At 41.8% G+C, this 72,089-nt stretch overlaps 1 protein-coding gene across 2 annotated transcripts; it reads right to left on the bottom strand.

The window, feature by feature from the left end:
• Positions 1-43,046: 43,046 nt before the first annotated feature.
• zw10 (zw10 kinetochore protein) lies at positions 43,047-71,764 on the bottom strand. Of its 2 annotated transcripts, none has more exons than XM_068054057.1 (16): positions 71,634-71,764; positions 68,283-68,417; positions 65,721-65,822; positions 64,672-64,749; positions 63,679-63,850; positions 62,559-62,708; positions 61,356-61,547; positions 61,012-61,175; positions 58,017-58,199; positions 56,276-56,514; positions 52,632-52,703; positions 51,042-51,211; positions 48,286-48,416; positions 46,109-46,240; positions 44,487-44,689; positions 43,047-43,232 (listed from the first exon to the last, which is right to left on the bottom strand). In XM_068054057.1, the coding sequence occupies exons 1-16, from the start codon at positions 71,736-71,738 to the stop codon at positions 43,112-43,114; spliced, it is 2,349 nt and encodes a 782-aa protein (XP_067910158.1). In that variant the 5' UTR covers positions 71,739-71,764; the 3' UTR covers positions 43,047-43,111. The 2 variants fall into 2 exon arrangements, with proteins under 2 accessions (XP_067910158.1, XP_067910159.1); XM_068054058.1 differs by having other exon boundaries at positions 71,566-71,645.
• Positions 71,765-72,089: the final 325 nt, after the last annotated feature.

The raw sequence follows: 72,089 nt of genomic DNA, 5'->3' as shown, positions 1-72,089 counted from the left end.
TGTAAACAAACATCAGATGGAGAAAATGAACCCCAAAAACATCCATAGGGTAACATAAGCATCGTGGCTACATGTGGACACAACAGAGACACAAGTATCGGTGATAAAATGAGTCGATTGACAATTTTGGGTTAGTTGAGAGGTTCAGAATCACTGACCTGACAGGTAGCCCATATAGCGTGTGAACTAAAAATAAGTTTGTAGCAGGGAATTTGGTGGCACAGGAAGTTATAGTGTGCTGTTCTTTTACTGCTGATACTTCAATTTCTATTCAGCCCAGGCTGGGAAAATGAAAGTGCCTTTTCAGCTAATTGGTATGGATTTGGACAACCTCATTCAAGAGTCACGGGAATAACTGGAGTACTCGTGCAATAGAGGATGTTTTCATAAAATTGGTGTAGAGCCAAGTCAGCTTTACTCTATACCTACCTGTACTTTACCTGAAATTGCAAGATATTGGCTTTGAGATGGTATTGAATGACTGCACTACCAGTATCTCCTGCCTAAATAAGCACAAAGAGAAACAAGCTTGCTCAGTAACAGATACAGAATGTGGGCCACACAATACATATGAACAGGAAGAGGCCCTTTGGTCCATCCACTTTCTCCCACACAATTGTAATACCTTGCTTATCACAATACAGACATTCCTCACCCCACCTAGAACCATGTGATGGCCTGAAAGAGGCAATAAATCAGAAAAACCCAGGTCAATTTGGGGAACATTGCTCTCCAACCCCTTTAGGCGATCAAAACGAGTCCAGTAGATCACTCTGGCCATGATAATTCTATGCAGTACCTACCTTTCATAAGAGGTGATCTCCATCCCAGCCAGAAACAGGTTCAACTCTTCCTTGACGTAATTCAGCAAATCAGCACCAACCACACAAGCCTTTTGACATCCAACCTAGAAGTCGCCTTATACAACTTGAAATTGTGACTCTTTGTCCTCCCAATCCTTACTGCTCAGACTTCTAAAATCCAGTTCTAAACAAGTCCACCGCGTTTAAAATAACAGCCAATGATCAACCGACTCACTAAAAGGACCTGAAGCAGTAAACCTGTTGCTGGGAGCTGAGGCTATTCCCACTTTGCCCAAGATGGATTTGCGAATCAATGCCCTAACAAGTTGGATAGTTCTAGCTGGACAGGCAACAGGAAGTTAACCACTGCCCTGCACTGGTTAGCTGTGTAGTTTTAACTAGTTAAACTCCAAGAGCCTGCTCACATTTCAGAGTTTCCCACATCCTTGCCTATTGTCAACCTGCACCAATGTTTTACCTGCACCATTGGATTTAGATAAGTGAGGTGTGCACTCCTCATCAAGTAAACACAAATTGTTACCGGTGTGGAATTTTTATTCTTGAACAGATACTGGATTGAATTTTTGCACCTGCCGGAACAAAAAGATTTATTGAGTGACCGTTGAACAGCCCCGTCCCCCACCCACCACTACGGTCCCCCAAACACAGATACAAGATGCAATAAGAGATAATGTCCCTTTAATATAGACCCCTGCACTTTGTAATTTCAGAACGTAACTGAATTCGATTCTACTATTCTGCAATCACAAAGAAACTAAGCCTGATCAGGGACTGCCATCATTAAGAAACTGATTGCTTCCATGAAAGTACGCTGGATAAATCACACCCAAGCGTAACGAGTGCCTGAAGTCTGAATTAGGGAAATTTATTGTCTAGTGGAAATTAATTCAGGTACAGCACTATCACGTGATGTGTTATTTCACAGGTTCCAAGGTTCTAATATTTCATTGAAACGGTTTCCCTCACAACCATCAGTTTCTCAATCCATGCACATGGAACATTTTATTCACTTTCATTAAAAAAAACTGTAAACAATAACATCCGAAAAATTTCCTCCACACACACTTCTAGTTGGCGGGAACCTTGGACTATATTTTAAAATTCGTAGGTCGAAAGCATTGACTTTGCCATTTAATCAGAAAGCAAAACAGAACTGAGATCAAGAAAGAAAATAAAAATATTCCAGGACATTCCACAATGTTCACAGCCAATGAATCACTTGCTAAGTTCAGTCAGCAAACTCTCACAAGCAGCTGATTAAATCTGTTTCTGGCTGGGGTGGAGATCTTCTGCTTCTTCTTTGGCCTCCTTGTCTCGAGAGACAATGGGTAAGCGCCTGGAGGTGGTCAGTGGTTTGTGGAGCAGCGCCTGGAGTGGCTATAAAGACCAATTCTAGAGTGACAGACTCTTCCACAGGTGCTGCAGATAAAATTGGTTGTCGAGGCTGTTACACAGTTGGCTCTCCCCTTGCGCTTGTCTTTTTTCCTGCCAACAGCTAAGTCTCTTCGACTCGCCACACTTTAGCCCCATGTTTATGGCTGCCCGCCAGCTCTGGCGGTCACTGGCAACTGACTCTCACCACTTGTGATCAATGTCACAGGACTTCATGTCGCGTTTGCAGACGTCTTTAAAGCGGAGACATGGGCGGCCGGTGGGTCTGATACCAGTGACGAGCTCGCTGTACAATGTGTCCTTGGGGATCCTGCCATCTTCCAGGTTGAACAACCTGCCACCTGATCTTGTGTGGAGGAAAATTCCTTCTTCTGAAGACTTGAACGCATGTGAGAGCAGCAGTGAGAAGAAGATCCCAAACAGTGTAGGTGCGAGAACACAGCCCTGTTTCACACACTCAGGATAGGAAAGGGGTCTGATGAGGCGCCGCTATGCTGAATTGTGCCTTTCATATTGTCCTGGAATGAGGTTATGATACTTAGTAGCTTTGGTGGACATCCGATCTTTTCTAGTAGCCTGAAGAGACCACGTCTGCTGACGAGGTCAAAGGATTTGGTGAGATCAATGAAAACAATGTAGAGGGGCATCTGTTGTTCACGGCATTTCTCCTGTAGCTAGCGAAGGGAGAACAGCATGTCAATGGTGGATCTCTCTGCTTGAAAGCCACACTGTGCCTCATGGTAGACACGCTCAGCCAGCTTCTGGGACCTGTTTAAAGTGACTTGAGCTTAGACTTTCCCCACTATGCTGAGCAGGGAGATTCCACGGTAGCTGTTGCAGTCACTCTTGTTCTTATAGAGGGTGATGATATTGGCATCGCGCATATCCTGTGGTACTGCTCCCTCGTCCCAGCACAGGCAAAGCAGTTCATAGAGTGCTGAAAGTATAGCAGGCTTGGTATTCTTGATTATTTCAGGGGTAATGCCGTCCTGCCCAGGAGCTTTTCCACTGGCTAGAGAATCAATGGCATCACTGAGTTCCGATTTTGTTGGCAGTACGTCCAGCTCATCCATGACTGGCAGAGACTGGGCTGCATTGAGGGTGGTCTCAGTGACAAAATTTTTCCTGGAGTACAGTTCTAGGTAGTGCTCCACCCAGCGGTCCATTTGCTTGCGTTGGTCGGTGATTGTGTCCCCTGATTTAGATTTGAAGGGGGGGCGATCTTCTTGATGGTTGGTCCAAAAGCTCTCTTAATGCCATCATACACTCCTCTGATGTTTCTGGTGTCGGAGGCCAGCTGAATATGACTGCATAGGTGTTGCCAGTAGTCATTTGCGCAGCGCCTAGCATGTTCTTTGTGCAGCGCTTCTGGCTGCTTTAAGTGCTACGGATGTTAACTCACCTTGTACAAAAGGTAGATACTGTAAACTGGGTCTGAGTGATTTCCTGAACTGGTTTCGATCCCATAAGTGGAGTGGAGAGCAATTCCCCAGATTTCATTCCCAAATTGGTCTGGGTTTTTCCAGCTGATTTTCACCTCTCAGAAAAATCACATGGTTTTGGGTGGAGTGGGGACATCAGTGGCAGGGCAGGCTGGACGGGCCAGTGAATCTTTACCTGGCTGTCATTGTTTGTAGGTTCATAACTGAACGACAAGTTAATTGGCTTTGGTGGGTTGGTTGAGGGAATGAATGTTGGCCAAGACACTGCTGAAAATCCTGCTGTTCAAGACCTCAGTTTAATGACACAGCGGAAAGACAGCAGCCCCTTAGTGGGTGCATCGTTCTGCTGAATGAAATTTATGTTACTTTATTCAAAGGACTTTTAATTTCACAGAGATGATCTTTCATATCATTTAACAGGTTGTGGAGAATAGTGACTAGAAGATAAACAATGTCTAGCAAGACATTGTTGAAAACAGTTTTTCTCCCTCTATGGATTCTCTCTTCCCACAGTCTTTTTGTGGCTCTTACCCTCCCTTCAATTTCCTCACCTCCTTTCCTGAAAGCAGTGATTCTTGCTAAGTCCCACAAGCACCAAGCAGCCCTTCTCGACTTCCCATTCATCATGTGTAAGAGTTGACAGTGAGCATCGATCGGCTATTCAACAGAAGAGGTAGTCTTGCCAAGCCTGATTACGTTTTCACTCAGCAACCACTGACAGTTACCGTCTGGGGGGAGGCGTCAGTGGAACTGCTGGAAATCAGCTACTAGCATAGACGGGCAATTGAAATAAGTATTGCAGGAAACATGAAGTTGTAAAAACACTGCTCTTTATCTGTTCCAGCTTTAACACCGGCGTGCTGGGATTCCTGGGCCTCGTGAAACATGGCAGCTGAAGGGAACAGTTCTAGAACTGCTTCTGGGCCAGCAAGAGGAGGAATGCTTCCTCCCACCACCAACCCTCCCAAGCTACCCCGTTAACCTCCCCCAACAATTGAACCCTCACCCCTGAACTTTCCGACCCTTTTGATGTCGCAGACTCCGGCTCTGGTTCTCCCCCAAACTCCTCTCCCTCCCTCCTCTATGCTCCCCAGCTGTGGCCTAATGACCAACAGCCAACCGTTCCTGCAATGTGACGCCGCGACCAGGAAAGAGAATCCAAAAATGGTTAAATTTGGCAGGACCCCCCCCCACCAGGGAAACCCATTCTTCTGCATTTGTAACTCCAGCCACCATAAATAGAGGGGCCACGATTCCCTGCATTTTCTGTTCTCACCCAACAGTGTTGTTTGTAATTATTATACACTGTATTGCAGAGAAACTCTCTATAGACACAGAGAGGTAACCATCCAGAAGGGCCATGGAGTCCGACAAGTATTTGTGTTATAAATGGGTCCACAGTCAGTCTTGCAGCCTTTTCTACATGTTCAAGTAGAGAGCTTGAATTATCATTCTATCCTGCAAGGTGTCTTTTGCAAACAGGCTTCGAATGATGGAAACGAGCTTTCAATTTCTTTAAAAATAAACTAACGCTTCGGGTTTTGTATGCATGAAATAATATCGCTGCTTTGAATACTGAAAGGCCTCTACAGTTTCCAAAGCAGATTCTTAGTGGCTGTCATGTAACATCAGCAGGAGCAATTTTCCATGAATTTCAATGCTGCGATTTTTTTGAAAATTGAACAAGGAAACATAAATTGAATTACAGAACTTTATACCACTTGTAGTTTCAATTGAATTTAAGAAACTTCAGGCTTCATTTTTGCTGACAGCATCATGAAGAATGTTGCTAGGCTCCTCGGTGGTTAACGGGAAATTATATTAGAATTGTGTGGGGCTTCTTTAAATAAAATGGACAATAGAAAGCAATCAGTCATCTTAAATAACACACATTGCTTAAACTATCTAAAATGCATCAAGTAATGTGTCATGCTAAAGGATAATATGCCTGATAGCTGCAATAGCTGTATGACTCATACTGAGCAGGAATTGTGTGGGACATCAAATCAAGCATTAGTTTAATATAGAAGTATTAAACCATACTTTAAATGGGATATGTTTCGCATCCCTCCCTCATGTAAAAGAAAAATAGGATCTGCAAACCGTAGTTGGGTGGGGTGAGAGGGAAAAGGTGCCAGGAGTCTGCAAGGTCATTAGACTTGAATGACATTTCGGGCAAGGTCATCAGACATCTGTATATTTCCATGTTATTTCTGTTGTTGTACAATCATTTTAAAAATCATGCAAGATCAGCACTGCTTTCCATTGGGTAGGTAACATTACTTTTTGGAAGCAAGACATCGGGTCCCCAAGAGCGTAACGATATCTGCAGTAGATGCTCAGGATCAATATTTACAGGGAGTCCCACACACATTGAAAAGGTTGGCAACTGCTGGTTTACTTGTAATGCAGTACAATAGTAGCTACTGCCGTTGTTAACATAGTATTTACAGCACTGAAACAGGCCATTCAGCTCAGCTGGTCCATGCCAGCATTTATGCTCCACATCAGCCGCCTCACACCGCTCTTCATCTAACCCCATCAGCACATCCTTCTATTTCTTGCTGTCTCATGTGTTTAGCTAGCTTCCACTTCAATCCATCTAATGCTATTCAACTCAACTACCCCTTGTGGTAGCAAGTTCCACATTCTAATAGCTATCTGGGTAAAGTTTTGCCTGAATTCCCTATCAGATTTATTAGTGACACCACAAGTGGAAACATCTTCTCTACATCTATCCATGTGCCAATATGTGGTAACATTAACATGCACTTGACAATTCAGTCGTGTGGCAAAACAGTTTATAGAGCCAACAGTGCTTGACTGGTGTCACTAGCAGACAATTATTCATCCATTAAAGTGAATGGGTCAGAAGTGGCGTTCGGTAGACAAAGCAAGTAGAAACCTGACCCCTGTGCCTGGAAGGACATCGGCAGAATCTGCCTTATCAAAACATTTATATTTCTGCTAGTCCAGTTGTGTTTCCCATAACCGTTGGTCCTCACTACATATGATGCTCCACTTGTTTCTGGAGCACCAGCTCTGCAATGTAGATTGAGAGAGAGAAGATAAGGGGCATTGAAAATGTTGATGAATAAGAACATAAGAAATAGGAGCTGGAGTAAGCCATACAGCCCCTACAGCCTGTTCCAGCATTCAATAAGATCATGACTGATCTTCTACCTCAACTCCACTTCCCCACCCCATCCCCATATCCCTCGATTCCATTAGTGCCCAAGAATCTATTGATCTCAGTCTTGAATATAGTCAATGACTGAGCACCCACAGCTCTTTAGATGGAGAAATCTAAAGATTCACAACCCTCTGAGTGAAGAAACTTCTCCTTATCTCAATCCTAAATAGTCTATTCAAACCCTGACTTTGCCCATAGAAGGCAAACTATGACACTTTTCATTCATACTCCTTTGTTTAAGTCATTCTTCATTCTACAAAGAGGATCTGACATGGACTGTGTCCTGTGGGACCATGTTGTCAGTACTTATTTTGGCATTCCTTTTGGTGGATTGAGCTGTAACTCATTGTATACTTGATAGGCTGTTGTGACGCCAACATTTACAACTTTTCCCAAAAGACTACTCTCTGAACAAATATAGGGAGAAAGAGGTTTATCTAAAGTGATAGCCTACTCCCGAAAACTTCATAGTACATGAGAGATTAGGTTTTGCAACTGACAATGGATCAAAAACTAACAAAATTGTTTTAAAGGTGACTGCAGTCCTTTTCCTAACTAAGAAACGTTTCTAATGGCTCAATGAATCATCCTACCAGGTTTGATTGCTACTCTAAGTGAAGCTAGCTAATCAAAGCTAGGGTAGCAGCTGCAGCACTACAATTCATATCAAAGCCCCTTGACTAGGGGGACAAAAAGCTCACAGATTCCTTTCTAGTGGACCCTGTTACACTTGTGAAGGTGGTGAAGGATAGAACTGGAGCCTAGTCTTTACACACTTACAGAGACACATATTACAAACATGCACCTCAAATCCAACAACCACAGTTTCCGTCTGCTCCCACAGTGGCGTGGTGGTTAGCACCGCAGCCTCACAGCTCCAGCAACCCGGGTTCAATTCTGGGTACTGCCTGTGTGGAGTTTGCAAGTTCTCTCTGTGTCTGCGTGGGCTTCCTCCGGGTGCTCCGGTTTTCTCCCACATGCCAAAGACTTGCAGGTTGATAGGTTAATTGGCCATTATAAATTGCCCCTAGTATAGGTAGGTGGTAGGGGAATATATAAGGACAGGTGGGGATGTGGTAGGAATCTGGGATTAGCGTAGGATTGGTATAAATGGGTGGTTGATGGTCAGCACAGACTTGGTGGGCCGAAGGGCCTGTTTCAGTGCTGTATCTCGAAACATATAGCACAGGTGAATTCTCAGTTAATGCCCTCTACCTGAATATAATTAAATACTCAACTAATATTCAATTAACAGCCCCTGCTGGAAAATTCACTTGTGTGGATATCGGCTGTCGACAGGTTGGAACTTTGCTGTGATGCCCATCCATGTTTAACAGTCAGCCAATACTCACTGTTCAGGTTTACATGTGAAGAATAGCCACTGAGCTAGCGGTGGATGGGCAATACTGCTGGAGCCTTACCCCAAAATACATCAGCCTTCAGACAGAGTAGAGATTACTGGGGTAAGAGGGAAAAAGATAAAGGATGGAATTAAATTCTTGAAAACACAATGCCATGTGAAATGTTGGACAAGTGAATAGAACAGGGAATCGTAGAAATTATCAAAACATTAGGCAGCCATTCAGCCCATCAAGCTATACTAGTTCTTCAACAGGAACTATTTATCATTATTTTATTTCCCTGCACTTCCCCTTTTTCCTCATACACTGCTTCAAATACTTAGTTTGTCACTATTTATTTTCTCAAAAGCTCTCAGAATTAAATATTCCCTTAACTTTCTCCGTTCCAGTGAAAAAGCCCAGATTTTTCAGCTTTATTATAACTAATTATCATCATTTGATTGCACTCATCCTGGAAATGGGTTCAAGAACACCATTTAGGTCATCGCTGTCCAATACTCGGTGTGTTGCATTGTCAGAGGTGCCACCTTTCAAATGAAATATTAAATCAAGGTCTCTGTGAAAGCAGACAAAATATCCCATAACACTATTCAAAGAACAGACGTCTCTCTGTGTACTGTCTCAACATTCCTCCCTCAGCCTAGACAGATTAACCAGTTATTATCTCAGTTATAGTTGTTGGACCTTGCTGTATGCAAATCGGTTGTCATGTTTGCCTAGACTACAGCAATTGTATCTCAAAAAGGTAATTCATTGGACGTGAAGCAGTTTGTGACATCCTGAAGACACAAGGCATTGTCTGAATGAAAATTCTCTCTTTAAAGCTTATCATTCTAGCAATATGCTTACATTCAAAAAAATCGTTACTGTCACTCAGGGACAAGGTTCCCTTGATGAACATCGAATGCAACGCCATAGCCTTGTCTTTCATCACGATTAATGTTTCTGGGGTGGTGAGGAGGCTAGATATGCAAATGAAAAGACAACAGCAGGTAGCACAGACAGGGTGATTTGTTAGACACCCTTAACTAGAAAAAGGCACAGGTGGAAACAAAAGATTACAGCCAGTTCCTCATTGCTAGTTGATACTAACCCCCATTTGTGCCGCAGATTATTTAAAATCAAAGTTCAATGGCTGACGGCAGATTCTCAAGAGATAATTACAAATACCTCAGGAACAAAGCTCTGCCTACGAGAAATCCAATTATAATGTGGCCTGTGGTGCAAATAGAAATAAGGAGAGCCACTTAGTATCTGGCCATCCATGGTGGTTGAAAAGGGTCAAAATGTCCTCTGAGGCAAAGTCTGCACATATAAGATATCACTGCAGATTAAATTTCCTCATTAAGCAGAAAATAACTCAGTAAAGAGTCCTTGAAAACATTGCCATAGCCGCAAAGCATTTCATTATCTGTAAGTTATTGGGTTCTACCATTAACCCTTTGTTCGTATCTACCATCAGTCACCAATGACAGACAGGAAAAATCCCTCTGTTCCATCCAACCCGCCCCACACAATTGTGATGCCTTGTATATCACAATATATGCCCTCCACACCCTACCCAAAACCATGTGATCTGCTGGGAGAGGTGAAAAACAAGGTAAAAACCAAGGTCAACTCCAGGGGAAAAGAAATCTGGAAAATTTCTCTCCGACCTCCTTTGGTGATCAAAACTAGTCCAGGAGATCGCTCTGGTCGAGTACCTACCTATTGAGCAAGGTGATCTCCACCCCAGCCAGAGACAGGTCCAACTCTTGTTTGAAGGAATACAGCAAATCGACTTCCACCGCACCAGATGGCAGTCATTTTCCAGAGGTTCACTATTCTCTGGGAACAGATCACCTCCTGACATCCAACCTAGGTCTGAACTTGTACAGCTTAAAAGTTTGAAACTTGGCCCTCCGAAACCTATTTAACTGGAGCAAACAGTCAACATGCAGATAAATAGAGAAACTGTAAATAACGGAAATCTTGAACAGAAATAATGAAGACGGAACTTATTTGGCAGGATTTCAGGAAACTTTCTCTCTCTACTTGTGCCAGATCTCTCAATCTGCAAATTTGATTCCGATCCTAAAATTCAGGAAGAGTTTAATCGCAGTGAGTACTGACAACACTGTGTCAGACAATGAAATGTAAGTGGGGCAGACTTGTGGTTTTATCAAACTCATGCCTGAAATTACAGCAAACAGAATCTCCCTACAACAGCAGGATTATTTCTCCAGCAAAATGCAGTGAATGCAGGATAGTTACATAATACAAATTATGTGCAGAAAAGCAATCCTTACAGCAGTTGCCAGGCTTGATTGACAGGGGAATTATCCAATCATCTCCCCTCTCACTGGGTATAGCGGTGCCACTATATCAACATAATTTATTTTTACTGTTTAGTGTCAGGAATATTCAAACTACCTTTAATCATTTGCCCTATTGTGTTTATCTAATGAGTTGAACACTTTATTTCCAATTCCATAAATTCAATTTGAAAAAAATCCCCCAAAAAAGGAAGGAAAAGAGGATAAAATCGGCCATGTTATTTTAACTTTTTTTAAAATAAAATACCAAATAACTTATCCTTGTAATCTTCAATTGCCTTCCTAAGCAGATCAAAGCACAGAGAACCATTGTAGAAGAAAAGATAGACCTGCTTTTATATAGTGCCTTACGTGACCAAAGCATTTTACAGCCAATGAAGTATGTTTGAAGTGTAATTACTGTTGGAATATGGGCATCGCAGCAGCTAATTTGCACACAGTAAGATCCCACAAACCACAATGTGATATAAGGATCCGATAATCTGTTTTAGTGATATCTATTGAGGGATAAGTATTGGCCAGGACACTGAGGATAACCCTCCAATCTTCAAATAGTACCAGGGAATCTTCTGCGCCACTTGAGAGCAGCCAGAGCCTTGGTTTAACATCTCATCAGAAAGACAGCACCTCTAACAGTGCAGCACGCTCTTGGCACCGCACTGGGTACTGTGCCAGAATTCATTCGAGACTGTACAGCAAAAATGTGAAACCCAAAGCATGAATGCAGATTATGATTACAGATATAATAAATTAATTACATCTAGACTTTCTAAAATGGAAGCAATTTGTTGAATTTACATTTAAGACCCATAAATATTTGCTCTGTCCAAGGCAATTCATTTAGATTGGTTAATGTTTATAAGATGCTGTAATAGTAATAGTGTGCTGGAGTATTAATGTACAGAGCTATAGAATGATATGGTACAGGTTTGAATCTGGTATCAACCTTGCTGCAATGGAAGCTATTGGGCATGAAGGGCAAAAACTGGAGAGAGTGGCAGTTGTCTTATTTTAAGCAAATCCCATTAACCAGCTCCAAAGTAAATCACCAGAGGGCAGGGAGCAGGTCTGCCAACTGCCATTTTGGCTGCAGGAGCTAAGAGAGACAGACAGAGAAAGAAAGAGTAAATACCCCCTAAAATAGGAACATAGGAAGATAGGAACAGGAGTAGGCCATTCAGCCCCTCGAGCCTATCCCGCCATTCAATGAGATCATGGCTGATCCGTGGCCTAACTCCATATACCTGCCTTTGGCCCATATCCCTTAATATCTTTGTTTAACAAAAATCTATCTATCTCAGATTTAAAATTAACAACTGTTCCAGCTTCAACTGCTGTCTGTGGGAGAGAGTTCCAAACCTCTACCACCCTTTGTGTGAAGAAGTGCTTCCTAACATCTCTCCTGAATGGTCTGGCCCTAATTTTTAAACTATGCCCCCTAGTTTTAGAATCTCCAACCAGTGGAAATAGTTTATCTTTATCTAGCCTGTCTTTTGCTGTTAATATAAAAAAATTGGTTCAGTTAGGATAATGACTATAATGATAAACTAATGCCTTGAGATACTATAATCTTTTAGGGCATCAATTCTGATAAGGAATTTCAGTGGTGCAGCTGGTTGGGTTCCTTTGGTATCGTGGTTTGATGGCCGCACTGCCCAAACATGCCGGCTGCAAAAGCACAAGACGAACAAGATAAAATACCCAACAAAAAGTAAAGTACATAAAAGTCAATAATTTATCAACAGCAGTGAGTGTTTACAGTGCTAAATTAAAAGTGAAACACATTCACTTACTTTGGTTGACAAGAAGAAACTAATATGGCTTCAAGATTAATGAGCACTTAATTTGAACATTAACCCAAGGGCCCATGTGGCTGTTCTGCCACACACAGCTGGATGCAAAAGATTCCATAATGTCACTCTAAGAACAGAGAGTTTTCCTTGTTCCCTGATCAATAATTGTCTCTCGACCAACACCATAAAAGAACAAATTATTTGTTATTCATCTCAATGCTTTTTGCAGGTTGCTGTGTTTCCCTACACAACAACAATCGTTCCAGTTCAAAGTAATTTAATGAATCCAGAAGTCATGCTGAAAGACATGATGAATGGGAATATATAAATGCAAATCTTCATTTCCTTTATCATAGGTCTGCAATTTATTTTGTCACATAAATCACATTTGGGACATTACTGTAAATGCTGCCTGATGTTAAACCAAATTCATACTTCAGCAATTACATTCACAACAGCAGCTGATCTGGAGGCATTTGCTATCAGAAAAGGAGACTGACATTCCTCCTTGCAAGAAAATTAGACACAAATAAAGTGCCGTGGAATGTCACAAGTAAACACTTATGAAACATTTATCTATGTTTAGTACCAAACGTCCTGTACTATCAAAAGGCATCAGCCCTGACTCAATGGATACTGTTCTCTCTGAATCAGATGGTTGAGAGTTCAAGTCCCACTTTAGAGAATTGAGCACGTAATCTAGGCTGACATTCTCAGTGCAGTACCAAGGGAGTGCTGCACTGTCAGAGGTGTTGTCTTTCAGATGAGATGTTAAACCAAGGTCTTGTCTGGCCTTGAAGAAGGGCAGGGAGTTGTCCCTAGTGAATAGTTACCTCATAATCAACATCACTAAAACAGATTATCTGGTCATTAACACATTGGGAGCCTCTTTTCCCTGCATTACAACAGCACCTCATTGGATGTAAAGCAGTTTGGGACTTCCCAAGGTCCTGAATGACACTATATAAATGAAAGTCTTTCTTTTCAAACTGAGTATTTGTATTTTTCATAATAAGAAAAATAAGGGCTAAAGAAGAACTCAACTCAGCCAGACCAGGTTAGTGAGCTTAGCAAAGGAGAAATGTATCGAACTATCACCAGAGTAGCGAAAGGAGTGAGCAGCACCAAGATATAACCACCATTGGTGGGTATTACACAGTGGATCATACAGGAAGTTAGAAGGCAATAGGTATTCATAACTTGCAGCAGGTATTACTTTAGGCAATGGGTGCATCACAACAGAGTAAGCTACCTGGGACTGGTAGAGCATCAGGGAGTGAGATGCAGGCTCACCATAGAGATGGTGATTGAGCTGTGCCACCCAGTCCACAAAGACCAACAAGGACAATCACCATCTTCAATGCACAAAATCCGTACCTTCAGATGTATTCATCACATTAAAAAGCTGTTTCAAATTCATCCCTTCGACAAACACACCAACACCAGTTCTGACCGGGAGTAATCGTGGTTTGAGTGGCCATTATTGATATTAAAGAAAGAACAGCCTCAATGCCCCTTCACCTTTCGCTAAAGTTCCTGAATCCATTACTGGACAAGTAAGAATGTTCATAGAAAGTTTACGGCACAGAAAGAGGCCACTTGGCCCATGGTGGCCGCGCTGGCCGAAAAACGAGCCACCCAGCCTAATCTCACTTTCCAGCATTTGGCCCATCGCCCTGCAGGTTACGGCACTTGCCATGTGTATCCAGACAGCTTTTAAATGAGTTGAGGGGTTCTGCTTCCACTACTCTTACAGGCAGTGAGTTCCAGACCCCCACCACCCCCTGGGTAGCATATCTTGTCATGGGTTAATATCACCTTTAAACTTAACAATAAGGATTGAGAGGTGATTTTAGGTCATGTAAATTCCCTCCTGCAACATATTCCTTCCCCTATTACAAGATGAATAAAGTTATTTGCATTTTCCTGCTACATCTTTTCTAACATTTCTATACCTGTATAACAGTTTTTCACATTTATCTTCAACAATTAGTACTTTCTTCATTGCCATACATATCTAGTGCTGCTACTTTACAGTATCAAGTCTTACATTGTTCTTTTAAATAAAATATCTTCTTCCAGACTCTTTGCCAGGTCCTTTATATTGTTGCAACAGAGTTGACCCCATCAGTAACAGAATTGCCACCTTTGACGCCTCCTTTGCACATTTACACAGTATCCTCTCCACGAAAAATGTCCATCCTCCACTGCATTACACAGCCAATCAGAACTTCTTTGTCACATCTGGCTTTTACCACTCAGCCACTGCTTTTCCTCTCCACAGCTCTATTAACTTTCATTATTTATGCACTGCTGAAGTGACTCTCAGTAGCTGTTTGAGAAGCGTTAAAGAGACTATTGTTGATTAGTTGCTATTTTCCTCACTTCTCTAAGGGTATAGAAACCTCCAGGTCATATTTTCATAACAAATATGTTTCAGAGCCACGCATTCCTACCATTTTATTCACAATTCATTCATTTCAGAAGAAAACAGACATTTCTCCTACTTCACGAATAATTGATCTCCTAAATGAATAAACCTTGGAATAAAAATGAATCTTATTAAATGCATTTAATCATTTAATCAAAACCTTTACATTGGTTGAGGATCTAATTATATATTTAAGCCTCACCCAAGGTTTACATGTGAATAATCCTCATTCAACCCCTTTATTGTTACATGCTTCTGCCGAATTCTCTTTCTCTTTCTGACCGTACTATTATTGCATACGGGATTAATCTGATGCTAATTTGTCAATCTCCACTAAAGAGGTTCTATGTTAAGAGTAAAGGAAATTAAATATCACAGTGGGGTGCAGTGATGCTCCTCTGAAGAGTGTAGTCCAGGTCAATGTAATTGGAATCTCTGCACTACTGCTGAATCGAGCTGGCATGTGTATTTTGGTGCTGTCATTTGAGTGAAAAGTGAGACAATGTTTGCCCCTCCAGAGTTCCTTCTGCTTCATATCTCACCATCCCCAGAGCTCCTTCGTTCATCATGTTCATCTCCCCCTTCAGCATGAGTCCAATTACAACCCATTCAAAACCCACCCACTTGCACAAAGTTAAAATCGGGCCCATGCTGTTAGACCCAACCCCATCATTTCATTTAAATATATGCCATGCTAACTCTAAATGGACAAGTGAGCTTCTGCCTTGATTGTATGCAGACGTCCATAGATTATGAAGTTCTTGAACGGTGACTGTCTTATTTGACAGCGGATCTGATGTGGATGACCTGAGGATGAGAAGGGAAGGACAAGGCTCATTCAGCATCTGAGAATAGGTCCATCAATTCAGAATTTCACTTTATATTGGGAGATCTTTGCTGACTTTTCTGGGAAATCAGGGACGCTTCCAGTGTCCCTGATGACCACGTGTGCAGGAAGTGTATCCAGCTGCAGCTACTGGCCACCCGCATTACGGAGCTGGAGCTGCGGGTGGATTCACTGTGGAGCATCCATGATGCTGAGGACGTCATGGATAGCACATTTAGTGAGGTGGTCACACCGCAGGTAGTGGTTGCATAGGCAGAAAAGGGATGGGTGACCACCAGGCGGAGTAGTAGCCGCAGGCAGGTAGTGCAGGAGTCCCCTGTGGCCATCCCCCTCTCAAACAGATATACCACTTTGGATACTGTTGGGGGGGATGGCCTCCCAGGGGAAAGCAGCAACAGCCAACTTCGTGGCACCACGGATGGCTCTGCTGCACAGCAGGGAAGGAAAAGGAGTGTAAGAGCTATAGTGATAGGGGATTCTATTGTAAGGGGTTCAGATAGGCGTTTCTGTGGCTGCAAACATGACTCCAGGATGGTATGTTGCCTCCCTGGTTCTAAGCTCTAGGATGTCTCAGAGCGACTACAGGACATTCTGAAAGGGAGGGTGAACAGTCAGAGGTTATGGTGCACATTGGTGCCAACGACATAGGTAAAAAGAGGGAGGAGGTCCTGCAACAAGAACTTAGGAAGCTAGGTAGCAGATTAAAAAGTAGGACCTCAAAGGTTGTAATCTCTGGATTACTCCCGGTGCCACGTGCCAGTGAGTATAGGAATAGGAGGATAGAGCAAATGAATGCGTGGCTGAGGAGGTGGTGCAGGAGGGAGTGCTTTAGTTTCCTGGATCATCGGGTCTGTTTCTGGCAAAGGTGGGACCTGTACAAGTTGGACAGGTTGCACCTGAACCGGAACCAACATCATTGCTGGGAGGTTTGCTAGTGCTGTTGGGGAGGGGGGGGGTTTAATTTGGCAGGGGAATGGGAAAGAGTGGAGGTACAGTAGGGGGTCATGCTCAGTCAAATATAGAAGAGAAAATTAATCAGTCTGAAAGGCAGAGCAAACATAGACCTGTTAAGGCACAAGGGAAAAATGCAGGGCTGGATTGCATCTATTTTAATGCAAGGAGTCTTACGAGTAAGGCAGATGAATTGAGGGCATTGATTAGCACATGGGATTATGATATTGTTGCTATCACAGAGACATGGTTGAGGGAGGGGCAGGACTGGCAGCTCAATATTCCAGGGTATAAAATCTTCAGCCGTGATAGGGGAGGGATAAAAAAGGAGATGGCATTGCACTGTTGATCAAGGAATCAATTACTACAGTAAGGAGGGACGATATCTTAGAAGGTTCTTCAAATGAGGCCATATGGGTAGAACTTAAAAACAAACAGGGGGCAATCACTTGGCTAGGAGTGTACTACAGGCCTCCAAACTGTCAGGGAGAGATAGAGGAACAGATATGTAGGCAAATCTCACAGAGATGTAAAAATAACAGGGTAATAATAGGAGGGGATTTCAACTTACCTAATATCAACTGGGATAGTCTTGGTGCAAAAGGCTTAAAGGGTGAGGAATTCTTAAAATACATTCAGGAGAGCTTTTTGAGCCAGCATGTAGAAAGTCCTACACAAGAAGGGGCAGTACTAGACCTAATCCTAGGGAATGAAGCTGGACAAGTGGTAGAAGTGTCAGTGGGGGAGCATTTCAGGGATAGTGACCATAACTCTGTAAAATTTAAGGTAATGAAGCAAAAGGACAAGGACGGGCCGGAAATAAAGATACTGAATTGGGGGAAGGCCAATTTCTATATGATAAAACAGTATCTGGCCAGAGTGGACTGGGAGCTACTTGTAGGAAAGTCTACATCAGACCAGCGGGAGTCATTCAAAGAGGAAATAGTGAGGGTTCAGGGCCAACACGTACCCGTTAAGATGAAGGGTAGGACCAACAGATCTAGGGACCCTGGATGTCAAGGGATATAGAGGATTGGATCAGGGAGAAAAAAGGAGGCTTATGGCAGATTCAGAGGGCTGAAAACAGCAGAGGCACAAGAGGAGTATAGAAAGTGTAGAGGGGTACGAAAAAGGTAATTAGGAGAGCGAAGAGGGGACATGAAAAAACACTGGCAGGCAAGATAAAGGAAAATCCTAAGGTGTTTTATAAGTATATTAAGGGCAAGAGAATAACCAGGGAAAGAGTGGGGCCCATTAGGGACCAAAGTGGCAATGTGTGTGTGGAGCCGGAGGACATAGGTGAGGTTTTAAATGATTACTTTGCATCTGTGTTAACTATGGAGAAGGACAATGTAGGTGTAGAGATCAGGGAGGGGGATTGTGATATACTTGAACATATTAGCATTGAAAGGGAGGAGGTATTAGCTGTTTTAGCGGGCTTAAAAGTGGATAAATCCCCAGGCCCAGAAGAGAGACTGAAAAGGCTAGGGTTGTTTTCCTGAGAACAGGGAAGGCTGAGGGGAGACATGATTGAGGTATACAAAATTATGAGGGGCACTGATAGATTAGATAGGAAGAAACTCTTACCCTTGGCAGATGGGTCAATAAGCAGGGGGCATAGATTTAAGGTAAGGAGCAGGAGATTTAGAGGAGATTTGAGGAAAATAAATTTCACCAAGAGGGTGGTTAAAATCTGGAAAGCACTGCCGAAGCGGTGGTAGAGGCAGGAACCCTCACAACATTTAAGAAGTATTTAGATGAGCACTTGAAACGCCATAGCATACAAGGCTATGGGCCAAGTGCTGGAAAATGGGATTAGAATAGTCAGGTGCTTGATGGCCGGCATGGACACGATGGGCCAAAGGGCCTGTTTCTGTGCTGTATAACTCTATGACTTAGTATCATAGAAGCACACATCCCAGAAGAGTCCATTTGGCCCATGGTGCCAGTGCCAGCTCTTGGTAAAGATTATCTAATTAGTCCCACTGCCCTGTTCTTACCCCATTGCCCTTTAATTGTTTCCCAATAAGTATTTAATCAATTCTATTTTGAAAGTTGCTATTGGATTAGCTTCCACCTCCCTTTTAGAGAGTGCCTTCCAGATAATAATAACTTGCTTCTTCATATAGAGTCCGATAAATGTGCAATAAATATTACACTTAAATGTTGTTTTGAAATCTTTCGATACTTGATAATGATACTGGGTATAAAGTAGCAGAAAGGAAAGAAAGCTTGAGGAAGGGAAAAACGTAATGAAGCTTTGCAGCCTCAGGAAAAATAAGTTGTAATAGGAGGTGATGTGATGTTACACTAAAAGTGACCCAAGCGTTGGACTTGGATTGTTATTTTTATGTCACAATCGTTCTAACATCAAAACCAGACAAGCTTTCCAGGAAGATTGCTGCATTTGCCCATTCTCAGAGTTTAGTTGTCCCACACTGATGTTAAATCCCACCACCGAGTCAACTCAGTGGGTCACAGTAGCAACTCACTAGTACGCATGTGCAAAATGATCGATATCCATCCTTGTTATGTCAACCAAGGAGATCAGTTTTTCTCATTGCCTGAGAATGCAAATCACTGCAGCATAAAATCAATCGTTGCCACAGTAGTGAAAACTAGAATTTAATCAAAAAGTGGGGCTGTATTTATTCTCGTTTTGTCCTTCTCTTTGCACCTTCCTGGGAATTTATGCTATAATGATAGTTTCATCCAATCATGCCCAATAAGTGTTCCTTCTCTTCCTGTTTGCCCCGCCTGTTCTTCTGAAACTCAAAATATTGCAGCCGATCCCTTTCCCTGCGGCATTAATGTGTTAGGAAGTATACAAATAAGAATAGAATGTGTACTTTAAGTTGGAGCTTGAATTACGTCTGCGTGACCTGGTGCAATTAACCTCTGCCCTCTAAACCCGCTTCACCTGAAGACTACACTAGCTCTTTACTCTGTGTGCAAAAACACAGATCAACTGTTATTACACAAACTTGCTAACCATATTTTACGCAGCTCGTTCTGAACTTTGTATCATATCTATATAGTGTATAGCACATGTCCATACTGGATAATGTATTATCCCATTAAGCCTTCAGTCTAGTTCTATGAATCAAAGAAAGAAAGATCCTGCATTTATATACCACCTTTCACAACCCTAGAACATCACAGGGTGCTTTGCAGCCAATTAAAGTACATTTGACGTGTAGTCACTACTGCAATGTAGGAAACACAGCAGCCAATTTGCATACAGCAAGCTCCCACAAACAGAAATGTGATAATGCTCAGATAATCTATTTTAATGATGTCCATTGAGGGATATATCTTGGCCAGGACACCTGGTTAACTGCCCTGCTCTTCTTCAAAATAGTGCCAGGGGAACTTTTAAGAGAGCAGCCAGGACCTCAGTTTATCATCTCATCCAAAAGATGGCATCTCTGACAGTAAAGCTCTCCCTCAGCGCTGCACTGGTTTGTTAGTCTAGATTTTAATGCTCAATTTTCTGGTGTGGAACTTGAGGACTTAAACACACAACCTTCTGAGTCAAAGGCAAGAGTGGCTATTCTCTTGCCATTCAGTATCAGAAGACTTCCATTCACACGTCACAATGAGATGGGATAGGAAGGAGGAGAGAAAGGGGGAGAAAAGTACATTAAAAGTATAGTTGTTGTTCAGCTAGTTTATTGCAACTCTAATTAAACATTCACCTAATAGGAACTCTGAGTAGAATATTAAAAGCAGGCCCTTCAAAAATAAAACCTGAGAATTTTACAGGCTTTCAGCTTTGGTATCTGTCAGAATTCATCGCCATGAATACTAGCATTCCTGATCTAATCCCTAGTGCTAACTTGGCACAGCGGGTAGCATTTGCAACTCCAAGTCATTAGTCTGTATGTTCAAGCTGTGCTCCAGCACATAAGCTAGGCAAAAATGTCAGTGCAGTCGGATAGCTATGCGGCACTGTAGAAGGTGCTGTTTTTTGGATGTGATATTAAACCAAGATTCTGCAAGCCTGTTGAGATGAAAACGATCCTGTGGTACTAAGTGAAGAAAAGCAGGAGAATTCCAGCAATGAATCAATCCTTCCAGAAGAGGAGCAAAATAAATGGGCAGTGATTCAGCAATCACAGTGAGATTCTAATAGAGTGTGTGTGACATTTATAGGCTGGGAATTTCCATTAAAGCTGCAGTGCCACTGATAGTACAGCCAGTGTGGTAGGCTGTGTGCCATTCAGGCCCATCGTACCTGTACCAATACCACCTCAACACTAATAGCCACCAAAACTACCAGCCCCACCATCACGACACAAACATTGCCATCAACAGCAACAAATTACATTAATGGAGCACTCCTGATGTGTAAGAATATATTAGAATGTTTTAGAAAGGTGGAGGCATATATTAAGGAAGAAGTAAGGAATTTGGGATGGGGGAGCAGATAAAAGGCACAGTTGAAACGGAAAGTTTTTAGGAGACTTCTAAAGGGCAGGCAGAGGGGTACTGAGGCAGCATGATTTTGGAGGAGAGTTCCAGAGAGCAGGGCATAATAGCTGAACACTCAATTACCAATGCTGGAGAGGTAGGAGGACAACTGGTAATCCAGAGTTAGCATACCTATGTTGGAGGTATGGCTGAAGAAAATGACACAAATCATATGACAGGAAGTCCATGGAAGGCATTCAAAATTCATTGAAGTCGATCCATGAGATTTCCACCATTATCAAAACTTTCCAAGTACTCATTAAAAAACTGTTGCATTTTCAAATTGGGATCTATTTTAAAAATACAGCTTATTTTCAACCTAACCTTCACTTCCGACTATTCTGCTTATAGCTGAAACACATTATGTTAAATACATATAAAAATAAATAGAATATATTACACAAGAAATTCTGGAGCAAGAATAGGCCATTTAGACCACCCATTCTGGATTCCACGTTCCATTAGCTACTTTAAGAGAAACTAACTGCTGTCCCTCAACTCCTCTGAAAAAAGACTTATTAATATCTATATAATACGCAATCCGCCTTCTCAAAAATATCTCAAATACTCCAAAACTACACATACTGTTCAATAAAACTGACACCACTTGGAAAAATACATTCAGTCTTTTGCAACAGATAGATCTATTGAGTCAGTCAGGATTATCCAAGCAACAAAAGCATGTAAAGCAAATGCTATTATTATAGTAAATTATCCGCCTTACAGAATAGTTTACGGAAAACTTCATTCACTTTGACTTTGAAAAGATCTTTTCCCTCAACACTGTAGGAGACTAGTAACCTTCTTAAATCTATTGGCAATGATATGTAAATGACAATTCCCAGTGGCTCTGCACCCACTTACAGAAATCTAAAAGTGTATATTTTCCTGTTCAGTGATCTATCATTTGAACTCTTGACTTTCTCCTTCGACTGAGGGCAGTAACTTTTCATGTGGTCCCTGGACTCCAGTAGCCCTTCAATGCCTCAATACCTGTCAAGTGGCCCTTCTTATTATAACCCCGGACAGTGAACATCAGTGGACTATCCCATTAGAATCCAGCCCATAAATACAAGTCAAATGATGACCCACCTTTGTTAATAAATTTAAATATATACAATATGGGTAAGAGGGATGACAGAAGAGAATGGCTTTGAGCTTATTAGCTGTTTGTGTCCAACGCTCTCTGGTATTCCAGACCAAACATGGATAAGAAGGTTGTGGGTTCAAGTTCCACTCCAGCGACTTGAGCACGTAATCTAGGCTGACACTCCAGTGCAGTACTAAGGGAATGCTGCACTGTCAGAGGCTCTGCCTTTGATATGAAATTTTCAACCAAGGCCCCATCTGCCCTGTCAGGTGGATGTAGAAGATCCAATGGGCCTAACCCCCTTGGACTTCTTATTTACCTCTTTTGTGGCCAGCATCTGGGACTGGAGGCACTCCTGTGCCTCCCTACATATTTCAGCAGTGTCCGCCTCTGATAGTGGGGCTACTGACCAGCTGGATGGCCTTCTGTTGGCCCTCCAGACTTGGGAGCCTGCCTGTCGTCCTTAATTGGATGGGGATCCCAGAGGAGGCCATTTAATTGGTGGCCTCCTCCAAAATTGTGCTCTGGGTCCCCAACCCAGATTTCATCCTGACAGTGGGATCAGGACCCAGGAACGAAAATCCTGCCTGGGATCTCAATTGTTGCTTGTGTGAATTTACTGAGCCCAAATTGACTTCCATGTTTTCCACATTATAACAGTGACTACACTTACTTCCTTGCTTGTAATGCTCTTTGAGACGTCATAAGTTTATGAAAAGCGCTACATAAATGTAAGTAGTGTCTAAGATGTCAGCACTTGCAATCTTGCTACAATGCCTGACAGGATATTAATTTAGTTTCAATGTTAGTGAATTAGTGTTTGGGTAAATACCAGCATGGAACCGAGCCGCATGGAAGATGGCAGGATCCCCAAGGACACATTGTACAGCGAGCTCGCCACTGGTATCAGACCCACCGGTCGTCCATGTCTCCGCTTTAATGACGTCTGCAAACGCGACATGAAGTCCTGTGACATTGATCACAAGTCGTGGGAGTCAGTTGCCAGCGACCGCCAGAGCTGGCGGGCAGCCATAAAGGCGGGGCTAAAGTGTGGCGAGTCGAAGAGACTTAGCAGTTGGCAGGAAAAAAGACAAAAGTGCAAGGGGAGAGCCAACTGTGTAACAGCCCCGACAACCAATCTTTTCTGCAGCACCTGTGTAAGAGTCTGTCACTCTAGTATTGGCCTTTATAGCCACTCCAGGCGCTGCTCCACAAACCACTGACCACCTTCAGGCGCTTACCCATTGTCTCCCGAGACAAGGAGGCCAAAGAAGAAATACCAGCATCTAAAAGCATTAAAAATGGCCCTTGTCAAATAATGACCCACTTTTGTTAGTACATTTAAATGAATACAATATGGGTAAGTGGGGATGACAGAAGAGAATGGCTTAGTTTCTTCTGCAATCTAACAGCAATCCTGATCATTAAGCTTTTTGTAACAGAGTTGAAGTAGACTGTCAATCCATTACACCATAATATTTAATTATAGAGTACCATCCATCACAAACGAGCAGTATCCATTATCCACCATGAACTGTTCCACTTTTGTATCGCTCTTGAAAAGTTTGCTGCAACAAATTCTTTAATACCTTCTATTAATCATTTGTGGCCGTGTAAACTCCTGGAAAATTTAAAGATTGAACTGAACTGCTGTGTGAAGAATCTCAAAGTACTTCATTAAAACTGAGTTGAGTTCTGCTGCTGCAAACCATGTGCAAGGTCACATATGCATCAAACATTCTCTCAAATCTCTTTAAATTACTCCTGCTGATAACCTAACAACGTACTGGCTGTGAGTACAAGTTCCTGTTTTATACTCATTCCAACTTTTTCTAAATTGATAGGAGTGATTTTAATCACATAATCATGAGAATAAAGAAATGTTCACCTTAGCACACTGCCTTAATATGGTAACCAAGGCTTGTCTCTTTCCTACTGCGTAGATTGGACCGGGCCACATAGCTGACCAAAAGGTCACGGAGCAAAGGCAAACAATATGTTAATGGTGTGTTGAAAGACAAAGCATTAGTACAGATTAGGTGTGAATATACTGAATATTGAACATCAGCAAGTGCAAACCTGGAGAAAAACAACCTGAAAAAAAACAGTGGGTAAGCAAGTGAGGTGGGGGTTGGGCAAGAGATAACAAAGGAGAAGGTGCAGATTGGCCCGGTCCAATCTGCACCTTCTCCTTTGTTATCTCTTGCCCAACCCCCACCTCACTTGTTTATAATCTGTGACTTTTCTAATATTTGTCAGTTCCGAAGAAGGGTCACTGACCCGAAACGTTAACTCTGCTTCTCTTTCCACAGATGCTGCCAGACCTGCTGAGTGAATCCAGCATTTCTTGTTTTTGTTTCAGATTTCCAGCATCCGCAGTATTTTGCTTTTATGAAAAAAGAGACATGCTGTCGAAGCTTTTTGTCTTGCACACAACAGAACAGATGCAAACATACCAAATTTCAAAGGGAGCAAAATTTAGACTGCATGAGAAAGGGTGCTGATGGGTTCGCAAGTCAACTCTGATTGGTTGAAGTGTTGCCATGGGGAATACACCAGGGAACTATTTTTCAGCAGGTTGGGCCTGTACTTACTTGAGTTCAGAAGAATGAGAGGTGATCTAATTGAAATATACAAGATTCTGAGGGGAGTTGACAGGTTGGTTGCTGAGAGGATGTTCCCCTTCTGGGAGAGTCTACAACGAGGGGGCACAGTTGATAAATAAAGGGTTTCCCTATATTTAAGACTGAGCGAAGGAGGATTTTTTTTTTCTCTCAGCGGGTGGTGAGACTCTGGAATTCTCTTCCCCAGAGAGCAGTGGTGGTTGGGTCATTGGATATATTCAAGGCTGAGTTAGACAGATGCATGATCAACAAGGGAGTCCAGGGTTATGGGGGGCAGGCAGGAAAGTGGAGTCAAGGCCACAATCAGAGCAGACATGATGGTATTGAATGACAGAGCAGGCTCGAGGGGCTGAATAGCCTACTCCTGCTCCTATTTCTTATGATCTTGCGTCGAAAATGGAGGGTTTTCGCTACACCATTTAAGCCATTTTTATAGCATGAAGATGATTTTTCCCTTGTCTGAACACATGCATCAAAAGGTCCCTTAAAGCTCTTTAATCAGAAATACATTTAAACATAATTAATTAATTCTGCCCACAGGCATCTCTCGATATGCTTGAAACTCTGATTAGAATGAGAGCTCAAAATTCATCCATAACACAACAAAAGAAACCAGACAAAAACAGTTGACCTCTCACCTTAACAATAATTTGGCTTGACTGTGCTCTATATATAAAGTGTAATAATTCTCAACAACGACACAAAGGACTGAGAAGCAGTACTTAATAGTTTATCAAACACCTCAATCAGACATGTGTTACAACAACAACCTATATTTATATAGCCGCTTTAATGCAGTAAAATGTCCTACGACACTTCGCAAAAGTGTCATCAATCAAAATTTGACACTAGGCCACATAAAGTGACCAAAAAGCTTGGTCAAAGAGGTAGATTTTAAGGAGAATGTTAAAGGAGAGTGAGGTAGAGAGGTGGAAAGGTTTGGGAGGGGCTTCCAGAGCTTAGGACCCAGGCAACTAAAGGCACAGCCATTAATAGTGGAGCGATGAAAAGTGGGATGCTGAAGAGGAGACTTGTGACTCTCGCTTAGGCTTGTGTTACTTTTTATGGAGTGTGTGAGGAAAGTGAGATTTTGTCCCACTTTCTGCAAAGTCATTTTATAATCTTGACTTACAGCTCCTTTCCTGTAACAGTGGTTAAGATGTGTATAATGGGAGCGTCGAATATTGCACAGGACAAAAGTTATGGGAAGTAATTGAAAGCATAGTCAAAGATGCTAGTCTTTTGAAAGAGGACAGAAAGGTAACAAGGCAGAGGGATTTCAGGAGAGAATCCCAGAGAGCAGGGAGATAGCAGCTTAGAGTGAAGTTAAGGGAGGTAGAGGTTGGGAGTGGGATACGTGCATTTGATTGGAGTAGGAAGGTGATTGATTCATAGAACATTACAGCGCAGTACAGGCCCTTCGGCCCTTGATGTTGCGCCTTTCCTGTGAAACCATCTGACCTAAACTATTCCATTTTCATCCATATGTCTATCCAATGACCACTTAAATGCCCTTAAAGTTGGCGAGTCTACTACTGTTGCAGGCAGGGCGTTCCACGCCCCTACTACTCTGAGTAAAGAAACTACCTCCAACATCTGTCCTATATCTATCACCCCTCAACTTAAAGCTATGTCCCCTCGTGTTTGCCATCACCATCCGAGGAAAAAGACTCTCACTATCCACCCTATCTAACCCTCTGATTATCTTATATGTCTCTATTAAGTCACCTCTCCTCCTCTTTCTCTCTAACGAAAACAACCTCAAGTCCCTCAGCCTTTCCTCGTAAGACCTTCCCTCCATACCAGGCAACATCCTAGTAAATCTCCTCTGCACCCTTTCCAAAGCTTCCACATCCTTCCTATAATGCGGTGACCAGAACTGCACGCAATACTCCAGGTGCGGCCGCACCAGAGTTTTGTACAGCTGCAGCATGACCTCGTGGCTCCGAAACTCGATCCCCCTACTAATAAAAGCTAACACACCATATGCCTTCTTAACAGCCCTATTAACCTGGGTGGCAACTTTCAGGGATTTATGTACCTGGACACCAAGATCTCTCTACTCATCTACACTACCAAGAATCTTCCCATTAGCCCAGTACTCTGCATTCCTGCTACTCCTTCCAAAGTGAATCACCTCACACTTTTCCGCATTAAACTCCATTTGCCATCTCTCAGCCCAGCTCTGCAGCCTATCTATGTCCCTCTGTAACCTACAACATCCTTCGGCACTATCCACAACTCCACCGACCTTCGTGTCATCCGCAAATTTACTAACCCACCCTTCTACACCCTCATCCAGGTCATTTATAAAAATGACAAACAGCAGTGGCCCCAAAACAGATCCTTACTGAAACATCTAAATCCCGGAACCTGCAACATCCATTCCTGTCCCTGCTCTACCCATGTCTCCGAAATGGCCACAACATCGAGATCCCAGGTACCAACCTATGCTGCAAGCTCACCCACCTTATCCCGGATGCTCCTGGCGTTGAAGTAGACACACTTTAAACCAAGTTCTTGCTTGCCAGTGCCCTCTTGCATCCTTGTAACCTTATCCCTGACCTCATTGTACAACATCCTGTACACTGGAACTACAATTGAGGTTCCCATCCCCCTGCTGAATTAGTTTAAACCCCCCCGAAGAGCACTAGCAAATCTCCCCCCCAGGATATTGGTACCCCTCTGGTTCAGGTGAAAACCATCCTGTTTGTAGAGGTCCCACCTACCCCAGAAAGAGCCCCAATTATCCAGGAAACCAAAACCCTCCCTGCAGCCATGTGTTCAACTCCTCTCTCTCCCTATTCCTCGCTTCGCTAGCACGTGGCACTGGCAACAACCCAGAGATAACAACTCTGTTTGTTCTCGCTCTAAGCTTCCACCCTAGCTCCCTGAATTTCTGCCTTAAATCCCCATCTCTCTTCCTACCTATGTCGTTGGTGCCTATGTGGACCACGACTTGGGGCTGCTCCCCCTCCCCCTTAAGGATCCCAAAAACACTATCTGAGACATCACAAACCCTGGCACAAAGAACTAGAGCTGGTGACAGACGTAATATCGAGCAGGGCCATAGAGGGATTTGACAAAAATTTGAAAGTCAACGGGCTAGAAAGTTTGTTTTTTATTCATTCATAGGATGTGGGCGTCACTGGCCAGGCCAGCATTTATTGCCCAGGCCAGCATTTATTGCCCATCCCTAATTGCCCTTGAGAAGGTGATGTTGAGCTGCCTTCTTGAACTGCTGCAGTCCATTTGGGGTAAGTATACCCACAGTGCTGTTAGGAAGGGAGTTCCAGGATTTTGACCCAGCAACAATGAAGGAACGGCGATATAGTTCCAAGTCAGGATGGTGTGACTTGGAGGGGAACTTGCAGGTGGTGGTGTTCCCATGTATTTGCTGCCCTTGTCCTTCTAGTTGGTTGAGGTCGCGGGTTTGGAAGGTGCTGCCTTAGGAGCCTTGGTGCATTGCTGCAGTGCATCTTGTAGATGGTACACACTGCTGCCACTGTGCGTCGGTGGTGGAGGGAGTGAATGTTTGTAGATGGGGTGTCAATCAAGCGGGCTGCTTTGTCCCGGATGGTGTCGAGCTTCTTGAGTGTTGTTGGAGCTGCACCCATCCAGGCAAGTGGAGAATATTCCATCACATCCTGACTTGTGCCTTGAAGATGGTGGACAGGCTTTGGGGAGTCAGGAGGTGAGTTATTCGCCGCAGGATTCCTAGCCTCTGACCTGCTCTTGTAGCCACGGTATTTATATGGCTACTCCAGTTCAGTTTCTGGTCAATGGTTGCCCCTAGGATGTTGATAGTGGGGGATTCAGCGATGGTAATGCCGTTGAATGTCAAGGGGAGATGGTTAGATTCTCTCTTGTTGGAGACGGTCATTGCCTGGCACTTGTGTGGCACGATGGAGTGTGTGGAGATAGACAAGGACAGGAGTGATGAATAGGTGAGGCTTTGTGGAAGGTAGGATGTGGGCCACAGAGATCCAGATGAATTTGCGTTTGTGTCGTTTTGGAGAAATTGAACCTTGAGTTGAGGAAGCTATAGCTAATGATTTCTGCAATAGCAGGAACGAGATGGGGGCAAAGCCAGTTGATTCTCCAGAACGCCAGGTAGTCTGGGTGATGGATCAGATCGGAGGTCTGAAATTCAGCTCAGGATTGAACATGACATGAAGTTTAATTATGCTGACAGATCTCATGGAAGATCGTGGTGGCTCCTGCAAGTTAATCATGTGAATTGAACTGAGGTGATGTCAGGGTTTAATTTCACATCATGATATACAGTGCAGCACAACCTGGATGCATTGTGAGGGTGAAACATAATTCAACTTCAGAGGCTGTCAAAAGCTGAAAGTGCAAAGCTGAACTATTTGCAATATTCAGATAACCACTCAAATTGTGCTTCAATCTTACATAAAATTACAGCACAGAAACAGGCCATTCAGTCTACACCAGCGTTTATATTCCACACAAGCCTCCTCCCACTCTATTTACTTCATCTAATGCTATCAGAATAACCTTCTATTCCTTCCTGCCCCATGTTTTTATCTAACTATCCTTTAATCTATACTAGTTACCTCAGCCTCTCTCTGTGGTAGCAAGTTCCACTTTCTCACCACTCCCTCGGTAAAGAAGTTTTTCCTAAATTCCTTATCGGATTTATTAGTGACTATCTTATATTTCTGGCCCCTAGTTTTGGACTTCACAAGTGGAAACATTTTCTCCTACATCTACCATATCAAAACCCTTCATAATTTTAAAAACCTCCATCAGGTCACCACTCCGCTTTCTTTTTTTACGGAAAAGACCCCCCAGCCTTTCCTGAGAGTTATAACCTCTCAGTTCTGTAAACCATTTTTATACCTTCTCCAGTGCTTTTTGTAATAAGACGACCAGAACTGCATACACTACTCCAAGTGAGGACTAATCTGTAACTGACATCAACAAAGCTCTTGTTTTGTACAACAGTTGTGTTATTTCCAAGTAGTTGTACCTGGAATTAGACGGTCTCATTCCAGCCATAACACCCATTAGCCACTACTGACTGCAAGCGTTTTGAAGATATTAAACAGCCAATTCTATGCTTGCAACAGAAAGTCCAGCTGACAGGGACAACCAGAGTTACAATGCTGTGGTCCTACATCTGGCCTATGTTCCCTTCAAGCAGAGCTTCCTCATTGGGGAAGGGTCACTTAATTACTTCTCAGGATGGAAATGACTGTTTCCAGTAACGGTGCATGAACACTTAGTGCATTTGCTTGGCATTCCTCTTTTGGCTATTTTAACACATTTAAGATCAACAAACTCTTATCAAAACTCTCTTAAATTGCTAATAAAGCAGCTTACCACACCTCAGAAACACCTGGAAATGTTTCACATAAGAATTAACAGTGGCAGCAGTCCATACCATCTACAAGATGCAGTGCAGCAACTCGCCAAGGTTCCTTAGACAGCATCTTCCAATCCCCTGACCACTGCCACCTAGAAGAACTAGGACAGCAGATGCAAGCCACCATCCACAAGTTCCCTACAAGCCATCCACCATCCTGACAGGGAACTGTATTGCTGCTCCTTCACTTTTGCTGGGTCAAAATCCTAGAACTCCCTTCCTAACAGCATTGTGGATGTACCTACATCATGTGGACTGCAGTAGTTCAAGAAGGCAGCTCACCACCAACTTCTCAAGGGCAAGTAGGGATGGGCATCAAATGTTGGCCTTGCCAGCGACGTCCGCAACCCATGAACAAATAAAAAGAAAAGTAGGCCATGAGGCCCCTGACACCGACTCTCCATTCAGTAAGATCCTGGCTGAATTTCTACCTCAACTCCACTTTCCCAGCCCATTCATCGATTCCCTTAATGTCCAAAAATCTCTTGATCTCAGTCTTGAATATACTCAGCAATCAAGCATCCATAGCTCTCAATTTCAAAGACTCACAACCCTCTAAGTGATGAAATTTCTCATCTCAGTCCCAAATGGCCAACCCCTTATCCTGACACTATGCCCCTTAATTCTAGGGACTCCAGCCAGGAGAAACAGCATCTCAGCATCTACCCTGCCTAGCTCTAAGATTTTTATGTTCCAATGAGATCACCTCTCACACTTCTAAACTCCAGAGAACATAGGTCTATTCTATTCAATCTCTCCTCATAGGTCAGCCCTCTCATCCCAAGAATTAACCTAGTGAAACTACTTTGCACCCCTCGAAGTATATCCTTCCTTTGTAAGAAGAACAAAACTGTACACAGTACTCCAGGTCTCACCAAAGCCCTTTGTAATTGCAACAAATATGGACTCAACTTGAAGTTCAGTGGCTGTATCTCTGTAGGCTTCACCCCTTTTGCCAGCTCCTACTTAGAGGTTCCAGCCTCGATTCACTTTTACCTTGCACCATCATCCCTTTTGCCATTTAATCTCCTCCTGCCTCCCACCCTTTAGCAGACCTCCCTTTTGGTCTTTCCACCCTCCCCATCCCCTTTTCCCTGACTTTGTATTTATTTAAAAACTGCTACATCTGTAACATCTTCCAGTTCTGACGAAAGGTTTCTCCACAGACCTGCTGAGCATTTGTTTTTATTTCACATTTCCAGCATCCAGTGTTTTGCTGATCCTAATGTGTTTATTTCAGAAATTTTATTGGATGATTCTGCATCTCAAATGAATTAAATTGCACCAAATGATCTTTTGCTGACTATTTACATGCCTGCTCATTTATTTTATTTATTTTGCTGAATATCACTTGGTGCCCATTTATCAGCAAAATTCATTTAATTTACTGAACTCTGTTGATCTACAAACTGCTAGTTTGCAGGAAATCAAATTACAATAAATAAATTGTAAAATGCTTTCAGCAACTTCAGCAAATGACAGTGTTTCGGAGATTCTAAATAATCCCAACTACAGTACCACATTGTGCTAAATCCTGCACGAATGCAAGCAGCACTGTGACCACTGATCACAGGCACATCTGCCCTGCCCAAGAAGCTGCTGAATAGTGCAACTTGCCAGGCAGTGCACAAGGAGGCTCTTGTTCACATAACAGAGAGAGTGTTCCACCTCCAGGTTGTGGTGCACACTGCAGCCTGCATTTCAGTCTAACAGGTTCTATTATTTTAATTTTCCCTATATAGGGGATGGGAGAAACGCAGTGATGTAACGTACATGGACTTTCAGAGCATTATTCACAAGGTAACACACAGGAGATTGTTGGAGATTGAGAGGTATAAAAGGAGAATAGATTTAAAATATTTGGTGGTAGGATTAGAGGGGAGTTGAGGAGTGACCTTTTCACCCAGAGGGTGGTGGGGGTCTGGAACTCCCTCTGCCTGAAGGGTTGGGAGAGGCAGAAACCTTCATTGCATTTTTAAAAAACACTTGGATATGCACTTGAGGTGCCGTAACTGACAGAGCAACAAACCAAGAGCTGGAAGGTAGGATTAAACTGGATAGCTCTTTTTCAGCCTGCATGAACATGATGGGCCGAATGGCCTCCTCCTGTGCCATAAATCTTTTTATGTTTCTAAAAAGATGTCAAAAGTATTAACTTGGATTAAAAAGTGGTTAGAAGAGAGAAGAAATTGCCTTTAGGAGTTCTGTTCACTGTGTACATCAAATGATCTGGTTGTTGGGATAGAGGGAGTGGTGTCCAAATTTACAGAAACTAAAATAGAATTACATAGACTTTACAACACAGAAACAGGTCACTCAGCTCAGTTGGTCTGTGCCAGAGTTTATGCTGGCGGTTAAAATGACCTCATATTTTGTTGAAATTGGAGATTTCAGAAAAGAGGTAGTGTGGAAAAAACTGCTCTCACTCCCTTACCTTCGCTAAGGACGTTAAGGCCAGGCTGTAGCCCTGCACTCAATCTAGGCAGAAGCAAATTAAGGAAGACATCATGAATAATGATTGAACAAGGAACAATGTCATACATCACAGAAAATTTGGCATTGCCCTGGTATCTCTGTGCTGGCACGTTATCAATATATGAAAGGGCAGAAGGTTAAGAATTTTTTTTCCCTGAATGTAACAAGTATAACAAGACCTGTAATGTGAAAGTTGATGGATCAGAGACAGAATCAGTCGGTGTAACCTTGTATCTCATTATAAAGTAGCCAGATATTGGCCACTGAATCTACTGCTGGTACTGCATATACAATATTGATTTAATTTAGTTGTTACTGGTTTGATTGTAAAATATGACAAACATTCTTCCCCCAAAATCCCTTCATCCAAATATGATTTGTTTTGCGATTTTTTTTTCTTTCTTCTGCTGCTGTTCGTGAAATATTGAGGCAGGCATAATAATGATGAGCTTCTACGTCGTTCTGCCCACCCACACAGACAGCGTAATCTCACAAATAAAGTGCAGGAATATCACTTTATATTCCTGGGAGTGCAAACCACGAACACCATGTACAAATACAGCCAATGATATTGAGATTGAGGAGAATATTTGTGCAATTCAGGTAACCTGAAACCCAGCATGCCTTATAAAGGAAGACAAAACAGTCCAGGGACAAACACAGACCACTGAATCTTACACGTCAATAGAAAAGCATGTGTCACATTGCGATCACTGATGTAATGTGCATGCATCCCTGGACCCAATTTTCAGAAGTAAAAGAAACTAAGGGCTGGATTTTCAGCCCCCACTGAAGTTGAGATCGGAGGCTGGTGTGAGCTAAAAATAGCCCGGCATCTGGTCCCCCAGCTCCATCCCGCCTCCGGGCCATTTATGTGGTGGCAGTAAACAGGCAGGGGTGGGGGAAGATAGTTACTCGCCCACACATGGCAGGTAGCAATGACTGCTCATTAAAGAACCTAATTGACGCCAATTGAATTCCAGTCAGCCTCCAGGTTCCCGCAGGTGGCGGGGGTCAGTTTAGGTGCCAAGAGGCCTCCTGGTGGCAGGCTGGGGTCCAATACACCAGGTGGTCCCAGAGACCCTCCCCATTATATTCCAGAAAGCCAGTTGGGTGAAGGATAGTACTGGAGCCAATTTTTACTCAGTCTAACATTTATTCACAAAGTGAAACATTACAAGCGTTCACCTCCTAACTCAACCCTTTTTGCTTTCTGTGTCTCTTTCTATGTGCTCAAGTGAAGCCCCAATTAATGCCCTCCACCGACACATAATTAAACACAATTGATATACAATTAACAGTCCCTTCCTGCCTGGGTGCAGGCGCAGCCAGAGGCTGCACACCACACCCCACACCCCAGTGATGTCCTGGCTCCAAAAGCCATTTTTTAATTTAAATTTTAAAAAGTTGGAGAGGCGACCTCCATCTTGAAGCACCCTCTCTCTTACTTACCTTCTGTCGCAGCCTGCTGCTCCTTTCAAGGTGGAAGGCCTCTGATTGGCTCTCCAGTTGAGAGCCTGCCCACTGTCCTTAATTGAATGGTGAGCCTGTCTCCATGTCAAATAAGGGGGGATACCCCGTGAAAATTATAATTAGTGACCATTTCCTGCAACCGCGCCCCCACCCCCCCCCCCCCCCAACCACCCCGGGCGCAGTTCAGCACCCAGATATAGTCATGACCTTTGTTTCCCACCCCAGAGGGAAGCTCTGCCATAAGATTAGGGCGGCACAGTGGTTAGCACCACAGCCTCACAGCTCCAGCGACCCGGGTACAATTCTGGGTACTGCCTGTGCGGAGTTTGCAAATTCTCCCTGTGAACCGCGTGGGTTTTTGCCGGGTGCTCCGGTTTCCTCCCACAGCCAAAGACTTGCAGGTTGATAGGTAAATTGGCCATTATAAATTGCCCCTAGTATAGGTAGGGGAATATAGGGAAGGTGGGGATGTGGTAGGAATATGGGATTAGTGTAGGGTTAGTATAAATGGGTGGTTGATGGTCGGCACAGACTCGGTGGGCCGGAGGGCCTGTTTCAGTGCTGTATCGCGAAATAAATAAAAAAATAAAATAAATAAGATTGTGCAATTTGGATTTTTAAGTGGCGCTGCATCAACTTTAGATACTGTGGTGAGAACTAAACGCTTTGTACTAAAGAAAAGAGCAGCCTCCCATTCCAAGATAAATAGGGAGCAAGAGTGATTGGACAATGCCACAGTGAGCACATCAATCGTCCTCTGAAGATTGACATCAAAGTCTTCACACAGCATGGCACGGTTTCCTAAAAGTAAGATCACAACCATTTTCATGAATATCACACAACTTTTCATGTAACATGATCATAGTGGTTGCCAAGTGGCTGGATTTGCAACTGTAAACATAGGTTCTTAGGATTTTATTTTTTTTAAGTGAATTTTGTGTCAGCCGATGAGTTAGAAGTGGGCCAGAACTTGTGATTTTAATTTACTCAAACTACAGCAAAGTCTAGTTACTCAGTAAACATGAATTATAGCAGTCTCCAAACCCGTGACCAAAACTATAGCAAAGTCTCCAGAGTAAAGCAGGATTGTTTCGCCAGCAAATGCAGTGAGTGGAGGAGTTAGAGTACAAATCATATGCATAACATCAATCCCAGTCATTTACAGCAGTGTGGTCTCCAGAATTACCCAACAATTTGCAAAGTGGCCAGGACTTACGGTCTCACTATATGCAGCATTTTAATATACAAAATGACTTTCTCGGAGCAAAGTAAGAGCTTAATATCAAACCTCATAAAAGTGGCGTCTGTAAACTAGGTAAATAATTGTGTGTTGCCATTTAATTTGGTTGTACTCTCAAGTCCCTTGCTTGTTTCCGTGAATTTTAGTGATGTGCAAAGATTTTTTTTTTTTAAAACAAATTTTCTCAAATTACCTGAAAACAGGACTAAAATTGACTATTAAAACGGATTTTAGAGGCCCTTGGCTACCTGCCTGAAATGAATGGGAAAGATTCTAATTTGAAGAACTAAGACTTCTCACCTCACTGAGCCATTTTGGGACAAATGTTAAAATCTGACATGTTATTAAATGTGTACTGTTCACAATTTTAGAAACTGATTACAGATGTTCAATGTAATTTCAAGCTTCGTGCTTTTTTCCTGCTACAATTTAAACTCCTACATAGGACTCCCATTCTAGCCATGATCAAATACAGAATGACAATATTGGGACAACAGTAGGTGAGATTCATAATGGACTCATTGGGTAGCGTGATAACAGCACTTTGCCTAGTGGCCCCTAATGGGATCTCAAGGTTAATTTTTCTGAAGCCCCATTCTCCCTCCAAAAATCTTTAAAATACCCTGATTTACATCACAAATTGCATCAGAAAAACTTGCACCTTATTTCAGAAATGTAAAAGTAAATTTTCATTGCTTTTTTAAAAGATTGTTAACTTATAAACTTCAATCATGAATCACCCCCATAATTGTTCCACATTAAACGCACCTAGCTGATGACTCAATAGAATGTCATTTTACTGCTGGTTCAAATACTTCAACACGCTTTTGTTTCATAGGGTAAATAAGCAAAAAGAAAAAGTAGATCCAATCATTTATTTTCTGCATCCATGTCTTGGCAGGAGTAAGAAAGGAAGATACTGCAAGAATACATAAACAGAGAGACTGGGGGCTTCATGTGCATAGATCTTTGAAGGTAGCAGATATATTGAAAGAGTAATTAGAAAAGCATATGGGACCTTGGACTTCATAAATGGAAGTATTGAGTACAAAAGCAGAGAAGTTATGCTGAACTTTTATAAAGCACTTGTTAGGCCAAAATTAGAGTATTTCGTTGAGCTCAGGGTGTAGAGGAGATTTACCAGAATAGTTCCAGTGATTAGGGATTTTAGCCACAAGGTTAGGTTGGTTCTCCTTAGAGCAAAGGAGATTGAAGGCAGATTTGGCAGAGATGGTGGCATAATGGTAATGTCACTGGACTAGTAATCCAAAGTCCCAGGCTAATGTCTTGAGGACACTGGTTCAAATCCCACCACAGCAGCTGTTGGAATTTAAAAAATGAATAAATTCAATTAATAAAAAATCTGGAATTGAAAGCTACTCTCAGTGACGGTGCCATATAACTATCATATATTGTCGTAAAAACCCATCTGGTTCACTAATGTCCTTTAGTGAAGGAAATCTGCTGTCCTTACTTGGTCTGGCCTACATGTGACTCCAAACCCACAGCAATGTGATTGACTCTTAAATACCCTCCAAGCCACTCAGTTGTCAAGGGATGGGCAACAAATGCTGGCTTTGCCAGCAACACCCACATCCCATGAAAGAGTTTTTTTTTTAATTGATAGAGGTGTACAAGATTATGACAGGTTTTGGACAAGGTAGACAAAAAAAGTTGTTCCCATTAGTTGATGGTACAATGACTAGGCAACAAAGATTTAACATTTTGGGGCAAGAGATGCAGAGGGAATGTGAGGGGGAAAAAAATTTAAGCAGCTAATGGTAATGACCTGGATCTTGCTGCCTACGAGGACGGTGGAAGCGAAGACAATGATTTCAAAAGGAAATTGGATAGGCACTTGAGGGAAATAAACTTGCAGGACTATGAGGGGAGAGTGTGGGAATGGAACTGACTGAATTGCTCTAGAGAGCCAGCATGGTCTTAATGGGCTGAATGGCCAGTTTCTGTGCCATAATGCCTCTAAGTTTAATACAAAACTATGTAACATTTTCATGGTAACTACTCGAACCTCAGAAATTGTGTCTCTTTAGAGCTAGTTTGGAGAATGCCCAAATAATGACCAAGGAGAGGAAACATATGGTACTTTGAAACTTTAAGGATTGTCTATCAGCCAATTAAGAAATCTTCCACATAGCTTTATTTTGGCTTGTTTACTTCAACCTGAAAAATGTTGTCGATGTCCATACTTGGCCCAGAATAATTATTTTTTCATTAAAAATATGATCACTTTTTAAAAATCATTTCAGATTCTGATGATTCAATTCTTTAATACAAAAACTAAATTGAACTATCAGACATCGACTGTCCTTAGACTTATATGGAGACTTATCAAGTTGGCAGAAAGTCTCGGCACATTCCAGTGAATTAATTTTGGAGTGGTGTATGGTAGTAGGCGAATACAAAAGCCTTCTGAAACTGCAGCATCCTACAAATGGAAATTAGATGAACAAGTAGTTTTATCCTCCCTTAGGTAGTATAAAAACATAAGAAATAGGAGCAGCAGTGGGCGATTCGGCCCTTTGAACCTGCTCCGCCATTCAATACAATTAGGTTGAGGAAGGGCAGTTGACCAAGAATATTCCCTGTTGTTATTCAAGAAATGCCACAGGGTCTTTATCCTCCATCAGGACAGGTAAGCAGGACCTTAATATAAATCCCTCATCTAACCAAACCACTATGGTTCTATGGTACAGAGTCTGAAGACCATCAATACAACATCAAAATGAACAAATGATGCCTGTAAGCTTTGAAACTGAATTTGTGCTTAATGAATCATTTGATCACAAAACACATTTTGCTTTTATAAACTTTCATCACAGTGGCTTGGTCAAATGCACAGTTAAGAGAGTGAGCAGGTAACTCCCTGGCCATTGCCAATACTGCCTTGAAACCAGCCCATGGAGCCTTGTGGAGCGTGCGCAAGGTGATTTTCACATTGATTTGCACTTTCGAGTAAAGAAACAGCAACTCTCCAACCAGGAATTACCAGCTAGCAAGCCCAAGGTGGACAACATAGCTGAAAAAATTGCATGTTTCTGTGGCTATTTGCTTAAGCAGCAAGACGCTTTTTAAGTCCAGCATCAGTTTGATATCGCATAGATGAAGTCTTCACCCTCTACATCACAGCATCGAAACTGCCTCTTCATAGCTCCCAGTCTTTTTTGCCACCACCAAACCCGAAAAACTATTCCAGACATTAATCAATTTTTTTTGGGTATGTATGCGTGTCCCTTGCCTTGCGGCTGTGGATTAGCTTAAAATAAAGTTCTGCAATCATGTTTTCCATTCTACCGAGTGCCTTACATACCTAAATAAAGATCCTGACTCATGCATTTCCTTTTAAGGCTGGAGTACACAAGCTTTTCTATCTTCTCCTCATAATTTAGCGCTCTGACACGAGGGATCAGCCTTATATTTTTCCCTGTTCTACCTCCAAGCTGTGAAGCAATGTCTGCCATGGCTCAGTGGTAGCATTCTTGCCTGAGTCAGGAGGTTGTAGGTTCAAGTCTCACTCCAGCGACCTGTACACAAAAATCTGGACTGACATACCAGTGCAGTAGTAAGGGAATGCTGCACTGTCAAAGGCTCCCTCTTTTGAATGAGACGTTAAACAGAGGCTTTGTCTTCCATCTCAGTTGGACTTGGCACTATTTCGAAGAGCAGGGGAGTTATATCTATTCCCTCAAATCAAAATCACAAAAACAAATTACCTGGTCATTATTACATTGCCGTTTGTGGGAGCTTGTGCACAAATTGATTCCTATATCACAACACTGACTACATTTCAAAAGTACTTCATTGGCTGTAAAATGCTTTGGGATGACTTGTGGTCATGAAAGATGCCATATAAATGGAAGATTTTTTATGCATTGGTAACCACAATCCATCATCCTGGAAGGTGATATTAATCTCTTAAAAAAAGCTGCCAGTTGTATTTTAGGGGAATTTAGCTGCAGCAAACTTGCAATATGTAGGCTGAACTTGAACGAGTGTGCTCGCAACCCATATGCAAATCGTACATTAGAGAAGAAAACTGGGACAAGCAAGAGCAATAATAAAAACTCCTACCTTTAATTCAGTTCAAACCATAGGGTCCAGGAGAGACTTTTAAGTGGAGGTAAAGTAGCCACTCAAGTTAACATTAAGGCAGGAAGATATTCAGTGAGTATTCTCCAGTCACTGACTGCCAAGAACTGGGTTTGAAGTAGTCACAACTGATTAAATGCTTGACTCTACTGATCAAGAAGTATCCCTCACGGAATGATTTCACACACGCAGCTAAAAATCAGGTCAGATACTAAAACTACTTATTTCCTTATCACTATTCCTCCTTCTAAAGTCATTCTCACAAGATCTTGCTTCAACTTGTTTTCTACATAGCCTCCAGATTCTTGAAAATAAAATACCTCAAAGTCATCAATTCAATCCAAGAAGCTAGACTGATTCTTCCTGCCTTTTTTTTTTCCACAAAGGTAGCCCATAGCCAGGCATTTCCATTGCCATCCTGGAACCTTTTACATACAGTAGTCTATGTCGACTCCGAAGCCAGGTACAGAACCATACACCTTACTGTCCACCTCTTTGGTCTTCACTTTATAAATAGTAGCATGAGATTCCCATTACTAGTTCAATGCTGGACCTGGATCACTTGTACAAAACAGCCACACGCCATGCATGCTTCCCAATTACTAATTTAGTCGTGAATCGCCCAATAGCATTTGCTGTCCTGTGTCTAGCTCCAGCTGTAAATCTACTTCAAAGCTGAATTCAACTTTCTCCTAAAGCAGATTTTGCTGCATAAAGTTCATCATGTGGACATGGGATCGCAACAACCCTTCTACCAGTGCAAGGGAGATATCAATTTTGGACTTACTGAATAGACCAAACTAGACCAGATATCTCAAATAGACATCCTTTGTTCTTAGATTACTGCCACTTCCTCAGGCGTCAGGAAACAGCTGGCACTAAAAACTCAGTCCAGATTGGTGAAACTCAAATATCCTCATTACATTTTTTCATGAGTGTTTCAACAGCTTCCATGCTCATTAACTGTGTTCTTGTCAAACACATGCTTGATTAAAATATTGCTGCTCTTTGAATAGTGATATTTGATATTTACATTCTGTTGTGCCACCCAAGGCAATCAACAAGCACAGTTCTGGCATTTACCAGGTAGCCCGAGAGGGAGATTCCATTGGGATATCAAATGCATGAGAGATCTGCCATAGCCTTAGCAAGCAATGAAGTTAAATTTAGCATTTGATCTACTGGATACAAAATGATAATACTGTTAATGTGTCTCTCACAGGCAAAATTAAACTAAGAACAGTGAGCTTACCACTGATATTCCTGTAGATCCTCACGGCTCTCTGGTTTGAAGATTGACTTTAGTAACTTTAGACCTTTACCTCCTAGCCCACGCTTTCAGGCCAGTTTCTCCCATTCCCATGGCACTTTGCTTCCTTCTGTTATAAAGCTGTTTCCCCTCCATTCTTATTTAACATCTTTCCATTCCCTGGCTATATTGATCCATTTCCCACAGCACTTCTCAACTTCATTCTAGTTTTTAAAAATCAATTTGATGCTGGATCCAATGGTTCAAAGATCCTAGAATTCAATCCCATGTAAACTAACACACTCAATTAGGACACTTTACCTCAGGGTTCAGCCCCGAACAACATGAATGGCTAGCTTCAAATCTGCTGCACAAATATTTTCTCCAGAGGTGACAGGTGTAGTTTCCTACAAAAGCATGATTTACAGTGATTTTAAACATGATTAAATCCATTAAAAATATGCAGTCAATTCTAATCAAATGACAGATGAAAGGCTTTCTTAATAAGCAAAATGATTTCATCTTGAGACCATTATTGCTAAATATCGTATAATTTAATCTTTAGTCACATTTGTCTGACAATTTGCTGTATTTTCACAGTAAGCGCAGAGTATGCAGAGAGGAAAAAGACACAAGTAAAGCCAATTCCATGGTTTTCACTTGAATAATCAATATTCAAGGACAGAGTCCCATTTTGGTTTCAGATGATTGTGAAGACTGAATAACGGGTGACAGTCACAGTGCATTCTTGTAGGACTCTTTTAACATGGGTGATTTGGAACAGTTATGAGACAGCAAAAGAAATCAGCATTTCATTATGGTGACTCAGCTCACTGGACTGCACAATGTAATTTGCTTTTTTGGTTGAATTTTCATGCTCAGAGGCGAGAGATGGTGATGTTGAGGATCGTAACATTTTCCATTTTGGACAAATCATTGACAGCAGCAAGCACTCTAACCAGGTACAACACAGCTGGTTGCAAAGTAAACCTCCTACTCTGCTTGAACAAAGCCCCAACTGACTTAGAGCATCCCTGACTGTTTCATTTCCCATACCAGCTATCCCATGGTATTTCCAAGTAAATGCCATTTGGGGCAATGCTGCATTCTCATAATTAGACTGATACTGCCAAACTCATTCCTCACATGACCCCAACAATCAGCAGATAGGAAAAGTTCTGAGTCTGGACCAGAATCAAATGTATGTAAGGTCAATACCTAATGCATGCCACCAGCCAATACACTCCCCACATACTTGTTGTAAATCCTCTAAATATAAGCAAGCGATGTCTATATCACACTGTGCACCTTACACTGCATTTTACAAAATTACAAAATCAACGACAAATATAAAAATGAACTCTCTCCATACTTTTGGAAGAAGTGAACCGGTGGGCTGCAAGATCTCTTGACAAGTCCTGCAAATTCCAAGGCTTACCATGGATACAAAACCCAAAATTTAATAGCACATTTAGCACTGCAAATATCCAGGCTGCTCATAGGTGGATTCAAACCTAAACAGCAGAGGGCAAGGGGAGACATAAGGCAGGAGATGGGTGCAGAGATAGGCTGCAATGAGGCCACAACAGGATTTCTAAAGAAGGGCAAGTATTTTGAAGTCAATATGTTGAAGGACTGAAGTCAATAGAGATTGGCAAGGACAGGGACAATTGGTGAGTAGGACACACAAGCTAGAATTTATTACAGTTGTGGATCAGAAAGTAGGCAAAGAGGCCGTTTCCACAAAGTCAAGTGCCAAGGTGAGGTTCCAGACGGACAGACACTTTTTTGGAATGTAGAATAAGCAGCTCCCAAAGTACCACAATTTTTCCTAAGAAGTCCCAGTGACAGTTAAAACACTGGATTTGGAATAGAGTGGTAGAGTGGCCAGCATTCGCCAGAGCTGGCGGGCAGCCATAAAGACAGGGCTAAATTGTGGCGAGTCGAAGAGACTTAGTAGTTGGCAGGAAAAAAGACAGAGGCGCAAGGGGAGAGCCAACTGTGCAACAACCCCAACAAACAAATTTCTCTGCAGCACCTGTGGAAGAGCCTGTCACTCCAGAATTGGCCTTTATAGCCACTCCAGGCGCTGCTTCACAAACCACTGACCACCTCCAGGCGCGTATCCATTGTCTCTCGAGATAAGGAGGCCCAAAAGAAGAAGGTACAGTAGCAGATCCCTTACTCCAGTATGTTACTTGCCCCAATAACTGTCACATCTACATAGGGTAGATTTTGAAAAGTAACTAAACAGAAAGTATATACAATTTTTTTTTATTCCAGGTGACAGTCAATCGAACAAGCTGGTTTCTTGAACATATTGCTACAATATTCTACAAATGTATGCTTTTTAAGAAACATTAAAAAGGTAGTGTTGTAAGGTAAATATACATTTATTAACATTTCATTCATTGAATACATAGAAAAAGATAACTACATTTATTTAATTTTAGCCAGTGCTGCTGCTCTTCGCTCTGTGTTCTGAAACAAAGCTCGGATTAAGCTCTTTACCTCAATTGGGGAAAATTCTGCTGCAAGTGGGCCCTTGCCATCAGTCCATCTATATACATTAAAAGAAAGGCGAAATCAAAAAATGCCCAAACTTCTAAATATCCTATTAATTTCTTCATTCTTAACCTTAAATTAATGATACTTTCTTCAATTTGGTTTTCAGCAAAGATTCGATCAATGTTTTATACATTTGGCAGAGAAGATCAGGACACCAGAATTTCAGGGAGGGACCTGGTGAGCAGTGGTCATGTCATAGTCTGCCAAATCGAGAGCCCATTCTTAGAATGTGATGATAAACCAAGATCCCATCTAACTTTTCAGATGTGGATGCCAAGAGTCCAATGACACAAATTCCCCAAGCTTCATGGATACCATTCCTTGTGATCAAAGAGATTGACTTGTTTATGAGACGCATAAAACGCAGCGCCCAATCATTTAGACTCCAATTGTTAGGAGGTGCTTTGAGAAGTTTTGACGACTTGATAAAGATAGTAAAAAAATACTAGTATCATGATTATTTCTTCTCTCATTCAGCAGCTATAGATGTACTTTTGGAGTTACAGTGACTGTTTAACAAGGAACACAATAATTACCTAGCTTATTTACCGATCTTTGGCACGTTAGCCAACATTAGCATTCAAGACTAACCTAGATCCAAGGACATGCTTGCCCATGATACCCCAGTTGGCAGATAGTGAGATCAAATGTTCATAATTGAGGTCTCCAAACGGAAGAAAGAACTTCCCTAACTACTCATATCCTTTCCCCATCCTACAGCTTCTTTCTTCTCCAGGAAACTCCTGAATAAAAGTTGGCAGTTGTTTCCATAAATCAGTTACAGACTTTGCACAGCTCCAGTGGACTCAGCAATTAAATTGGTACACCATGGCATGGCAGGGCAGTGTACAAATGAAGCATCAAGACTCACTCAGTGCCAGAGCAAGGGAAGGCCAATGCAATTTCTCATTTAACCTGCGCCAAGCAGACAGATGGTATGCATAGGAAGCCATACTCCAAAATTAGAGAGAGGATAAGAGAGGGGGGATGTCAGAGAGCCAGACAAAGGGGACACTGGCACAGTACTGCAAGTTGGCTGGCCCAAGTTCCACACCAGAAATGTGAACCACGCTGACTTCAAGAGGATAGATTAACTTGGCAAACCAATAAGCAAATGCTTATGCATAACCTACTGCTATTCTGGACAGAGTATTAGTTTAAAGAGAATCCCAACACAGCCATCTAGCACTGTATTACCTATTACTGCAGAGGGCAGAAATCATCTATTTATAATCCAGGAATGTACCTGTCCACCAGCTCCTGCAGACTAGCCTGAAGCACTATCATCAGCTCCTTGAATTTCAGCCATTTTGGCACATATACTGGAACCTCTTCCTGATACTTTTTGTTTCTGCTTTCTTCAAGTAGTGGTTGGAAGATCTGGGGCCCTTCGTCGAGTATAGTTCTACACAATGAATAAAGGCAGTCTGCGCTTTCCGAGGAGATGTCCTGCAACATGCAAAGAGTTGAACTATTCTTAAAATTGTAATATAGTTCAATACAAAACTAATAAAATTAGCACGGAGTCTTTAATCACAGACCATAATATGACGTAGAACACTCTCGCTATCACACAGAGTAATTTGGTTGGAAGGTTGTGGGGTTCTGGTTCCACTCCAGCACTTGGGCACATAAGGTAACATTTCAGTATAACAGAAGAGTTTACCAAGCTTCCAAATAAAGCCGTGTCTGCTTGTTCTGGTCAATGTTGAAGATTCCATTCTACTATTTAAAATCAACCAGGGAGATGCCCTGGTGTCCTGGCCAACTTTCATCAATCAATGCCATCATGAACAGTTAAAAACTACATAGAATTTACAACATAAAAACAGGTCATTCAGCCCAACTGGTCTAGGTTAGCATTTATGTACCACATGAACCTCCTCCCACCCGACTTTATGTCACCTAATAAGCATATCCTCCTAATCCTTTCTCACTCATGTCATTGTCTAACTTTTCCTTAAACGCAGCTATGCTATTTGTCACAGCTGCTCTATGTGGTAGCAAGTTCCACATTCTAACCACTTTCTGGGTAAAGTTTCTCCTGAAGTATTTCTTGGTTTCTTTATTAATGACTATTTATATTTTTGGCACCTAATTTTTGACTCCCTACAAGCAGAAATATGTTGTCTATCACCACCCTATCAAACCCCTCTATAATTTTAAAGATCTCTATTATGTTACACCCTCAGTCTTACAAAGAAAAGGGCTCCATCCTGTATAGTCTTTCCCAATAGCTATAACCTCTCAGTTCTGGTATCATCCTTGTAAACCCTTTTTTACATTTTCTCCAGTGCTTCTACATCCTTTTTCTAACATGGATACCAGGACAATACATAATACTCCAAGTGTCATATTGTACATACAACCTAAAAATGGCAGGAGGAAGAGGATCTTAATTTCAACATAGGAAGAGATAAGGGGAATACAGAATACTAGTTAAAGCAATAATTGACAAATATAAAAGTGTCACTCTTAAATAACAATAAGATGGTGCATGCAAATCTCATTTAAAAAGAATTTTGTAAGCCCACAATACTGAACTGGTAAATTAAATGGCCAACAGTGGAACACCTTTTTTGCTTCCCCCTTCATAACTCCAAAAGACCACACTACTCATCAATGGAAGAACATTTCTGTTACCCATTAGGCATTCTTCATATAAACACACTTGACATGTTATACAAAAGATCATTGAAAATAAAACATCCATCCCCACCTCTAACATATATGTCTTGCACAGAACCTTTAAATACAATGGATATGCGTGTGAATGAACAAAACCAATCATCCTGTGATGAAATAACAGAACTCCCGAGAATGCAATAGCCCTTGTTCAAAATCATATCCCATTTCCTTCCAAATTACCTCTAGCATTGTAACCTTGTTCACAATCTCTGTAATTGCTGTGTTAAGCAAAGTACCCATGGCTTTGCAATATATATGAACTGGAAGCACATCTTGCCAAACTTTGCCCAGCCTCTTTAACTGATGAATTACCTGCGACAATAAAACAAACAGAAAGAAACCTTTAAAATAAACTCTACTGATGGCTAGAATAGGACAGGTTTAGATAGGGTGGACAAAGAAAAGCTGATAATACAAGGACTAGGTGACACCGATTTAATGTTTTGGGCAAGGAATGCAGGGGGTATGTCAGCAAGAACTTTTTTTTAAATGCAAGAGTGGTAATGACCTGGAACTCGCTGCCTGCAAGTGTGGTGGAAGTGGAGACTATATATGATTTCAAAAGGAAATTGATTGAGCTCTTGGAGGGAAATAAACTTACAGGGCTATGGGGAAAGAGCAGGGAAATGGGACTGATTAGATTGTTCTACAGAGAGCCAGCATGGACTCCTTCTATGCAGTTTTGATGATTTTGTAACATTACTGGGTTAGATCAATAGCAGTCTGCAAAACGCTGTGATAGGGTCTCCCATCAAAAGATTTAAAAATTTAAGAGTAGAAAAGAGTCAGCCAACTGGGCATTTGCTGAAGTATGCAACTTGTCCCTCAACTATTGGACAATACCATGGCTGGGCTAGCAATGGGATCCACACTTCAACTAGATTTGTAAATATTAGAGTGGGAGTGAGGCTACAGCAAGGGGTTTTTCCATGAAACTGATATGCAAGATAAAGTCATGATCAAGTTGTGATCTTGTCACTTAGAAACTATTAAGACACCCAATATTAGAATATAGATATAGCACAGCTTATGCATAGGATCCTGATCTTAGGCGTTTTGCTCATTAAAAACTTTGTGTCTTTCATTTAAAACAGAATGACCTCAATTACACAGCAAGAGACTAAAACAAACTTAACATTACAAAATTTGAATGATCATACATGCATAAGCAAAAGCGTATTTATTCTGTAACTATGCACAATTGTAACTTCAGGCCAACAATAAAATTAAAAGAACTCTAACTTCTGTTTATGTTACAGGTGATCATCAGAATCAGGCTGCCTTATTGTGTGGCAAATGAGATGCTTGAAATAAATTTAAATATTATACAATGTATTTAAAATGACATCTACTAATGGACAAGTTAATGACTACAAGCTTTGTGGTAGGACAGGAATTGTACAGAAAATCACCAAAATTTAATTCTGCCCAAGATGTGGGGAAAAAAGTCAGTTATAATTTAAGCTGCTTTCAAGCACTCACTCCACTCCATTAAAATGTAATATTCTACAACTGTCACTGCGACTTGAATTTTAAAACAAGATACTCAAACACTTGAAGAAGTAATCAAAGTGGTCTGAATATCCAAATAAATTCATGTTCACCGCCATACAATGGATTCAGGCGTGATCTGAATCTCCTGTATGGAAGCAGAGTTAAGAACAACAATACAAACAGGAAATGCTGAAACCATACAGATCTGTCTGAAAAGACAGGTTATGTTACAAGTTTCAGTTTCAAGACGTGCCGTTTTTCTTTTGAAATGCTGATGGTTCTGTTGTGTATTTCTAGCATTTTTTTTATATATATCTCTTAAGAATGGCTGCAGACTGGCAGACTGCCATGACAGACCAATACGACAATTCAGCCAAAACCTCAATACAATATTGAGCTATGATCGTTAGCTCTTCCATTATACAAACAGGTCTATCTCCTAAAACACAAATTACAGGAAAGACAATGAATTTGAAAAAAGGTAGCTTGTCTCTTCTTTCAGACGCTGGCAGATCTATTGTGTATGTATATAGAATTTATAGCACATAAAAAGGCCATCTGGCCATGCTGTTGTTTATGCTCCACATGGGCCTCCTCCCACCCCTCTTCATCTAACCCAATCAACATATCCTTCTACTCCTTTCTCCCTCACGTTTATTCTCCTTAAATGCATCTATGCTATTCACCTCAACTACTCCTTGTGCTAACAGGTTCCATTTTCTAACCATTCTTTGGTTACTGTGCAAAATGTTTCATCTTGATTTCACATTTTACGCATTCACCATTGTAATTTATCATCTTAGTAAACTCTCCAATGCCTCCGCAAATTTTAAAGAAAGTGCATTTGCACTGTAACATCCAACCTGCCGGACAGCTTTGTTAGCCGCTGAGTAATTATCCACATCTTCCAAGCTTGAAAGATTTCTTGCGTTGGACAACCTTTCCAGCAACTCATCTCTTTGGGCACGCAACTGCGCCAAGAAACACTCTGTTCCTGGCAAGGAGAAATGCAATCCATTTAAAAACAGGGTTAAAAATGCTTTTTTTTTGTTTTAAAAGGCAATTTGCTACAATGACCAATTTCAAACTCATAAGACTCCCAATCCATCATTCACAGAAACAAATTGATTGTTTTGACTTCAGTCACAAAATTTACTATTCTAGGTAACATTTACTTTTGAAGAATGAGTAAATTAAAATCTATTCATCCAGTTCACTATTTGCTTTGCAATTTTTTTAAAAACAAGGTTCACTTTGGATCTTTAGACGATAATGAAAGTACAATTACATGTCAAAATTGATGGAGTACTGTGACCTACACTGCACAGTATTTAGAAGTACAATATTCTTCCTCCATCAATTATTGATTCCCTCCCCAACCCCACTCACATGCCTCCCCTTTCCCACCACAAACACAGGATGACTAACCTTTTTAAATTCATTTACGGAATGTGGCCAGCGCTGGCAAAGCCAGCATTTGTTGGCCATCCCTAGTTGCCCTTAACTGGCAGGCTTACCAAACCATTTTAGAGGGCAGTTAAGAGTTAACCACATTGCCGTAGGTCTGGAGTTGCACAAGGGCCAGATCGGATAAGGGCAGATTTCCTTCCCTAAAAGGACATTAGTGAACCAGATAGATTTTTATGACAATCCAGTAGTGATACGGCCATCATTACTGATGCAAGCATTTTATTCCAGATTTGTTTATTAAAAATTTCCCTGCTACTGTGGTGGGATTTGAACTCAGACTCTGGATCATTAGTCTGGGCCACTTGATTACTAGCCTAGTATCACAAGCACTATGCTACCATTCCTGGAACAAGGCCTTCAGAAGAAAACAACACTCATCCAGATTTCTGGGCTCAACACTTCCACTACCTGATGTTCCAAATTCCCAAATGCAACACAAGTCAAGGAAAAGACACTTTCCAGAGATGGAACAAAAATGCACAAAAACCGGAGCTGCTCTTGTCCACCTGCTAACATTCGGTCTGCAAAGTGACAGAATCCTGACAGCTTATCATGTGCTTGCCTTAAAGAAAGAACTTGTACCTACACAGCATCTTTGACAACCTCAGCCAATGTTGTTACCTGCAAACACGATAGCCAACTTCTGCACAAGAAGGTTCTACAAGCACGAATGGCCAGTTCATTTAGTTTGGTGGTTTTCAAGGTAGAAATGTTGTACAGAACTCAAAAGGCAGGAGCACTCTACGACTGAGTCAAGCTAACTGTTAAACATGGAATTTTGCAGTTTCAGGTAGTGGCGGGGGCGAAAGAGAGAACAGAGCATCCACATCATAAATCAGCAATGTTTTGAGCTTCAGCAGCAAATGTTGACAATCCAAGTCACATTTAACCTTGTAAATTTATACAACAGGCAAACTTAATGTTTTCATGAGTGCGCAAAGTAAAAAAAAACATGTACGACCAAGTATCCTGTTGAAATGTTGCTGGAAAGGCAATCACCTTATGCTTACTGAGATATCTACAGCACCACCAGCAATTTTCAACTCACAGCTTGCTAGATTTAATGAGCACAAGAAATAGGAACAGGAGTAGACCATATGGCCCATTGAGCCTACTCCGCCATTCAAAACGATCATGACTATTCTTAGGATTCAACTCCATTTTCCCTCACGCTCACCAAATCCCTGGATTCTGAGACACCAAAAATCTGTCTATCCCAGCCTTAAATGCATTCAACGATGGAGCATCCACAATCCTCTGGGGTAGAGAATTCCTAAGATTCACAACCCTTTGAGTGAAATAATTTCTCCTCATCTCAGTCCTAAATGATCGGCCCCTTATCCTGAGACTGTGCCCCCGTGTTTTAGATTCCTGACCAGTGAAAATAATCTCTCAGTGTCTACCCTATCCAGTCCCTTTAGAATCTTGTATGTTTCAATGAGATCACCTCTCATTCTTCTAAACTTCAGAAAATATAGGCTCAGTTCACTTAGCCTATCATAAGACAACCCCCTCATCCCAGGGACCAATTCAGTGAACCTTTGCTGTACCTCCTCCAATGCAAGTATATCCTTTCTTAAATGTGGAGACCAAAACTGCACACAATACTTCAGATGTGGTTTCACCAAAACCCTGTATAACCGACACCCTATGATCACACTAATTAAAGCAGGAATACTGGCAGTTTAAAAAGGTTAGATTGGTGCCACAGGGTCAACTACTGTTAGGATTCTTTCGTTCTCTCAGACCTCTTTGGCTTGAAATTCTTACCAATCTTTCAGGCAGCTTGGAGACCCAAAAATTCTACTGCAGAGTGGCAGAATGCAGGTTCGCAGCCAAAAAGGAACTCACTCAGAATCAGTTTCAATTTTCACTTTATAATATACCCAAAAGCAACGGTCAACGATGTCACAATTTTAAAGTTCAGTAAAGTTCTTATTCTTTGGAGGAACAAGGTAGCTCTGTTTTAATTTAATTTAAATATATTACAAAAATTTGGTTCACCAGTATTGTAATTGAAGATTTGTAATCACCTCCAATTCTACTTTTGGCATAATGAACAATGGATCACAACTGCTGTTGCATTAGAAAATGTTTTGGAAACAGATACAGGGCTCAATGATCAATGAAACGAAATCCAGTTACACACCTAATCGTCTAAAACTTGGCACAAAGTCTACAAAGGTGGCAGCTCCATTGCATAAAGGACTTGGGAGACTACACTGAAACTGGTTTCCCAAGGTGATCAGGTGGTGGGCAATGTACATGCAATTGTTGTGGTGAATAGCAGCCAGCTGGGGCAACTTCTGCAGGGTCTCCCTGAATGAGAAAAAGACAACAGGTTTAGAATATACCATAAGGTTGCATCTGCCAGAAGTAACTAAACTGTAACCAGAACAGTCTTGACATTCGATGACCAAAAGAACTATAATGTTATCTTCTAACAGCAGCTATAAACAAAATCTGACTCACAATATGGTAATATTTTCATACTAACATTAGGAAATGCAAAATTTAAACAGAATTTCCAAGGGCAACAACCTAGAAAATGGCCAATTCATTATCCTGAAAGAGGTTTGTTACTGCTACAGTAGTGAAATCAGAGAGTTCCTTTGATGCTAAATTTGCAAGGATCACTACCCCACCTTTTCTTGGCTTTAACATTTCACATGTTGAGGCCAACAGCGTAGCTCCACATATACAGAGGAAGAAATATCCATGAGGAAGAAATGAATAGAAAAATATGCTGATAGGGTTAGATGGATGTAGGGTGGGAGGACGCTCGTGTGAAACATAACTAGCATTGACCTGTTGGGCCAAATGACCTGTTTCTGCTGGAAATAAGTCTCCATATTGCATAGAATTTACATCACTACAGAATGAGTCACTCACTCCTCTATATACAAGATAAACTCAGGTAACTCTCGACCCCAAAGACCACATAACCAAAAATTTCTAACATGAATGGCTCTCACGAAAACATCAGAAAATCTAAATTACAGAAGTTAAATTTTAACATTGTATTCATGCACTGTCTGTGAAGGGATATCTAAAATCAATCTGCTCCGAGAACTGCGCTTAGAAACTGATCAATTATTCCAATACAGCCAAGTCAGACAGCATGCTTGGAAGAGACGCCTGGGAAAATCTCTGGCAAATCTTTCACTTTAGAAAGTACAAAGTATGATATAACCCTATGAACATTTAAGTTTGCTTAAGTAGTATTGAAATTTCGTATAAAGGCATGGTCTATTTAAAATAGTTACTTAAAGCTTCTTTCAAAAAAGGGGCAGTGCCAAATGCAGTAAGCTTTTATACTGCAATATCAGTCTAGCTTCCAGACTTTGGTCTTCCATCTCTGTGCCATCAGACTTTTATTCCCTCCCAGGTTAAGGATGTCAAAATCCTCTCAAATTATACTTTTCCATAAACTCAACACATGTATTTCTTCACAAAGCTTCCCTATTAAATTCTAATTATATATACATCAAGTACAAGGGTGACAGTGGGGTGAATGAAAATGCCAACAGATATTTGGGCTGTTAAAACATACTAAGGCGGATCAGATGATTCTCATTTAAACGTATGTCAATTTGTCTGTTTAAGTGGCAGAATATAATATTATATTAATCGGCAATATAGTCAAGGCGCTGCACCAGCAAATATAGCAACTAGGCTCCAAACTCAATGTGGCAAAGGAATTAAAAATCAAATTTTTAAAATTTTATAAAATACTTACTTGTGATAGGTAGGTACCACATCGTAGAACAAGTGGAACATGTTTCTAACTGTGTAGAACAGTTGCACAGCACTGAAAAAAAACAAAGCAAACACCATAAGTACAAATAAAATACTAAGGACATATAAAAACAGAAAAATGCTGGAAATACTCAGCAAGTCTGGCAGCATCTGTGCAGAAAGAAACAAGAGTAAACATTTTGTCAGGACTGAGAAAAGTTAGAACTGGCTAAAATCAGAGATGTAATAAGTCTTCAACAAGTGAAAGGGTGGAGGATGGGAAAAAGAACAAAAGGGAAGGTCTGTAATAGGGTTGAAGGCAGGAGAGATTAAATGACAAAAGGGTTCATGGTGCAAGAGCAAAGGGAGTGGTAAGCGGGACAATTAAAGAAACAAAATATGCCTAGAAGTGTGAATAGCAAAATCAACAGCTGCTATCCAAAAGCAAAAGGAAAGAGAAACAAGAGATAAATCAAAACCAGCACAGAAAAAGGAAATAAAATAAGGGCAGAAAAGGCGCAGAGATTACAATTTAAAATTGAACACTGTTGAGACCAGAATGCTGTAAAGCACCCAGTCAAAAAACGAGGTGCTGTTCCTCAAGCTTGCGTTGAGCTTCATAGGAACACCGCAGGAAGCCGAGACAGAAAGGTCAGAGTGGCAGCAAGGTGGATACTGGAAGCTTGGGGCATGCTTGCGGACTGAACGAAGGTGTTCCACAAAGTGGTCATCCAACCTGCATTTGGTCTCCCCAATATAGAGATCACATCAGAGCAGCGAACACAGTATATTAATTTGAAAGTACAAGAGGTAAATTGCTGTTTCATCTGGAAGGAGCATTTGGAGCCTTGGACAGTGAGAAGGGAGGAGGTAAAAGGGCACTCGCATGGAAAGGTGCCGTTGGTGTTGGGGCAACTGAGGGGTGAACCAGGTGTTGCAGAGGGAACAGTTCTTTTGGGAAGGGAAAGGGAGGGAAAAAATGTGCTTGGTGGTAATATTACGCTGGAGGCGACGGAGGATTACTCAGTGAACCGGTCAGCTTTAGTAGCAACGGCTGAATGTAGATCCAAATGGAACAGTTCATTTTTGGAGAAATCTACAACTTTATGAAGGTGATCTTTTTACTGTAAATTATTGTACTGAAAGAATTGGAATTTAGCACCACCCCATGGCCAAACAATGCAGTACCAATGGCATCAATTCACAAACACCTTTCATTAGGTCTCTCCGAATCCATGATAATAAAAACAAGAAACGCTGGAAATACTCAGCAGATCTGGCAGCATCTGACCCTGCTTCTCTCTCCACAGATGCTGCGACACCTGCTGAGTATTTCCAGCGTTTCTTGTTTTTATTTCAGATTTTTAGCATCCGCAGTATTTTGCATTTATCTCCGAATCTATGGTTCAATATTCTGATTGCACTTTCACTCTTCAAAAAAACCTAGATATCACTGTCAATATTAGTGTACAATCACCTAACGTATTCCATACAACATGCTTCTGTGATCTGAAGCAGACATTGCAGACTAAAAGGATTCAATGTTCTTGTCCACAATATTACCAAAAACAATTTCTAGACTAATAGCAAAAACCCCCCTCAATATATATAGATTCCACTTACAATGCATAAATATTTGCAGGCTTCTTCGGCAGGTTTTCATGAAGTGTCATTCTTACTTTAAAATCTGACAATCATTCCAGAATGTAAAGCTCACTTACATGCAACCCAAGCATTCAAATACCCATTATATGCAAGTTTACCCTATGTTTACATGAATAGAGCGCTCCACTGGAAGCAGGGTGCTATGTTAGTGGGTCATTAACCAAATAAACTAACAAGCTGCAAGCCTGAAATTTAAAAAAAAATTCTGCCCTCAAAATTTATTTTTTAATTCTATGCTTCAAGCATTTTCGTATGAAACACTTTTCCCAATTTGAGGCATCCTTTATTACCCAGTCAAATATAGCACAGTCAGATGCACAGTAAATATCATTCCACTCTGTCCAACAATGCAGCATACTCTTCAAAGAAAAACACGTAATGCACCAGCGCAACATTTTTCTATTTGCTACCAGCCATCCTATGGCCTCAGGCTAACTTAGTGCTAACTTGCAAAGTTAGTAACATTGGCTGTCACATTTCCTACATCACAACAATGACTACACTTCAAAAGTACTTCATTGGTTGTAAATCGTGTATGGACATCTGGAGGTCGTAAAAGGTTATATAAATGCAAGTTCCTTCTTTCTATTAGCCCATACTAAGAAACGGGTAGGAACAGGTTTTTTCCAGCTCAAGTCTTACTAAAAACCACTGCCAACTCCACTGCCCAACACACTGAACATGGGCACAGCCTAGATCATGTTACATGCATTGAATACTTTTATAGTCATAGAGTCATACAGCATAGAAACAGGCCCTTCAGCCCACTGCGTCCATGCCGACCATAATGCCTACCTATACTAATCCCACCTGCCTGCATTAATTTCATATCCCTCTATGCCTTGCTCATTCAAGTACCTGTCCAGATGCCTCTTAAATGTTTTCTTATGCCATGAGCTTACTGTCACAGATATGTACAATTTGAGGTGTTTGTGGGCTTGGAAACTCATGTTTGTGCAGCCACAACTTCCCCCTTGAGACAATAGTTTAAACAGACAGCTGTTTCGACAGGTAACAGGATCTGAAACAATACACAAAGAAGTTTTTAATCCCACTCTGAACAGTTACCAATATATAACTGACAGTTTTTTTAAATATTAAAGTTGACTCTTGGAACAGAATAGTTGTACATATGGAAGGAAGCAGATGTCCAATGTAAAAGCACTTCTAATCACCATTTTCAGGCACACATCAGCCTTTCAACAGACTCACAAAAGGACATTATACCACAGACGAGATAGAAACATGCCATCCCACAAACAGGGCCGTGGGAATGAGCAAGGAAGGAGGACTAATTGGATAGCTCTTTCAAAGAGTCGGCACAGGCATGATGGCCCAAATGCCCCTGTTTATGTTGTCCGAGTCTATGAATTATTTAACGATTCGCCATATTTATTTATTTAGATACAGCACTGAAACAGGCCCTTCGGCCCACCGAGTCTGTGCCGACCAACAACCACCCATGTATACTAATCCTACATTAAACCCTACCAATCAACCTGTAAGTCTTTGGCTGTGGGAGGAAACCGGAGCACCCGGCGGAAACCCACACGGTCACAGGGAGAACTTGCAAACTCCGCACAGGCAGTACCCAGAACTGAACCCAGGTCGCTGGAGCTGTGAGGCTGCGGTGCTAACCACTGTGCCGCCCTGTGAGATGCGATGAGAGTTCCTTTATCTGCAGTTTCATTTCCTGCGTTAAAATCCGGTAATGACTAAAACGGCAGCTTTTTAGATTGCCCCAGATGGAATGTTAGACTTGAACAACTGCCTGCAAAACAGCTCTCGGTTAATGTTAAAGCACAACACACGGGTAGAGAAAAACAATTCCACTCTACATCTAACCCAGCCCAAAATTTTTATCCATACCAGCTTGGGAGCATGCAATAATGCCACAAGGCATTGAAAGCAGAGAAACTCTTCACCCCAATGCACCAACATCTCTTACCATTAGGTGACTGAACATATGGAATTACTTGCCATTCAGGTGTGGCACTTGTGGCCTCAGAAAGCGTTCGGTAGGCCAGTTCTACCAGTTTCTGGACGGATTCGCTGATACGGCAGGTGGGCACACAGAGCGTCCGATGGCTGAGCTGCTTACCGCTTCCCAGGTTTACCATGTCACTCAGAGCAATGTTGGAGGTCTTTGCCATTTTTGCTCTGTTGCTTGACTCTGGACAGGGTAGCTTTGGTATGGAGATCTTAGAATCAGGTGCAATCTGAAGATAAAACAATCAGCAGAACTTTGAACTAGTGCAAGAAATTCCTGCTCACTGTGTTGTACCAAATTTAAACCTAAGCTTATACATAAAAATAAAATACTATCAAAAATTTGAAATTCTAATCAGCATTTTACTTAATCTGTATATTGTCACGCTGGGGGATTCTAGATTCACAAACTGATCCTAAATGTTCCCAAAAGTCAGATTTCTGAATTCTTCTGTATTCACTGACTTAGCACTGTTTTCACAGAAAGTACAGCACAGACACAGGCCATTCAGCCTAAATAGTGCATGACAGTGTTTATGCTCCACAAGAGCCTCCTCTCACCCTACTTCATCTAACCCCATCAACAAGGCAGCACAGTGGCATAGTGGTTAGCACCGCAGCCTCACAGCTCCAGTGACCCGGGTTCAGTTCTGGGTACTGCCTGTGTGGAGTTTGCAAGTTCTCCCTGTGAGCATGGGTTTCTGCCGGGTGCTCCGGTTTCCTCCAAAGACTTGGAGGTTGATAGGTAAATTGGCCATTGTAAATTGCCCCTAGTGTAGGTAGGTGATAGGAGAATTGAGGGAAGGTGGGGATGTGGTAGGGAATATGGGATTAATGTAGGATTAGCATAAAATGGGTGGTTGATGGTCAGCACAGACTCGGTGGGCCAAAGGGCCTGTTTCAGTGCTGTATCTCTCGCTCTATAAACATATCCCTCTAATCTTTTCTCCAGCCTCCCCTTGAATGCATCTTTGCTATTTTCTTCAGGTAGCGAGATTGTCTTTTGCAAGTCAGTAGAGCATCCCCGGAGCATGTCAAGGGGTGGTCTGTGCGAAAGAAAATCCAAAAACTACTGATTTAGTCCCGACATTACATAGTGAAACTTTCGGACTCAACATTATTGCCAAATTCGGTTTAGTTAAATTTGACACTGATATTTAATATTGGCTATTTAAAATACTTTTGCAACTAATATTTCAGTAAAGTGTTACAGGCAGGGAGGCTTTTGAAATGTTATACAATGTCAACTCAAATTGTGATAAATGCAAAACAGCACAAAAATAACATTTATCCATCTAAGATTGTGGAGAAAGTACTTTGAGTTATGAGACATTAAGGCGAAGTACAAGTGTGCGAAGAATGAGATGAAGTAAGAGTACCATGCAAGATTGAAGTGTAGTGGTGTTTTTTCCCCTATTACACATTCTTATCAATACTAAATAAGTCTAGTGATCACATGGTAAGAGCGTGGCACGCACTGAAGAGATTCAAGCATTGTCATAAGCCACAGGCAGCTATTTCCTGCATATCAGGAAGTTAGTTGCATTCCTTTGACATGTTCCAACATGTACCATTATTTATAGTTATGGTACAAACAAAACTGCAGAGGGCCCCAGGTATGGCCAGCCCTGCCCAGAGGGCCCCAGGTATGGCCAGCCCTGCCCACCCTCCCCCAACTCCAAAGTCAGTTTGATATGACTGCTTGGATCTATACACACATCAATTAATTCACCTTCAGAGTGTTGTGGATCTCAGATGTCATCAGGTTTCTGGCAGTGACTATCACATCCTGACACTTCTTACTAGCAAAGTGAACATTTACATTTCTTGCATATTTTAACAGATCTGTGAAACGATCCCGCAAAAACTGCATCTCTTTCAGTTTCTTCTCAAACTTGTCGGTTTCTTTTATCACCTGGAAGGGTGGGGGGGGGGGGGGGGGGGGAAAGAAACACATATCAGTGTCAGAAAAAGCAATAAAACATTACTTCTGAACTTAATATTTTGTTCTCATTTATGTCCCTGAAGTCAGTTACAGCGTCCTCTTGGGTATCTATAACTACTGGAATTGCAACATGTTCATATTAAAAAAACAGCAATGACAATAAATCCTAGGATTTATCCTAGGATTCTCTGGGAAGCCAGGGAGGAGATTGCAGAACCTTTGTCCTTGATTTTTATGTCGTCATTGTCGACAGGAATAGTGCCGGAAGACTGGAGGATAGCAAATGTTGTCCCCTTGTTCAAGAAGGGGAGTAGAGACAGACCTGGTAATTATAGACCTGTGATCCTTACTTTGGTTGTGGGTAAAATGTTGGAAAAGGTTATAAGAGATAGGATTTATAATCATCTTGAAAAGAATAAGTTCATTAGAGATAGTCAGCACGGTTTTGTGAAGGGTAGGTCATGCCTCACAAACCTTATTGAGTTTTTCGAGAAGGTGACCAAACAGGTGGATGAGGGTAAAGCCGTGGATGTGGTCTATATGGATTTCAGTAAGGCGTTTGATAAAGTTCCCCACGGTAGGCTATTGCAGAAAATACAGAAGTATGGGATTGAAGGTGAATTGGTGCTTTGGATCAGAAATTGGCTAGCTGAAAGAAGACAGAGGGTGGTGGTTGATGGTAAATGTTCATCCTGGAGTATAGTTTCTAGTGGTGTACCGCAAGGATCTGTTTTGGGGCCACTGCTGTTTGTCATTTTTATAAATGACCTGGATGAGGGTGTAGAAGGGTGGGTTAGTAAATTTGCGGATGACACTAAGGTCGGTGGAGTTGTGGATAGTGCCGAAGGATGTTGTAGGGTACAGAGGGACATAGATAGGCTGCAGAGCTGGGCTGAGAGATGGCAAATGGAGTTTAATGCGGAAAAGTGTGAGGTGATTCACTTCGGAAGGAGTAACAGGATTGCAGAATACTGGGCTAATGGGAAGATTCTTGGTAGTGTAGATGAACAGAGAGATCTTGGTGTCCAGGTACATAAATCCCTGAAAGTTGCCACCCAGGTTAATAGAGCTGTAAGAAGGCATATGGTGTGTTAGCTTTTATTAGTAGGGGGATCGAGTTTAGGAGCCACGAGGTCATGCTGCAGCCGTACAGAACTCTGGTGCGGCCGCACGTGGAGTATTGCGTGCAGTTCTGGTCACCGCATTATAGGAAGGATGTGGAAGCTTTGGAAAAGGTGCAGAGGAGATTTACCAGGATGTTGCCTGGTATGGAGGGAAGGTCTTACGAGGAAAGGCTGAGTGACTTGAGGTTGTTTTCGTTGGAGAGAAGGAGGAGAAGAGGTGACTTAATAGAGACATAGAAGATAATCAGAGGGTTGGACAGGGTGGATAGTGAGAGCCTTTTTCCTCGGATGGTGATGGCAAACACGAGGGGACATAGCTTTAAGTTGAGGGGTGTTAGATATACGACAGATGTCAGAGGTAGTTTCTTTACACAGAGAGTAGTAGGGGCGTGGAACGCCCTGCCTGCAACAGTAGTAGACTCGCCAACTTTAAGGGCATTTAAGTGGTCATTGGATAGACATATGGATGAAAATGGTATAGTGTAGGTCAGATGGTTTCACAGGTCGGCACAACATCGAGGGCTGAAGGGCCTGTACTGCGCTGTAATGTTCTATGACAAGGATGCACAGCAAAGCCGATAGGGCCAGATATTTGTCTAAACTAATCCTCCATGCATCAGCCTGGCTGGTTCCACAGTGAAATCCTCTGGAACAGAAAGCATTAGATTTCACTACTCCCCAAAGCCTGTCTTAACTTACTTCAGTAGCATTATACAGTCATGGGAACAGGTGCTCCTGCTCATTCGGAAAATTAACTCAATTTCAGAAAGGAACAGGAAGTGCTCAACTGTACAGGACAGAGATGGATGTCCTCCCTTGTGGGTGGAGGGGAAGGGGGGGGGGGGTGCGGAGAGAAGAGAGGGGAGTGTAAAGAAAGCAAACCCCACCCCCCAAACCAACCCCGCGTGAATTCCAGTTTCAGGACCAAATTGGCATCTTCCATCCGTAATGTTGGGAGAGCAATATTGATCACATCCAGACACAAAGTGGAACACCTTTATCAATAATTTGGTTCCATGGGAGGACAGTGATGCAGGATATGGCTTGAACTGTAAGAAACATTTGCATCTTTGACACTGATTTGGAGTATAGGTGTGTACACGTTGGGCTGATCATTTCTACTGTTAATGATTTTTGTAGTCAATGATTCAATCCATAAGTATATATTTTCTATATTTTTTAGTAAGTTGCCTATGGTCGGTTAATAAGTAACTTTCTTTCAAATATACAAGATGGTGAGAGTTGGCAGAAGGAGCACAGGAACCTGCTTTATCAATCCACCTAGAGGCCAGAGTTTGCAACTACAGTATGAGGCTGACACAGCAAAATGGATTGAAAAATGCTGACATAAGAATTTCCAATAATAAATGCTAAGACACATGACCAAGCATTGAGACGACTGGTAGCATCCCTTGTGGATAGGACGTGCGCGGCCTAGGAAGGATCTCTACATTAGATATTACACAGACACACAGACAATTGCACAAAAAAGACATTAACTTTCCCAAATTCCATCAGCTTATTGTAAACCAAGCATCCTTATAAATTACAGGGCTTTCAAAACTGCTTTGCAACAAGTTTCACACAGCAGTCTCAACAGTTCCTGCTGATCAATCTTCCCTGGCTGCTGGTAAAGTTAGCTTTGCACGTCTCCTTACCTCTTCGTACTGATCCAATTGGCTGCTGTTTGCTGGTATAGAATATACTAAACAATTCTTGATAATGATTTCTGATAAATCCTCCCAGATCATGTCTCCCAGCATCTCTGCCAGGATTACATCCTGCTTCACATTACAATCCACAGAGTCCCAGAGAGGCACATCTAATACAAATATCAAAGGAAAGAGAATCAAAATTTTACATATTCAATTGTAAACGTTCTATCTGAATTATGCCATTGGACTAATTTCACAGAATGGCATCTGCTTAAGACTGCAACAAACAAGATTCTTGCTATGCATTCAGGGAGCAGAGGGGACAAAAGAAAAGAAAGCGTACGTACGAAGCAGATGTTGATGCAGGAACTCCAACACAGTGATCACCTTCTGGTAAACCTTTGCTGGTGAGACGTGATCAGACTGCCTTTCAACTGCACTGAACCGTAATACTGCATCATGTGTCTGAAGTTCAATCTCAACATCGAGGGAAGGATCAGCAACCAGTGGTTTCAAAATATATTTCATCAGGATCTGACCTGCACAATTGAGATGTACATGCATATTAAGCTGCAAAAGGTGACTACAGCAAAAACATGAATGACATTCTACAACAATGCAATTGTTCAGTGTATAATAATTTTTCCCAACCTTGCACTCAAAAGTAGACACAAATATGACAATTACAATAGGACCTCAACTATTGCGCATGGAGAAACATCTCTCCCCTACCCACTGTGGGTTTCTGAATTCCCTATATCTTTTATTTAAAAATTTTTTTAAACTGCATGAATTTCTCTATTTTAATTAGAAACCATGGTATAGAGTGAAACTTTGAAAGTAAAAAAAAATTAACAATCAGGAGTCACCTAGCATCACTGTCTGCTATTCTAAAACTGAAAAGGCAACAAGTTCAATCACAGCAACTTAACCTGAAATTTCTAGTTTATGCTGCTAATACAAAAAAGGTGTTTTTCAGACAGAACACAGAATATGAAACTGAATGCATTATTTACAAGGTTATGATTTACAAACTGTCCTGACAGTGAAGAAAAATAGATGTTTTATTCAGAAACTATGGAATTAAAAGCTTTGATCTGAGCATTTATTTGATCTGAGAAAATATTTCATGATTGGATAAGCTAATTTCTGAGGCACATTTCATTGCTCTTGTAGACCTACCCTTGGAAGATTGGTTCACAGACTTTCATTCTACACAGGTGGAAATGCATATGGCTTGTCATATGGAAATGTGACTAGACAGGTTTCACTTCTGGGGTTATAAAAAATTAATTTAATTGATTTTAATGTTTAGTTTTTCCCAACAGTCAAAAGACAAACATCAAAAACCTGTGTCCTACCAATCCATGCCACAGCACATCTATACATCAGCCATGTCTTCTGCCTCGGAGAACTTTATCCAACTTGGAAAGTAATGATTGTGCAACTACTTTTATGATCTAATGTGCCGATGTTTCACAATATTCATCACATCCTGGGCACAAAGGAAAAATTAAATTTGAAATATTTTACTAGTGTAACTTGCTTACTGAAGAATTTCAGTTTCCTGTTCAATTCACCAAGGATTGCAAAGCCTTGAAGTATCGACACAAGGAGAGGCTCAAGATCACTTTTCCTCTTCGACGTCATGTTGCATAAGCGCAGCTCAGTCTTCAAAGTCCACCCATACAAATCCTCAGCTGGAGGAAAACAGCAACAAGTGATCAGCTCCTCCCATGTGTTAACAGCTTCATTATCACTTCACATCAAAAACCATTTCTTCTGTGGAGATGAATAGAAAAATACTGGGCAATGGTGCAGAAGTTCCCTCTGTACTGGAACGTTCAAGCAAAATTATCTAGGGTCCTAGAAGCAAGTCATCATGATTCCTTGATCTAGGAGTGGACAATGCATGGCCAGGGAGCTCTTACAGGGAGGAAAGAAAATAAAGGACAAAGTGAAAGAATTAAGTTATTCAAATTTCGATAAAAGGCAACCCATGAACCAGAATAGCAAGATCAAATAGGAAAATTTGTAAAATACCCTCATAATATTTTAATTATAGGTATATGCATTTAAATTACATCTCCCATTGTGTTGCTCATCAGAGAATTATGCTGCTTTCTCTCTATTGATAAGCCTATTGTTAGAGAGAATGTATTACCAGAAGTTGAGATATCAATATGGCTTATAACATATACTAGTCGATCTCCCATGGCAATGTACACGGGGAGTAAAGGCCAAGTTTATTATTCGGGTGAAGCAGGGTTAGAGGGTTGCAGTTATTTGGACCAAGAAGCATGGACATAACTCAGTCCCTATTTTCAAGTCACACTCTGTCCTTACTTTTATATTATATAAATTCTTATTTCATTTATTATAGGGACTATGTAAACTGTGACCCTAATTACACTCCACCCAAGGGTGGTGCTGCAGCAGCTCCACTGGTGAGAGGTTGCAAATACATAGGCAATTTCCACTGTAAATATGGAAGCAGGAATTTTCAATGGAAAATGCCAGCAGGAAATGTGTGTACATCTTTTACACAATAAGAATATTTATTTTAAAAAGTCTAATAACCACATTTCTCTAAACGTATCTAGATATTCACAGCTCATACCTTAGTTATATTTCTCTTTTTAAAGAAAGACAATAAATCAGTTGATTCACCTTTTGTAGGAGCTGGTGAAGGAGGCAGGTTCCACACTGCCAGCTGCTTCCACTCCTCACCCAGATGATACAGCAGTTTCTCCTTCTGTATGATAAGCTCTGTGCTGAGAACTTGCAACATCTTCAGCTCGACACCCTTCCTTGATTTTAGTAGGGTCAGGTTGGACTGTGCCTTACAAATATTAGGAGAAACAAGGGAATGCTAAACTCGTTTGCAGCTGCAACTGAACTCAGTCAACTTTGTAAAAACTTCAAAACTACTCATGTTTTTTCTGGTCACTGTATATGTGGTACTTCAGGAATATATGCTAAAACATCTGCTTTTTAGACAAAAAAAGTTTGTCCGTTTGGTGGATCAGGTGGATATTATAAATCATGCGCCAGTATTGGAACAGCAAAGTGTTTTCCTGATGTCCTAAACAACACTGCCACCTCCTCCCCAATACCCAAAAACAATTAACACTTTACTCTGAGTGTAAGATCCCACAAATGGCAATATCATTCCCACATTTGCTGCACAAAGTAATTCACTTCATGCAATACATCTATATATTTAAGAAATGTGATAAGGTATGTATAAACACAAGCCCTCTTTTGATTGTGGTATATAAAACAGAATTTCCAGATTCAGTTAAGGAGTTTAAAACTATACAAAGATAATGACAGCAATGTCAATACCTAGAATACCAGAGCTTTCAATCAGACTTCAAAAGAGATGCTGAGTGGGAAATGAAAACTCAATTTGCATGGAGAGGTTACAGTATATTTCAAGCTTGGACAGCATAGCAAGACTCAGAAAATCTAAATTATAAACAACTCCAGCAAACCATGGCAGTAACAATGTAGTTCCAGCAATATTCCATTTCAGTAAGACTTTAACTCAACAGCACAAGGATCAACTTAAATTCTAATTTATTACATGGACAATCCAATTAAATCCCAAATAGTAACATTATGGCTCCAAAAGCAGTTATGTGGAATAGATGTACTTACCTTATTGAGGTGAGTAGCAGATTTGCTGTAGTTTTTTTCTAACAAAGCTTGGTGATGTGTTTCAAGGGCAGTGTCAAACTGAAAAAAGGTGCAAGAAAAAAAAAAAATAGTTCCACTTAACATTCCCAAACATCTGGAAGTCAATAAAGTAACAGACTTTTAAACTCATGAAGATTTTCCCGTTTCTAGTCTTTTCAGGTACAGGCAATTATTTTATGCCCTTAACCTCACTAACTCTGCAATTGTTCATCAGTTTTCACTTCTCTCGAGCTTTTCAAATAGAAACTGTGCATTTGACTCAATAGCTCTTCTTTTTTTATTTCATTCAATTCTATTAAAAGTTCACTCATTTTCCACTTCTGGTGAGATTCACATCCTAACATTAACGTATCTTTTCCTTTTAGAAATAGTGCCTGGTCAGCTTCGTGTTTGCAGCATGTCCTGCTTTCATACAAGAAAAATACAAGACTTTATTAATGGAGCAAAATATTTTGCGTAAAGCTTCCACATTGATAACATTCAATGCTGCTTAATGTACAAACGCATCGTGCAGAGCACAACGTTGAAACATGCGTCTTAAAGTTGCCAATTGAATGGGGAAGTCTGACTATATATAGGAAAATGATTCAAGAAAATCCTTTTGTTATTTACATTTTTTATTTTGGAGTGTATTTACATTTTAATCGCTGAGCTATGTAAATGCCCCTGATCAATAACGCCACACTATATCATGTGTGGTTCATCCATAATATTCGTGTCATCCTCTTCCCGTACAGCAAATGTCAATGATCCTGAATCTCCTCCCTCCCGCAATCATTACTGAAGAGAAGAAAGTTAACAGAAACAATGGCTGAAAGACTTTTTAGGCAAAAGTAATGAGGTTGAGCTAACTGGACAGCTGTCACTCCTCATCACACTACTGCACCCCCCCCCCCCCCCCCCCCCACCCCCCAACCGGCCCAAAATCATTTGAGAAAATTGACAGAAGAAGAGAATTAAATCTATCCTAAAACAGAATGCAAGGCGACCTCGATGCCTTATCCACTCACCTCATGTAACTGTGTCAACACACTCAGTAAAACCGTACTCTTCTCCAGCTGTTGTTTCAGCTCACTGAACTCAGTGACAGCAACACGGAGATCTCTCTGCACCTGTTAAAACACACCAGCATGTTATGAACTTAGTTCTATGGATTGTTAAGCTCAGTGCAAGATACCACCTTAACACAATGGTCAATCTAGTGGTAGGAACCTAGACATTTCATCCCTATAGATTTACAGGGAAAAATAAATTAATGCACTCATGATGCTTTGAGTCCAGGCATAATATGAGGTAAGCAGTTAGAAAGCCTGCTGGAACAGCAACCTAAAAGGTGACATTTTTCTGAGTGTTGGTTAGGTTAGAGCATGCACTTTTGTGCAGCAAATCTGAAGTAGCATGAGAAATTTTTAATCCTTAAACTGATCTTTTTCTTCTCTGTACAATGTGTTGTTTGCATCAGTATGAGGAAAGTCCAACTAAAACTTGAAAAAAAAGTAGCACAGAAATTTTGATAGCCAAACCTTCTGCAGACTTGCACTGCAGTTACACTGCTGCTTTAGGACAGATGTAAAGCAGTCTCCGCTGCACATCGAACACAAAAGCAGCAGCAATACTCAGGGTGTGAGACCTTCATCAAGTTGATCCACACTGACAGCAGCAAATTTAATTTTATACAGTAGTTGATTGGTTCATTGGGCTTCATAGATATTTTAAAACTATACATAATGCTGGTAATGATTCTGTAGTTGCCATGTACAGCTCCTCTAGTCCCATTTTTGTTTCTTCACTTGTCCCTTTTGGCTTGCACCAGCATCCCTTTTGCCATTTAAAGTCACTTCTGCCTTCCATCCTATCACAGATCTTCGATTTTGTTCTTTTCTCCACTCTCCACTATTCTTGTCTCTGTACTCGAAGATGATTGATGAAGGAAGGGCAGTGGATGTTATCTATATGGACTTCAGTAAAGCGTTTGACAAGGTCCCTCATGGCAGACTGGTACAAAAGGTGAAGTCACACGGGATCAGATGTGAGCTGGCAAGATGGATACAGAACTGACTTGGTCATAGAAGACAGAGGGTAGCAGTGGAAGGGTGCTTTTCTGAATAGAGGGATGTGACTAGTGGTGTTCCGCAGGGATCAGTGCTGGGACCTTTGCTGTTTGTAGTATATATAAATGATTTGAAGGAAAATGTAGCTGGTCTGATTAGTAAGTTTGTGGATGACACAAAGGTTGGTGGAGTTGCGGACAGTGATAAGGATTGTCAGAGGATGCAGCAGGATATAGATCGGTTGGAGACTTGGGCAGAGAAATGGCAGATGGAGTTTAATTCGGACAAATGTGAGGTAATGCATTTTGGAAGGTCTAATGCAGGTGGGAGGTATATAGTAAATGGCAGAACCCTTGGGAGTATTGACAGGCAGACAGATCTGGGCGTACAGGTCCACAGGTCACTGAAAGTGGCAACGCAGGTGGATAAGGTAGTCAAGAAGGCATACGGCATGCTTGCCTTCATCGGTCGGGGCATAGAGTATAAAAATTAGCAAGTCATGCTGCAGCTGTACAGAACTTTAGTTAGGCCACACTTAGAATATTGCGTGCAATTCTGGTCGCCACACTACCAGAAGGACGTGGAGGCTTTGGAGAGGGCACAGAAGAGGTTTACCAGGATGTTGCCTGATCTGGAGGGCATTAGCTATGAGGAGAGGTTGGATAAACTTGGATTGTTTTCACTGGAACGACGGAGGTGGAGGGGCGACATGATAGAGGTTTACAAAGTTATGAGTGGCATGGACAGAGTGGATAGTCAGAAGCTTTTTCCCAGGGTGGAAGAGTCAGTTACTAGGGGACATAGGTTTAACGTGAGAGGGGCAAAATTTAGAGGGGATGTGCGAGGCAAGTTCTTTACACAGAGGGTGGTGAGTGCCTGGAACTTGCTGCCGGGGGAGGTGGTGGAAGCAGGTACGATAGCGAATAGGATGGGAATAGAGGGATACGGTCCCCGGAAGTGCAGAAGGTTTTAGTTTAGGCAGGCATCAAGATCGGCACAGGCTTGGAGGGCCGAATGGCCTGTTCCTGTGCTGTGTTCTCCTTACATTTTCCAGTTCTGACTAAAGGTCACAGACCTGAAACATTAACTCTTTTTCTCTCCACAGATGCCGCCTGGCGTGCTGAATAATTCCAGTATTTACCGATTAGATTTCAGATTATTTTCAGCACCCACGTTTTGCCTTTTGAATTTATGCAATGTTGTTGTTCATTTTTGCAAGTTGAGCATTAATCCGGACATGGACTGGTTGGGCCAAATGGCCTGTTTGTGTGCTGCATATTCTATGGAATTTTCAGAACACTCCTGTTCACAATCCAACATTAAAAATTAGATATCGGGAGCAGAGCTCTGTGCTGATCTCAGCTTGAACTGCAGCAAGGCATAGCTGTCAGTATTACTCTGTGCTCACTAAATTCTGCGAGCACCAGTCAGACACCTAAATACATCTCGGTGCAACGCGGAGGCAATGAGGCCTTGCTACGATCGGGCATTTACTTGTCATTGTTTTTTTGCTTTAGTTACCTCATTTTCAATCTGTGATCTAAGAACATCTATCTCCATCGATATCCCGTCCACCTGATTTACCAAATCCTCTCCATTTTTTAAACTTGGGATGAATTCCTCATACTTCTTGTTTATCATGTCGCATACTTCACCCTGTAAGAAAATACCTTTAAGCCGCAAGTTTCACAAATCTCTTATTCCCCTTACCATAAGCTGTAACCATGTTGTAAAAATAAGCTTAACATCTTTGAATTTAATACAAAACCTATTTTCATATTTTAAACAGGACATATACAAGAAAACTAGTGTTCACCTATAGCACTATAGTCATGAGGGTTGCAGCGAAGTGTAATGGCAGGGTTATGAAATAATTATGTGGTGCCGCATTTGCAGCTGTTCCCCCCCAACCACCCAAAAGGATTTCAGTAAATATAAGCATGGACATGCAAAAGTTTTGTGCTGCGTCACTTAAACTGCGGAAAAACAACCTGCAGCACAATTAAAGATTTTGGTTTTCTGAACTTGGACTGTTACAGAAAAATCATTCACAGCTGCATGACACTAGAGTGATGTATTGGTGACTACAGGTCTGTCACTGCTGGCAATTTGAGCCAATGGATTAAGGATAGCTCACAAGTATACTGATTTAAGTGTACTTTACAGCTCATCAGCATCAATCTGCTAAACAAACCTGACAAAACTGAGAACATATGTGCAAAGTACACTTCCACTACAACAGATATTTTGAAGATTTACGCAACAAAGCTAGAACGCATTTCTGTTTCGCTTCAAGATTTGTCTGTCAAATCTGCACTCAGCATACATCAACTACAATTGGGAAGACCAAACCGTTAGGATCCTTCTACCAGCAACAGCTGACTTGTTGCCTGCAAAGCAGCACCAGAACGGCATAATTTCCATACCTTTGTTTCCAGGCTGTGTCTAGTTTATCCTGACAGTACACAGGAACTTTGTTGGTACCTAGACAACAACTTCCATTTATATAGCATCTTTAATATAGGAAAACATCCTAAAGCTCTTCACAGGAATATAATTAGATAAATATTGGCACCAAGTAGAAAGAGATATTAGCATTGGCAGACAAAGCTTGGTTAAAGAGGTAGGTTTTTAGGAAGCTCCCAAAGGATAAGACAGGTGAAGCAGAGAGATTGAAGTAGGTTAACTGCAGAGCTTAGGGGTAGATGTCTGAAGGCAAGAACACATGAAATAGGAGCAGAAGTGGACCATATGGCCCATTGAGCCTGCTCCACAATTCATCACGATCATGGCTGATCTTGGGCTTCAATTCCACTTTCCTGCCCCCTCCCCATATCCCCTGATTCCCTGCAAGACCAAAAATCTATCTATCCCAACCTTAAATGTATTCAGTGATGGAGCATCCACAACCCCCTGGGGTAGAGAATTCCAAAGATTCACAACCCTTTGAGTGGTGCAATTTCTCCTCATCTCAGTCCTGAATGATTGGTCCCTTATCCTGAGACTGTGTCCCCGTGTTCTAGATTCCCTGACCAGTGGGAACAATCTCTCGGCTTCTACCCTATCAAGCCCTTTCAGAATCTTGTACGTCTCAATTAGATCGCCACTCATTTTTCTAAACTCTAGAGAATATAGGCCCAATTTACTCAGCCTCTCGTCATAGGACAACCCCCTCATCCCAGAGACTAATTTAGTAAATCTTCGCTGCACTGCCTCCAATGCAAGTATATCCTTACTTAAATGCGGAGAACAAAACTACACAGCGTATTCCAGATGCAATCTCATCAAAGCCCTGCACAAGAAGACTTCTTTATGCCTGTACTCCAATCCCCTTGCAAAGCAGCCTATGGTGGGGCTAAGGGGGTGCACCTGAAGACAGAATTGGAGGAACACAGAGTGGTTGTAGGGCTAGAGAAGTCACAAAGATAGTGACAGGAGAACTCGAGAGGGGTTGGTCAGGAGCTTTATATACCTGGGTCTCGTGCTGTTGCCACTAGTCCAGTTTTCAACAGGACAGTCCAGATTTTCCAGAAATTTCTATAATTAAAACCTGGTACCAAATAACTAATTTATCACAAATACAACCTACTTAATTCAGCCACCTAACTGGAATGATATGATAATTCAAGTCATTTTTTGAGCCAGTTATTCACATTGCTCACCTTAATCATTGGATAATACAAATATTTTTAGAATACAGCTTTGAATTATCAGGAGATTACACATCCATTTCCTCTGTATTGCGATTTAAAAAGCATTAGTTAACATTTTAATACATTTTCACTAATTTCAAGTATTAACCCATCTCAGCCTCAGTCCAGGGATAAGACTAGTTAAATGACAGACATGTTAACATTGCCAGAACCAGGCATGTGGATAGTATTAAGAAATAATTATAAATACAATTAAGCTTAATAATTACTTACTGTGACAAATTTTATGCCTTTTTTTACAACTGGCTCATTTTTTAAATTTTACCTTTTAACAAACTTTTTGTAAATGTCAGAAAACCTGGCTGCTAGTTGCCCCTGAGGTGGTAGAAACAAATCCCAGGTTCAGCTGCAATAATGTTCTGCATCACTCACACTGCCAAGTTACAACTCCTGTTTATACAGTACATGGCTCCGACTGATCCCAGCATTAAACTGTTTCTACTTTGTCAAAAGCACAACTAAGTTTGTTGCTAAACTTTAAAAAATGATGCTTTCTGCCAGGCGAAGCACATTTCAGCAGCAATTTGCTGTTTTTAACAAAGTAGAATATTTAAGTACATTTCTCATAACAAATCACGAGGCTAAAATATCAAGAGTGAGGTCTGCTGCAAAACCTATTGAAGCAAAGGGAAAACAACCAGATATCAAAACAGACACCCAAAGTAAACAAAAATAAATGACTGAGAGCTGACACTGGAAGGGCATCAGGCGGAGGGGAGAGCAGGAATAGAGGGGACAGGCGGCCAGAGGGCAGGCGGTGAAGGCAAGGGCAGGTGGGCAGAGTGGGGGACTGGTAGTCGGGGGCAGGCAGTGAAGGCAAGGGCAGGTGGGCAGAGGGGGGACTGGCAGCCAGGGGGGCAAGCAGTGAAGGCAAGTGCAGGTGGGCAGAGGGGGGACTGGCAGCCAGGGGGGCAAGCAGTGAAGGCAAGTGCAGGTGGGCAGAGTGGGGGACTGGTAGTCGGGGGCAGGCAGTGAAGGCAAGGGCAGGTGGGCAGAGGGGGGACTGGCAGCCAGGGGGGCAAGCAGTGAAGGCAAGTGCAGGTGGGCAGACAGCCACAGACAGACCCGCTCTCGCCGCTCGGCTTCCTCACCTATCGCCGGCAATAGCGAATCCCTGCGGGGCCCGAATCAAACCCCTCCCAGCAGTAGCAGCATTTACCTTCACCTCCTCCACCCGGCGGGCCAGCTTGCTGATCTTGGTGCCGATATCCTCCTTCTCCAGCTTCCCCGACGATGCCAACACCTCAGCCACAAACGACGCCATGTTTCATCCTGCGCCGCCAATTCCATTCCCGGCGCATGCGCAGCAACCGCTCCGCCGCAAGGGACGACGGGCGTTGTAGTCCCTCCCGTCAGCCCCCGCGCACTCCCCATTCAAACCCTGGCGCGGGAAACCCGGAGCCACCCTCCATGCCAGTGCACACTGACACCAGCACTGCGCCGGCTGGCCACTGCCGGCATTGCAGGGGAATATTATTATTACTGATTACTCGACTACACTTCCTCACACCGTACCTCCTGTAAGGACTCCATTCCATTCTCCCAATTTCTCCATCTCCAACGCATCTACTCTAATGATGCAACCTTCCACAACAGCGCCTCAGATATGTCTTCC

The sequence above is a fragment of the Heterodontus francisci genome, chromosome 22 (assembly GCF_036365525.1).
Source record: "Heterodontus francisci isolate sHetFra1 chromosome 22, sHetFra1.hap1, whole genome shotgun sequence".
Classification (NCBI taxonomy): Eukaryota; Metazoa; Chordata; class Chondrichthyes; order Heterodontiformes; family Heterodontidae; genus Heterodontus; species Heterodontus francisci.
This window is presented reverse-complemented; position numbering and strand designations above follow the sequence as displayed.

Excerpts from the sequence above, each read along its gene's own strand:
- zw10 (XM_068054057.1), bottom strand. The coding sequence starts at position 71,738 with ATGGCGTCGTTTGTGGCTGAGGTGTTGGCATCGTCGGGGAAGCTGGAG. Across the intron at positions 51,212-52,631 it reads GTGGTACCTACCTATCACAA|GGAGACCCTGCAGAAGTTGC; the intron begins GTAAGTATTTTA and ends TTTCTCATTCAG. Across the intron at positions 48,417-51,041 it reads GCCAAGTTTTAGACGATTAG|GAACAGAGTGTTTCTTGGCG; the intron begins GTGTGTAACTGG and ends TCTCCTTGCCAG.